A 72,089-nucleotide genomic window follows, 5' to 3' on the forward strand; every position below is an offset into this window, starting at 1 on the left:
ACGCTCTTTCCGTCGCATATAAGTATGTTGTATTGAATTTACTTTGGTTATTACTTTGTATTTTTTTCCTGTTTTCTCTAATGTCATGTGATGTTGAGGTGGTCTATGCTTGCAATTTTTATTTTTATTTTTGCATTGAAACATGAATACTATGATTAGAACTACATACTGATTAGGCTGCTTAATGTTTTGATTTACTCTATACAAATTTTTTTTTTTTGTATATGCCAATGGTAAAAATATTAACTACTTGAAAAGAGAATTCAGAGATCATGGTGAAAATATTAACTGAAATAAATCAACCTGATCGCATAGGTGTAAAATATTAAGCCACTGATAAAAAAGTATCTGCATACTAAATCAAGAAGAGACCAATGAGAGAGATTGAAAGCAACATAACTACCGTTGTTATTTCAATAGAAAAATTAAAAAAACAATAAATTTGGGAGTTACTACAATTCCATATATACATGGCAATGAGATTGATGAGCTACTCGAAAGATAAACAATGAGCAACATGGGTTGATGACGAAGGTTCAAAGCATTGCTTTCAAGGAATGGGAGAATCCCATTATCCCCTTTCTCTTGAAAGAAATATGGCCAAGAATTTATTTTGTCAATTTTGCCATGAATCCCACCAGAAAAGCTCATCTAATTCATCCCAACAATAACCAGTCCAATATACTTTGGATGGAAATGACAGTCACCTACAGGGACTTCCAAGACTGTCTTATTTTTAGGGTAAATTAGTGGGGAAGAAGGCTTCTTTTCCAAATTTTTCGTCGGTGGGGGAGAAGGCCTCCTACCCAAATTTTTCATAGATAGAAAAAAAACGAATATATTATTTTACAACCCTATAATAGTGCAATTGCTCCAAATCATGTAATTATAGCTTATTCCATACAACTAAATACACATTCAGGTAATTTATCAATAATTGTTTAAATTATTTTACTTTTACATTTTAATTTATCAATAATTGTTTAAGTTATTATAACTAATTACTTTGTTATAATAACTAACAATAGTAATAATTGTTATAAAGTTCATGTGACAAATATATGTGCACTTAATTATACAAAAAATATAATTGAAATCTGCAAAAAGATTCAAAATCCTAATCAAATATTATGAATATCTCTTGATCAGATAAGCATAACTTTGTAATTATTTATTAAGAGTAAATAAATTCTAATGTTATCTATAGATATTATTACTTTATATTAACTAGTTTAGCTTACATTTAATAAATTTATTTGAAATTGAATTATATTCATAATATTATCATCTCTACGTTATTAAGATATCAATTTTTATATTTGTTTGATATTACGTTATATAGTATCAAGAGAAAGGCATATATATCATTTTACTTTTTTTGGCATGTATACCAACTTTATTATTAGTTTTAATTGCAATAAATATCTAATTATCATGGGTTGTTTATTACACATACCATGTGACACATTTTTGGGACTTTATCTTTTCAAATTTTTTAGAATAATATTTACTTATAGGTAAAAAAAAAGCGTTTGCTAACTTTATATTAAAGTAATTTTAACAAAAAATTAATTCTTTCTTTGTATTTCTTTTTTGTATTTTCAGTTTCTCCAGTTTTAAAAATAATACTTACTTATAACTAAATAATATATTTACTAATATACGAAAAAGTAAATTTATTTTTATTAGTTAATGATATAATTGCATATACAGAAAAAGGAAAACAAGATAGTAATTTACCGTAACTACAAATTAGATATGTAAATAATGTAAATGAAATTATTTTTAAGAAAATAATTACCTCAAAATGCAAGTCATTAATACAATTATAAGCATATTTTGAAATTTATGTGATATAAAGTTTTTCTAATTGTCTAGAAGAATATTTACTTACTAGTAAATAACATGTTTACTAATAGGCCTACCTTCAAATACTATTAAGAAATGTGGTTTTAATACTGAAAATATTTTTGATAGCCTTAAAATATATTTTTATCTTTAGTCATATAGTTTAAAGCTTAAAAAATAGTGTAGATTGACAGATCTATGAAAACTTGAAAATCTTGAAAATTGACTGTCCAAAAATGCGTTGCAAAATACGCTATTTTAAAAACGTAAAATCCATTTTTTTCTCATGTTCATGCATCTTGATGTCAAGATGATCAATTTGAAGATATTTAGGCATCAAAACAACTTCATCTAGTGAAATTTTTGACGTAGGCTCTAATTTGATTGTTTCAAGCCTCGGCTCTATATAAACTTTTCCCTTACTAATATGATTAATAATAATTTTAAAGTGGGTTATAAAATAATATAATTTTAATATGAGAATTTATTTTCTAATAGAAGCCCATATGTGAATATGGATCAACAAAATCTCTCTTTCTATAACTCTCTATAAGCGAATATGCCAGTTTAAGATTAAATATATATTTTATCGACTAATATTTAATACACGTGCACCGCACATGCATATCCCTAAACTTAAAATCTAAAAGACAAAAATAACACCAGACTTAAAATCTAAAAATAAGATTAAAAAACTTAAAACTTAAAAAACCCATTGCGTCAGACGTCACATACCAAAATTTGAGGCATCATTCATAAGGGATATATCGACTAGTTCCAACCATAGTCACCAGGCCGCTGGGGAATTTTGTTCCGGCGTTCCGGAACCAGGATTTCCCTCGGAACCATTCCCATATTTTTTGGATCTCGCTCCAATTTTTAGGATTCTCAATCATATTCACAATGGAGCTCGCTCCCGATACTTCAAGGATCTTGCTCCCTCTACTTCAGGGATCTCGCTCCCATTAACAATGGATCTCTCTCTCGCTAAAGCACGGGTTTTGATCCCATACACAATGGATTCCGCTCCCTCTACTTCATGGATCTCGCTCGTACTGTCTCACGGAACGCGTTCTGTAACATTGTAGATGATATGTTGCAAGATGCACAATTTCTGGCACTCAAATTTATTTATTTTTTTCATACACTCATACATCTTGATGTCGAGATGACCAATTAGAGACTTTTTCAACAGTAAAAGAACATTTTCCGATATATTTTTGGGGTGCATCCTTAGTTCTACATTTTATGGTTGCAACCTTATATAAACATTTCCTATATCTTTGATTTTATAAAATACTATATAATTCTCAAATGAGTTCCCAAATTTGGATATATATATATATATATATATATATATATATATATATATATATATATATATATATATATATATATATATATATATATATATATATATATATATATATATAAAGGAAAACACTACGTAACTCCTATAGGTGAAAATGAATAGTAATTTTGCCTACCTCCATCACAGTCTAAAGTTCATAGTGCGGTCACGATTGTCTGGTAGTGTTTCATTTTTCATTTTTTTTTTCTACAAATCTAAATGACCTGAAATTTGGATCGTGTATTCAATAAAAATAGGGGAATCATAAAAAATTAGAAAAACAAATATTTTACATGAAAACAATTGACAAAAATACCCCCAAAATTTTCAGGGGTATTTTGGTTAATTTATTTTTCACGGATAATTTTTTTTTTTACATTTTTTTTAGATGCACATCATTAAGATGTACAATTTACTAGAAGCGCATCAGTAAGATGTACATACTCTCCAAATTTCGGGTCATTATGATTTTTAAAAAAAAATTAAAAATAAAACACTACCGGGCAATCGTAACCGCGTGATGAAATTTGGATGGTGATGAGGGTAGGCGAAATAACTATTCATTTTCGCCTATAGGCGTTGGGAAGACTTTTTCATATATATATATATATATATATATATATATTTAAAAAATTATCTTTATTTCTATGACAATAAATTTTTTCAAAAATTTGAATAAATTTATTTTACCATCTTATAACTTTCTAAAAGAAACTTCTTAAATAAAAAAAAAATTTAAATATAAAAATTAATTTTTTTAGTAAAATTTTCATATAGTTATTTCTGCCAAAAAAATAACGGTGATGCATTTCCCAAATTTAAGCCTAACAGTAACCATATATACTTAGGTTGTATCCAAATGTTACCCAAATCCTAGACAATATATTTTCATGTATACAAACGACAACGTAAAGCTCATTTTCGTATCATATATGTGAATTTGAATAATACTAAGATTAATTAGTTATAGCATTAAAAGACTTTATTTCACACTAGATTAATGGGATTTAATTAATCCAAGGACACCTAGGATTGGTTGCGCATGGATCTAGCCTCATGGACCATTGATAGATAGAACAGTGGTTTTTATATTTAACCAAATTGATATTGCATTTGTATGGGAACAGGCTGCTGTGCTTACTTGGTGCACGAATCCATGTGTAATGGAATTGGGTTCTTCATACAAGTGGAGTTCTGCGATGGGGGCATGGACCACCATTGTGCGAAATGCGATCCTACAATGAATGGAGCTCGATTCTAGCTAAATAGGATCATGGTATTATTTAGATGGGGGCGACACTCAACATTAAATAGGATCTCGTTCTTGTTGTCGATGGAAACGCGATCCTAATAGATATGGGAATGCGATCCCATGTTGCATGTAACGCGTTCCTGTCAAATAGGGATCTCGATCCCAATGTATCAAGATCTCGCTTCGTACTCAAACGGGATCTCGCAACCTAATCAAACGGGATCTCGCTCCATAAATACATGGAACGCGTTCCCGTTAAATGAGGATCTCGATCCCAATGTATCGGGATCTCGCTCCCTGCTCAAACGGGATCTCGATCCGTAACTTCTACCCTCACCAAAACTCGCTTCTTGAGCTCCAGAGCTTTAAACAGTCATCGATCCGGCGCTCATTGTTCCTTGAACCGGAGCCGCTCCTGCTCCCGCTCCCAGTTACTATTGTTCCAACGCAATATAGAAAGGATAATAACCATTTCCTTTCGTTCCTAGGACCCTTTGTTTCCTCACAAGACTAGAACATTCTCTTGAACTCCCAAAATCTAAGATAATCCCAATGAGGCAAAATGATTAAGATACCCTTTTCACTTCTGAATTATTTTCCCAACACAATTTGCATATACCATCTAATAATATTGAGGACTGAGCAAATAGAAACGGAAATGCTTTTTATAGGCTACTAGCCATAGAGAATTTATATATTTGCCTCTCGCTCTCAGCCGTCTATTCTAAGTGGATGGTGGGGAAAGCTTTAGCCCTCATATCACGAGTCAGTTTCTCACTGATTGATCAGATTCGACGTCTCAAAGTATTTTATTTTAATTTTTAAAAATTATATAAATATGAAATTTGGTGTTTCACCATCTCAATGGAACATATCTATGTAAAATATTGAAACAATATTTTCAAAAAATAAAATAACCAAATTACCAAGGAAGCTTTCAAGTGTATTTTGTCATCCAATTTTTTTAAAATATTTTGTTAGTATTTTTCAAAGGTGCTACTTTATGAGTGTATTTAGGCATGACATTTGATTGGTATCTACATGATTTAAAATGGTATTTACATGATTTTAAAAAAAAACTAAAAATAAGAAAATATTTTTAGGTATGACATTATGATTGAAGTCATTTTCCCGATCCATTCGGATCGAAAAGTTGAGAGGAATGGCATATATACGCTTTCCTAGTGGCATACAGAAAGCTTTCCAAGTAACAATATCTCGTGTTAGTTATGGCGTGATACAACGTAAAAAAGATTTTAAAAAAAAGAATCAAAACAAAGGGTATGAAAACAACGTAGCCAATTGTGGCCAAATGTCAAAGTTGTTAACAAAATATAACGTCATACCGAAGAACAAGGACGTGGAGCTCTCTCTTCATAACGAAGCTCATCCCGCTCGGCCCAAAACAAGGAACCTCCTCGTTGCAAGGATTGCCTTCATATCAATTCTAACTCTAACATTGCCCTTTCTCCTTGGCTTATATTTCCCCACACGTGTGTTTCGCTCTATTACTCATCTTGAAATTAAAGAAAAGCCCTGCCACTAGCTGGGCTTAGGACGGCCCGAGCCCGACATGAAAAATCCTAGAATTTTCATGATTGACCCGGGCCTGCAAAAATGATTTCGGGCCTAACCCAGACCGGCCCGAAAAGCCGAAGCTGGCATGTAAAGCCTGTTTCAATATTTAAACCCTATGGAAGAGGTGTGGAGGATATGCCGCCACTCAACCACCACATTTCTCTCTCTTCCACAAGCCCAAGCTTTGCCCTTCTTTGTACCCAAGTCCATCTTTTGTATCAGTCGAATATCTAGGTCGTCAATTTTCAAGATCTGTATAATTTTTTAGCTTCCAATTTCATAATTGGTGGTGGAAACTGACTTTAGAGCCATTGGACAGATTTCCAATGTCCAAATTGTTTTCCAAATGCACTTTCGATGCAAGGCCTTAATTTCTTTTTATAAATCCTAAGCCTCATAAAAATTGCATCTATTCTTAAAATAGATAAAATGTTTATATCCAATAGAAGGTTTCAAAAAACGGATCCGTGACCCTGATCTTCCATTTGAAAAATCAGGTTGGATTGGCGAATCAGCCACATTAGACGGTTTCTGCCTAAAAATTTTCAAAAAATCACTCATTTTTTTCTTTTTTAAAATCTAGCTCTTTAGGTTAAAAAATAATAAAGTGGTATTGCATTATAGTTTTTAATTATTTAAAAAAAACATGTAAATATCGATAACGTATTATATCTAAGCGTGTGTTGTCCGTTACAATCCTTTTACAGTAAACAGGAGGTTCAAAATACGAGTAGTTGTTGTGAAATGAATCTTTCTAACCCAAATTTTTCTATAAGGTTAAACATAAGGGTCAAAGGGTTTTTCTTCTCTTCCCACATTTTAATATGAGAGGCAAAAGAAAACGAACTTTAAGATGGACTCCATCATGCATATTGCCAGTTGCTTAACAATGGAGGTAAATTAAAGAGAGAGAGAGAGTTTATGACATTAAAAGGGACGCTTCGCGATTTTTTGTTCACAAAAAAGATCTCGATTTGTGAAGGGCCTAAGGTCGTGGTGGTAGCACCCCACACCCTAGTCACCACGTTGTGGTTTTCATTTCCATCACTAACACCATTTTATTAATACCTTTAAAAGCTAATTCTTAATCTATCAAAAAAAATGGGTAGAGGCTTGTCTTCTTCACTGAATTACCCAAAAAAAAAAAAGAAGAAAAAAAACAGATCTTGATTTGCAAGCCCTTATAAAAAGGCATGGAGGCCCAAAAGGATGCAGGAGATGGTTACCCAAAAGTTTGTCGATGTTCTTTATTTTGAAGGCATCAAAGGGTTTAATGCGGTCCTAGGATTCTAACGTGAGACCACCAGAACACCACCAAAACAAGGCATTGAAGGGTTCAATGAGGTCTCGGACCGCCCCAAACCATAGGGCACAACCCTATTTATTACAGAAACTAAAAAATGAAATTAAAAAGCAGTATAAGTATCCTCAAATTGAGAGGTAATTTCATAATAAGAAATAAAATAACGTTTTGACCGATCCTTCTAGTAATTTTGCCCAAAAACAGCCCATTTTGTATTTTATATAATTATTTTGCGTCCATATGTAAATTGCTCCAAAAATTAAGGTACACTAAAAACATGTGTGGGAAGTAGGGTGCTGAACCGGTTTCTGTAGAAGTGACTGGTTCTGTCAGTTCTATGACAGAATTAGTTGGTTCTATCCAGAACCGCTGGGTTTTAGGAGGGAACAACTGGATCCACGATATACTGTAGGAACCAGATCATCTACCACAATTCCCAATCCAAATCTGCCAATTTCGATCCGGATTGAAAATCTTTCAAGCATTGACAAAATAACAACACGGCCAAGTGGCAAATTGTAAACATTATATTAACGTCAACATCACAAAAGCATAACGTGCTATACCTAATGGCAGCTAAGACTTTGCAGATAACTAACCCGTAAAGCAAGAAAAGTCTTCTAATTAGGTTACTATACAAAGAGCATGCCCTTGTGAATAGGCCCACTAAATGAGCCCATAGCTTAATTAGGAGGACGTTATTGGTTTAACCAAGATTTTGGCGCGAATCCATCCTAAGATGAGAGGAAACACATTAGCCATAGGGCTAGCCTCCTTGTTGCTCTTGGCCACCTTAGAGGCTCAGGGCTTGAGGATGGTGAGGATTGGAAAGGGCCCCTACGCCTAGGCAAGAAGAAAGTGGACTACCTTCATTTCTACTTCCACGACATGCTCGACGCGAAGAACCCGACCCCTCTGAACGTGGCCGAGGCCAATATCACCCCGTCCTCACCCACCCTCTTTGGCATGGTCAGGGTTATGGACCAACCACTCACTGAGGGCCCCAACCTTACATCGAAGATGATCGGAAAGGCCCAAGGCATCTTTGCCTCTGTGTCCCAAACTGAGCCAACTATCTTTATGGAGATGAACTTCCTCTTCACAGAGGGCAAGTTCAATGGGAGTGAGCTCAGAGTCGTCGGTAGGAACCCGATTTTGAATAAGGTGAGAGAGATGTCCGTGGTGGGTGGGAATGGGGTACTTCGATTGGCTCGCGGTTATGCTCGCCTTGGAACATACTCATTCAACGACACCAATTTGAATGCTATCATGGAGTACCATGTCACTGTTATTCACTACTGACTCGACTCGGCCTGATCTTTTTAAAATTTCTGGTGGTACAGTTGTCCTTGTGTGCTGTAGAGTGAACCAGTTCTATTGTTCTCGGAAACGGAATAAAGTTTACTATGGATTTTTTAGATAATTAAGGGCTATTGTTTTGTTTTCTTCTTTTTTTTTTTTTTTTATCATAAAATCAGTTGGAAAGAAGGCCCTTACTCCTTTTTTTAATAAAAATAAAAGAAGTAACATATTTATCTTCTAGCTCTATAGTAGGGTAGTTGAAGGATAAATAAAAATAAAGTCTTGGTGGCAGGGATATTGTTGACTTGCATTGGTTTTTGTTTCGTAGTAATAATTTTAAATAAAGAATTTCACTCTCGATGTAAGACTTTTTATCTCTATCGTTGGGATGTCACTTTCCTTTTTTAGGGAAGATTTTATTACTGGACCTTAGAATTCCGGTTGGGACAAGGGCTGCTTTTCTGTTTCAATCCTTTGATCTCTCTTCCAATTAATGCTTCCAACGACCCAGTTTTTAGCGATAATAGACTTGTGGAAATGTGATATTTTATTATTTTTTAATATTTAAACTTCTATATTCTTTAAATAAAAAAATTTATATAAGGGTGAGGCTCTAAACGTTCAAATATCAAAAATTCATTAGAAAAAATTGTTACGATACTAAAAAGAACCCTCAATTCGATTGTCTCGACCTTGAGATGCATGGACTTGAGAAAAAATAGATTTTAAGTATTGGAAATAGTACATCTAGACCATCAATTTTTCAAGATTTTCAAGTGTTCATAGATTTGCTCAATATACTCTATATTTTAACTTTAAATTCTATAATTAGAGATGAAAATAAATTTCAGGCCATCATAAAGAATTCGGATACCAAAACAACATATTTCAAGTCTATTTGAAAGTTGGTCATGTTGAGGATTGATGTCTTGCCGTTGGACTTATATGTAGATGTGAGCTAGTAGACCTACACCAGCCTTTTTCTTTATATATATATATATGGAATACACTACATAATGCCTATAAGCGAAAATGAACAGTGATTTTGCATATGCTCATCACCGTCCAAAGTTCATCGCTTGGTGACAGTTGTCTGATAGTGTTTCATTTTTTCATTTTTTCATTTTTTTTTCTACTAATCAGAATTATTTGAAATTTGGAGCGTGTATTCATCAAAAATAGAAGAATCTAATAAAAATATAAGAAAAATAATTCGTAAAATATAAATTGGCCAAAATACCTCTAAACATTTATGGGGGTATTTTGGTCAACTTATATTTTACGAAATATTTTTTTTTATATTTTTATTAGGTGCATCTCACTAAGAGGTACACACACTCTAAATTTCAAATTATTCTGATTTATAATAAAAATAAAATAAAAATTGAAACACTAACATACAATCGTGACCTTGCGATGAACTTTGGAAGATGATGAGCATAAGCGAAATCACTGTTCATTTTCACCTATAGGCATTGGGAAGATTTTTCATATATCTATATATATATATATATATACTTACTATAATAAGATAAATTTTATTGCTCTTTTATATATTATTGAAATAAAAACGGTTAAATTTTCATATCTCTCATATTTTAGATTGTCGGTACTTTCTATCTCTCTCTCTCTCGTGATTATTGGGTACAATAGGGGTTGAGTTGGGGTCAGGTACCCATTTTAGGAGGTTTGAACCAAAAAATAGGGGAAAAAATTTTAGGTATGACTTGCATGTAGAACTTTTAGGAAAGGGATGGATAAACAAAAACAACAAAAAAAATGCAAGATCTAATTGTTACCAACTTTAGGACGTTTTAAAAAGAATAGGACGAAACAATGTTGAGATAAGGAGGATAAGGAAATCTCTCTCTTGTGCCTCTTTTAATGGAAAGCTCTCATTAAGATATGAAAAGAATTTCTTCTCTCTGTCTAAAATTAAGATATGGAAACAATGTGGAGATAATCAATGATATGGAAATCTCTCTCGCTCATTAAAAATGGAAACTCAATCTTAGATATGGTATGCCTATCTTTCTCTATCTTGAATTTTATTTTCTCTTATTTACATTATTATATGAGGAAAACGTTTATGTAAGGTTGCAACCTTAAAATGTAGAATTACATATGCACCTCAAAAATCTATTAGAAAGGTTGTCTTAAAGTTGAAAAACCCCCTACTTGATCATCTCGACATCGAGATGTATGGATATCAAAAAAAAAAGTTTTTGAGTATCAGAAATAGTGCATCTTACAAAACATTATCTAGGCTGCCATTTTCAAGATTTTTATAAGCTTATAGAACTCCTTGATTTTAATTATTTTTGGAGTTTCAAATTTTCTAATTAGATATGAAAATAGATTTTAAGATAATCCTAAGAATTTTTTAAAACAAAATTACTAGTTATGATAAAATTTGGAGATGCGCCATAATTGGATTGTTTAAGGTTGCAACCTTATAGAAAGCGCACCCATTATATACTAAGGCACGATAATTTTATGGAAAAAGTTTATATATGTTTGCATCATCAAAATTTAGAAATAGAGTTGCACTTCAAAATCTACCAGAAAAGGTTGTTTTAATATCAAAAAATCCTCTAATTAATCATCTCGACATAGAGATCTATGAATATGAAAAAAAAAAAAAGATTTTGAGTCTCAAAAAAGGCGCATCTTGCAACACATTCTCTAGACCGTCTATTTTCAAGATTTACATATTTTTATAGCTCTATTTGATTTTATCCATTTTTGGAGTATAAAATTTTATAATTAGAAATGAAAATAGATTTTCAAATAATCCTAAAAAAAATTTACACCAAAATTATATGTTATACTAAAATTTGGAGGTGCACCTTAATTGGATTATTTAAGGTGCAACCTTATAGAAACCACACCCTAATTTATTGCTATTATATATTAATCAAATAGGCTAAATTTTCATATTTATCAAATTTTAAATTGTCGGCACTTTCTCTCTCTCTTGTTATTAGTTACCCACAGTAGGGATTGAATTGGGGATATATACCCATTTTGGGAGGATTGAAACGAAAAATAAAGGGAAAAATTAGGGATGACTTGCATGCACAACTTTTAGAAAAATGTGTGATAAAAAATAAATAAATAAAATACACCGATCTAACTTTAGGAGGTTTTAAAAACAATGAAGAAGAAACAATGTTAGATAAGGAGGATCTAGAAATCTTACTCTCGCCTCCCTAATTAAGATATTAAAACAATATTAAGTTAAGGATGGATATGAAAATCTCTTATTAAGATATGAAAAGATGGTTGATCTCGCTCTCCCTCTCTCAAATTTAGGTATCCTATAATATGGGTGTGTAGATTTCTTTCTCTTGCTTATTCACTCTCTCTCTTGTGAGTACACTCTCTCTCTCTCATGCACATTCATGTGAGATATAAAACAATTGACTTGCTGATTTGTAAAAATTAGGGGTTGATTTGCTAATTATATAAATTAGGTAGCTGAGAAAGTCGTCACTCGAGACCACCTATCACATGATCTTGAGCGCAAATTATTAACTTACAGGGGGATTTCTTTTACATGAAAATCCCAATATTATCCGCGTTTAGCATATAAATATTTTACAAGAGAAAATTTGGAGTCCTTAAAACCCTACATCAAATGGTCGAAGCACAATCATATATGGGGGCAGTTCGATTTGGAGTTGTTCTTTTTTTTTGTTTATTTTTGCGCCAAATTATTTTTTCACAGGTCAACATGATCTCAAAACATAAAGGGTGTTGTTTGTATAAGGCCAAGGCACTAAACAATCAAAGTAAGATGTATTTTCAAATGGTTGAACGGTGTTGTAAAAACTTTGTGATGGCTTAAATTTTGAAAAAATATATATAATGAGACCATTTACCTTTGATACAAGGTGACCCCAATTAATCTTGACCATTGGATGTGAAATTGGGTGGCTACATTTATTTCATTGTTCAAGCTCAAATTTCAAAAGAAATCTTCTCGAACTTTATGACACACCCAAGCTATCAAATTTCACATTGGATGGTTATAAATAATTGTGGTATTCCTGTGTAAAAGGTAAATGGTCTCTTCGTATACAATCCCTTATTTTGATTAGAATATTTAAAACTGAAAAAATAGTTTATATCGAGCAAATCTATGAAAACTTGAAAATTGACAGTCCAGAAAATACATTACAAAATGCATTGTTTCCAAGACTTAGAAATATATATTTTCTCATGTCTATATATCTCGAGGTCGAGATGATTAATTTTTGGGCATCAAAACAATCTAATGAATTTTGAGATGCACCTTAATTTAATTGTTTAGGGTCTCACCCTTATATAAACTTTTTCCAAACATAAATGGAGTTCTTAGATATTCTAATTGGATTCCACCTTACCAAGACAAATACAGATTGAATTTTGATGGGAGTTCAAGAGGTGACTCTGAATCTTTGGTGATATTCTTTCCGCTGAGATAAAGCGGATTATTAAGGGGACACTTTGGGCAATGTCCTTTTATCTTATTTTGTGCATTTGCACTCATGTTACTGCCAATGAAGTTGATCTTTGGGAGATAAATATTGGTGTATCTAAACCTGAACAAGCTCAGCCATAGTCACTATTGAAGGGAGTTCTCTCTCTCTCTCCCTCTTTTCCAACCCTGCTTTTCTCTTCTTTTCTCTTACTTCTTCTCTATTCCTTTCTTTCCTTGTGCACCTTTGATAGTACTTGATGAATTCACTTTATCATTCAAAAAAAAAAAAGAAAAAAAAAAAAGAAAGATGATCTATAAATAGTTGGATCCAAAACACCCCCCAAACATGCTCGACCTATATGGGTGGTTGAGCATTAATTGACGATGGTATTGGAAAACCACCAAATATTTTCTAATAAAAAGGTTAGAGTGAAGTATCTATCGATATCAAAAGAATACTAAAACATAAAATGAGTCAATTTGAGTTAAAATTACACGGAAGGTCGATCAACCTGGAGTTTTTTATTTTTTCAAAATTTCCCTTCAGTCTGAGGATATCATCCTCGAACAACATTTTAACCTTTTTTTTTTATGTTTTTTCGATAGTAGGGCTTTGCCCTAATGTTTGGGGCACTGCGTAGTCGATCCGATGCAGCATCATCGGACCACCTTATGCGGTGATCTTCAAAGAGGTTCGAGATTGGCATCCTCAAACAGAAAAGAATGACTTTGTTAAGCATTCGGAGTCGGTATGAGGTGCCCTTTCTTGGATTGCCTTCTCTGATACTCTTTAGGGCAGTCCGTGGTTGGCATCCTCAAACGGCGTTAGCTCATTTGTTTTGAAAGAAATAAGGTGGTCTGAGGATGCCAATTTCGGACTGCTTTTGAACAGGGCACTATGCTACTGCTACCAGAAATAAACTAAAAAAATAAGAATTAAAAAGCGGTCAGAAGATGCCATCTTTGGATTCGGGCCAATTTAGGAAAAACTTGAAAAAAATTGTTTGATTGACCTTTTACGTAATTTTTGCCCAAAATTTTCCCATTTCATTTTTGTTTTTTGTCCGTACGTAAATTACTAAAAACTTAAATGTTAAATTTGGCATGCTCTCCCCCAAATTTTGTAATGCTTTTCATTTTATCTTATGTTGCCAATGTTCTCTTGCCAAGGGTTTTGGGCTGCAACATTGAGGTTTTGGGCTCCAACCCAGGAAGAAGAAAAAGAAAAATGAGAGGGCTGGTGGTCTAGCTCATGCTTCTCTTTTCCTCCATTGTCGCCTGCAAGGCAGGTGCGGACTGGAAGAAGAGCTTAGGCCTAGGGAAAGAGAAGGTGAGTTATCTCCACTTCTACTTCCACGACATAGCGAGCTGTACTAAGAACGCGACGGCTTTGATTGTGGCCATGGCTAACACCACCATAACCTCTTCGACATTCTTCGGTATGTTGAGCGTAGTAGATGACCCCCTGACTCAGGGCCCTGCCATAACTTCTAAGGTAATAGGGAGAATGCAGGGAATTTACGCCTCGGCATCTCAGATTGAATTCAGCCTTTTCATGGGACTCAACTTTCTGTTAACGACCGGAGAGTTCAACGGAAGCACGCTCACTATGATTGGGAGAAATCCCACTATGGAGAATGTAAGGGAGATGTCCATTGTGGGAGGGAGTGGAGCCTTTCGTCTTGCTCGTGGCTTTCTCCTCGCTAAGACCTACTCTGCGAACACGGTCACCAGGAGCTTTGTGGTCGAATGCGATGTCACAATCATCCATTACTAGCTTGGCTCTGTTCTGAGTTGTCAACCATTGTGACTTTTGATTTCCACTTCAACCATTTTGTGATTCTTTACTCCCACAAACAGTAATTTGATTTTCATGTTTGTATGCTTCGTCGAAATGCGATGTCACAGTCATCCATTTCTAGCTTGGCTCTGTTTGAGATTTTAACCATTTTGTGATTTGTGATTCCCACGATAAATGATTTTCCCACCATGATTTTGTGTGATTCTCCCCACCATGAGCTCAAGCTTTTGGAATGGGAATCGATGCCATTTGTTAAAGAAAACAAGTAATAAGGACCATTGTGTCTCCATTCCTTTAATCTCACAAAAAAAGGTAGAAAAATATACAATGAGGCAGTCTATGTTAATCTTGGATGTGAAATTAGGCTCCCGCATTTATTCCATTAATCAAACTCAAAGTTTGAAAGAAATATTTTTGAATTTTGTGACACATCCAAACTCTCATATTTCGTATGGGATGGTTATAAATAATTGTGACATTTGTATTAATGAAAAATGGCCTCATTATACACTCCCTACTAACAATCCTTGTTAAATGCTCGGCAGAGCAAGTTGTATTTCTTCTACATTGCCTAAGAGACTAATTAAGAGTATCTTCTCAAATTGAGATTTTAGAATCCACTTTCTAATCATTAGATAGGGTTTTTTTTCTTGAGTGATTAATGTACTGATCTTAAAATTTAGGTGAAGCGCGAAATGTGAGGAAATTACAAAGAAGGTCGGTCAATCTATCTTTTTTTTATTTTTTCAAAATTGCCCTTTGGCCAACCCAAATTTTTATTTTTTCTTTTAGCTTTTTTATTAGTAGGGCAATAACTTAAAGCTTGGGGCACTATCCTACTAACGAAAAAAATAAAAAATAAAAAATAAAGTAAAATTTGTATTGATCAAGGGGTAATTTTGAAAAAATTTCAAAAGTATGTTGATCAACCTTCTTTGTAATTTACGCCAATAAAAAAAATATTTTGTATTTTACTTAAAATTTTAGAGTCCGTACATAAATCACTCTTTTTTTTTTTAAAACAAAAAGATGACATGATTTAGGGTTATTGAGATCTGACCAAATTTCTCTTATTCCATCATCTTAAGAATTATTTTTTACACACATGCATAGGGTAAGAATTTCTTTTAATTTCCCTTTTCTCGAATTGGTCATTAAGTTGAGGAGGTTACGTCGCCTATATTTGAAATTAAAAATACTATTTGGTCGCGCATTTATTCGGATACAATCCTTTCCTAAACCCATTTTAAAGATTTATTGGGATTAAAATATTGCACGACTTTGAACTTGACCACCATGATTGAATCTTAATAAACAAAAATAAATATATTTCATGTACCTTAAGATAGTGCATTCCAAACTTGATTTTTTTATTTTGTTTTTTTCATAGTTCATAAGACCTATACTAACTTTTTTTGATATAAAATGATGAACAATTATTTCATGCGGGTTGGACCACATTTTAACAATATGCGGTCCACAGATATAAAGTAGCTATCTTAACGATGGATGCAAATAGGTGGTCTATTTAAAAATAATTGTAACTAGTGATCCAAATATTTTTAATATAATTATTATTTTTATTTTTTAAAATTTATTTATTTTTCCATATTCATGATCTCCATATTAAAGATTATATATATTTTAAAATTAGGATCAAATTATGATTAAAAAATATATTTATTGCCAATCCCGCATTTCTATATCTGTGTGGGCTTGGCCGCATGCTAACCATTTCCTAAAATGAAAGATCTACTAACATTTGAGTGACTTGAAAAAAAAATATCATATTCTGACTCCATAAAAAATAAGGGGGTGGACTTTGTGGAACCCACGATCCGCATTAAATTCTTCCCCTGACTTATCTTTTTATTTCTTTTATAAATTGTGTATATATTGCAATTAATTTTCCGAACTGGACATACATTTCTTAATATGTCTCTACCTTCCATGTTATACTCTAATGTGAAGGTTTCCACCATCTGTATACATGTGGTACCAAAAAGAATAATGTCGCCACAGACAATGAATAAAATAACATCTTCTATTAATAAATTAAATTATTCAAGGCAGCTTATAACATCATCAAATATTGTAATGTTGTCATCTTCGTCGTGTAGCTCATATTATATATTTCCATAACTTAATAGGTGGTTATCAAAAAAAGAAAAGGTCAAGACTGCAAAATTGATCACATGGGACTCTAGTGACTTTATAGCATTATTATTTATTTATATATTTAAATTTTTTTTTTTTAATGGGTAGTTAAGCAATAAGAATCGAATTTGAAGACAGCAAAAGTGCCAAGCACAAGGGTCTATATAATGATCTAAATGGCTTTTTGTGACCATCATATGCTTTCTATTAAGATATGGGAAAACTATCTAGTGACAATTCAGGAACCTTGTCTATTATAGAGGATAAAAACCTAGGTATGGTCAAATAAAGAGAAAGAAAAATAGTGTAGAAAATTAAAAGAAACAAATTACCAAGATTTATGTGGTTTGGCAATTGCTTGCGTCTACAGGGCTACAAATTTCTCTTCCAATAATATGAAAAGGGAAAATTTTATATAGAGCCCATGCTCAAAACAATCAAATAAAAGTCTACCTCGAAAATTTCACTAGAAGACGTTGTTTTGATGCCCAAATATCCTCAAATTTATCATCTTGACATCAAGATGCATAACATGAGAAAAATTTGGATTTCAAGTTTTGAAAATAGTGTATTTTTTTAAGTATTTTTTTATCATCAATTTTCAAGATTTTCAAGTTTTTATAGATCCGTCGTTCTAAACTATTTTTTAAGATTTAAACTTTATAATTAACTATTAAAACATATTTTACGGCTATCACAAAGATTTCCAATATTGAAACCATATTTCTCGACACCGCTCTAAGCAATCAACCTCACCCATACAAAAAACACCATGCAAGTATGGAGAAGACAAGGTTTTACAATTTTTCTCTCACAAGCCACAGTACAGGATATTTATCTATTTAGAACACCTATTTGAGGATTAAAAAAAAGTATTGTATACTATGAGACCATTTATTTTTTATATAAAGAGGTGATAATCATTTTTAACCATTAGATGTGAATGAAATTGCGTCACAACATTCAATAAAGTTTATTTTGAGCTTTGTGTTTAAATAATGACACATCCTCAACAACCCAATTTAAAATCTAAATGTCAATGATGAATGTGACCTCTTCGTAGAAAAAATAAATGGAAAAGTATAGAATGAAACCATTTACTTTTGATACAAGGCAGTCACAATTAATCTTAACCATTGGAGGTGAAATTGGGTGGTTGTATTTATTCCATTGGCCAAGCTCAAACTTCAAAAGAAATTTGTCCAACTCTGTGACACACCCAAACTATCAAATTTCACGTCGAATGGTTGTAAGTAATTATGATCACCTTGTATCAAAGATAAATGACCTCAAAGATAAATGACCTCATTGTATACAATCCCAAAATAAATAGTCTCATGATATACATTTCCCTAAATAGCCTCACCCTTCACTCTCTATTTTTCCATTGAACTAATTTTCTCTCTCTATAAAACTTGATTTATAAAGAGGAAACCCCCAAGGACCACATATGAGGCCCACCGGCCATCTTACTATTGCATTAATTGCAATAAACTTTTTCCTTCTTTTTTAAATTTTTTTAGATGGGCTTCTTATCATTAGATGAAAAAGGTTAAAAAAGAAAAAAAAATTATTTTAAATTGATAAGGCTAATATCTTAAAATTCACCAAATGAATGATCTAGATTCATTATTGGAGGGAACTCATTTTGGCCATATTTAGGGTTCAAATTGAATTTTTTTTGGGGGGGGGGGATGATTATTGAGATAACGAGAGTGTGTATGTAACATTTTGGGTCATACAAATACCACAAACATGGTTTTTTAGAAGTGTGGTTGCATTATACTATAATACAATGATACAATTGTTGCATTAGATCACTACCTTATATATATATATATATATATATATATATATATATATATATATATATATATATATATATATATATGAAAAAGTCTTCCTAACTCCTATAAGTAAAAATGAATAGTTATTTTGCCTACCCTCATTACCGTTCAAATTTCATCGTGCGGTTACGATTGTCCTGTAGTATTTTATTTTTCATTTGTTTTCTATAAATCGGAATGACTTAAAATTTGGAAGGTATGTACATCTTCCTGAGGTGCATCTAATAAACATATAAAAATAATTATCTGTAAAAAATAATTTGACCAAAATACCCCTAAAACATTTCATTGGTATTTTGATAAATTGTTTTCATTAAAATATTTGTTTTTATATTTTTAGAAAATTCCTCTATTTTTTATGAATACATGCTTCAAATTTCAGGTCATTCCGATTTGTAGAAAAATAATAATAATAATAAAACACTACAAGACAATCGTGACTGCATGATGAACTTTGGACGGTGATGGGGGTAGACGAATCATTGTTCATTTTCGCCTATGGGCGTTGGGTAGTGTTTTCTTATACATATATATATATATATAGAGAGAGAGAGAGATAGAGAGAAGAAAAGTCTTAAAAATGCCTATAGCAGATTTTGAATAGTGTTTCGCCCTGCTTCGGATTTGTTATGTATGTGCCGGTTTATTGAACGGAGCCGCAATGGATGACACACGGTCCATAGCAATTTTTTTGTGTTTTTTTACCGCCATGGACATACTATGTCCGTGACATGTTACCGACACAAACATGTTAGGTCTATGGCAATCTATAGATGGCACCGATCCTGGACAAAAACATTGTTCATTTATGAGTATAAACGTTGCACGGTGGCTTCCCATATATATATATATATATATATTCGGATGTTGAGGATATTATTAGAGCACCATAGCGGAAGACTATTAGAAGTAAAATTGAAGCAGCACCTAAAATGAATCTACGCCATTGCACTCCTTTTAACAGCAAAAAAAAACAAAGAAAAAAATTCGGATGCTGAGAAAACCCTAAAGAGCCAAAAGATAGTAATGTCAAAATGAAACATATGATGAACGTCGAAAAGGGGTCCGGACACCATGGAAATACTATCCACAAAGTGGTTGTGGGACAGATTAGGAGAGTCCCACCCATCCCACTTGAGAGGGACCTCTGTGGTATTCATGAAATGATTGGGGCTCACTTTGGAAACAAAATGAATAAATTGTTAGGCAAGTCATTGAATAGCCACTTTGTGGGGAATTAGCAATTTTTTAGGGAACTTTTAGTTCGTGCGTAAACATTTCACAAAGAAAAACATTAACATAAGAAAATACTTTGCAGGAAAAAATTTTGCAAATTTTTTTTTTATCATTTTTGTTAACGCGTTTAAAAAGTATTGTGTTGGTAACTTGTTTGGTATTTAGATATAATTATATAGGGTGCAGTTTGTATAGAGCTAAGGCACTAAACAATCAAAGTAAAACACATTTTATATAGTGTTGAGAAATGTGGTTTTAATGTTGGAAATCTTTGTGATGGCTTTAAAATATATTTTCATCTTTCATTCTAAAATTTAAAGCTTCAAAAACAATGCGGATCAAGCAGATATGAAAACTTGAAAATCTTGAAAATTGATGGTCCAAAAATGCGTTATAGATGCACTATTTAAAAAACTTGAAATCCATTTTATTCTCATATCCATGTATCCTAATGTCGTGATAATCAATTTGAGGATATTTGGACATCAAAATAATCTCTTCTACTGAAGTTTTTGAGGTGGGCTCCAATTTGATGGTTTAGAGCCTCGGCTCTATATAAACTTTTTCCTTTTATAAGATTGAATCAGAGCCGATCTGACGATCACGGATGTCCTGTAGTCTTTGAATTTTAAATTCTTTTTCTATAAATCCAAATCATTGAAATTTTAGGCGTGTGGTCTTTTCATCAAGCCGCACCAAATAGAAATATAAAAATAATAATAATCCTGAAAGATAAAATTGACCAACATACCCCCGAAACTTTACGGGAGTATTTTGGTCAATGTTTTTCATGTAAAATATTGTTTTGATATTTTTCGAAGATTCACCTATTTTTTATGAACACATGAATTTCAAATGATTTGGATTTGAAGTAAAAATATTAAAATTAAAACACTATTGGGCATTCGTGATTTTCAGATCGGCCCAGATTCAATCTAGGTCATTGGGCTTATTTTTACTTGTGAGCCCACTGGTTCACATGATTATTTTTCATATATATATATATATATATATATATATATATATATATATATATATATATATATATATATATATATATATATATATATTACAAATTACATTAAAAATTAAATATAAATAAATAAAATGTGTACAATGTAATACAAATATTAATAAATAATATAATTATAAATTAATAAAATAAATATAAATATAAATATAACATATAATATATAATAATATAGTGTAATATATAAACTAATATATAGTATAATACATTATTTATGCAAAATGTTGTCTATATATAAGATATTTATATAGATATTAAATATAAATATATTATTATATAATATATATTATATTGTAAATAGTGAATGGTGGGCCCACGTGTAAAAATAAAAACACATGAAATATTTTCCCACCTCAGAAGGTGAAGTTTTGTTTTACTGTGAATTAGACTGTTTCATAGTAAAATGTTTTACAATGGGATCTATTTACATATGCATTACGCACCAGACAAACATATAAAATGCAGTTTTTAGGTGAAAATATTTTCCAAAAAATATTTATGCACCAACCAAATGCGCCCTTATGGATGTAACGTGCCTCTTCTTGTGGGAAGGGAGGAGAGATGGGGGAGAGAGAAAGTTATGGGTTGTAGATCCTTTTCTTTTGAGATAGAAGAAAGACTCTAAGAGAGAGAGAACCAAAGATAGGGAAAAAGCATCTTAGAAAAAAAAGAGTCCAATAGAAAGAAAGGCTTTTAGAAGAAGACAAAGAGACTTGTAGCCTAAAAGAACTTGAACTTGCCTTTTAGAAGAAAGTTCTACTCCATTATTTTTAGTTGAGTTTTCATCTCTTTCTCATATGGACATAACCTAAAAGAAGAATCACCTAAATCTTAGGTTTAATGAATTATTTGTTTATTTTGTTTTATTGCATGTTTCTCCACTCATACACATATACATAAGTGTTTCGTGTTTTTGTTCTATGAAAATACATGTACCATTGTGCGCATGGCGTATGAAAATGTTACGGCAGATATTTAAAATGTGACTTCATATCTTCAATATCCAAAATCAAAATGGTGGCAATTTGGTAATAAGAAAAAGAGGAAAAGAGAGCGCTTGTAAAAATAGAAAAATTTGGGGGAATTTCTTCAATTTTACTCTTTCTTAAAGTTTCTTCTATTTGTTGTTCGTTAACTTTCGTACTTTAATTCAATATTTTAAAACCTTTTGTTCGATTTTTCTTAAACCCTAGTAGAACATTTATTCTATTCTGTTTAGTTTAATTTTGGTTCTCAAACAATTTACAATCATCACAGATGTTGTGAATGGAGAAATATATTGCATACTCTATTGGTTAAAACCAAGAGAATAATTTGTCAAATACTTAAAGTATAGTCAACTCCTAAAAAATAGCCATCATAAATAATTTTGGGATTGAAAACCACAACGTGGTACCTAGGTACGGTGGTTCGAGGTGCGAGGGGAAAGACGCGAACTACAATATGGATGCAAACTAAAATATGGATGGGTAATGGAGGCATGGTGGAATGGTTTTTAAACATTAAAACAACATTTTTTGATGAATTTTTAGGTGCATGTTTAAACTTGCAACCTAATATAAACTTGATAATGGGGTTGGTGTCATGGTGGTAGCATCACTTGAAGCCTAACTAAAGTTTAGGTTTTCATTCTTACCTAACACATTAAAAATCCACTAACGATTTCCAAACACCAGTAAGGCCTCCTCATCCCCACTGAAAATTACCCATAAAAGAAAACTAATATAAATTTCTTCCTAAAAATATTGTCTTATTTGGACTGTACATTTCCATTCCAATGTTAGCTCTCCCCTGCACAATTTTTGTAGCTTTAAATTTTAAATTAATTTCCAAAACTTCAAACACTAAACAAACTCAACACAATTTTATCTTAATGTCCTCCACATTGCCTGTATGAAATTTCATGATACATTTTTAAACAAAATTGATCCACTCTCTACCAGACTCTGGACGGCAGGATGGTCAAGACATGAAAGTTAGAAGTCTTCCATTACTAAGCCATGCCATATAATTTCCTATAAAACAAATAATAAAATATCAACAAATCAAAGTCAAACAAAAATATAATCACTTGCATATCTCAAACAAAATCAAATGAGAGCTTCCCCAAGAAGACCTTTCTTTTCCAGTTCATCAGGCCGTCCACCAACCTATACGCACCAGGTGAACGAGTGGAAGGAAGCACAATGGTTGAGATTTCATAAGGCCATATCCAACGGTCAAAAATCAGTCTCATATTCTTTTATTTTTATTTCAATAATATTTTTATCTGAATTTTGGGTTGTAGATGTAGTTTTATAAATATAACTAAATAAAAATGATTAAAAAATTAAGTAGAAAATAACTAAAATACCCCGAAATTTATTTTATCCATATTTCTTATTGAAAATAGTTTTTATTAATTCTAATTATAAAAATGCAGTTATATCCTGAATTCCATAATAATATCACTTATAAATAAAAATTAAAAATAAAAACTAAAATTCAGTTTTGGCCCTTGGAGGAGGAGGGTTGAATCTGAACAATCCATATGTGGACGCATTACCAACCCTTTTCCCAAATATAATCAAGGAGTTTTCAGATTGGTACATGTATAAAAGATAGTACCTTCATCAAGAATCTCACTTAAATCCATGATGAGAGAGAACACAGCATTAGCCACTGGCATGGTCTCATTGCTGCTTTTATTCTCCTCCATGCCCATTTGTCAAGCAAAGCTAGGTTTGGGTGAACCAAAAGTGAGCTGCATCGAATTCTACTTACACGACCTCCTTGTCGCAGAGAAGCCTACGGCAGTGATCGTGGCCGAAGCCAACACGGCAAAAGCCTCGCCCACTCTCTTTGGCGAGGTTGTCGTTGTCGACGACCCCTTGACTAAAGGGCCGGAGCTCACATCCAAGGTTATTGGTAAGGCGCAAGGCCTGTATGCTTACTCATCCCAAAGTGAGCTCAGTTTGATCGAGGCCATGAATTTTGTATTCACAGATGGCAAGTTCAATGGTAGCACTCTCACTGTGATGGGGAGGAACCCAGTTCTGCATAAGGTGAGGGAGTTGTCGATTAATGGAGGTAGTGGAGCTTTCCGCCTGGCTCGTGGCTACATTCTCAAACAAACCTACTCCGTGGATTTAACAACTCAGAATGCTGTAGTCCACTACAATGTAACCGTTCTCCACTACTGAGGAATTCTCATTTCTATCTCACTTTTGAATGATTCTATGCAAAGAAAATTTCCTTGTGTTGTTTTAACATGAAAGTTGTTTCCCTTTGAAGCAAAACCTTTGTTTGAGAGTGCCATGCTACTGTAATATGTGTGGTTGCGCATATGGAGTGATTAAAGGAAACTAGGGTTCATGTCTATCATACATGAAGGAAGGTATTGCTTGTGCATATAGTGCTGATATAATTGGATCAAACTAGACTCCGAACTGGTTTGGTCCAATAAAACCCAGATCTTAAGAACACATTTGAATTTTGTAATTTTCGAACTAAATCCCCTGATTTTCTTTTTAACTGGTTTTCATCCAACAGGTTTGAGAACTGGTTAGACCCCTAATTTAACTAGATTGGACACCTTCCAGTTTCCCGTCCAATCCAGATTTGAAAACAGAGGTGCAAATACAAAGGTGATGTAGTGCAGTAATTAGTAATTTAGTACCAAATTTCATATTCATACAATTTGTATAAAAAACACTAAAAATAAAAATACTTTGAGACATCGGATTTAAGATCAAACGGTGAGTGGCTCTCTTGATCCTGAATGGTAGCAGAAGCATAGATCTTCTATGCTATAGGGGAAGTATAGAAACATTTCCCATATTATAATACCTTATTTAGATCGTCAATTTCACCCTGAAAATAAGTGTTTACAGATCCATAAGATCTGTAATATTTTTTGAGCTTCAAATTTCATAATCAGTGGTGGAATTGATGATCTAGACAATTTGTTACAATATACACTAGTTTTAGAGCTTGAAATCTTTTTTAATTTTTACAACCATAATATTCAAGCCGAGATGATAGATATAAAGGTTTTTCAATGCTTGAATTGTAATTTTCAATGAGTTATGAAATGAAGCTTTACTTATTTTAATAGAGGGCAGGCCTATCAAACATTTGAAGACTTTACTTCTTCTTTTTTCCAATAAGGCTTAGGCCATATAGAAAGTGTATCCTTTATTTCTTTTATATATCGTCCATATTGTTGTTACTTTTCAAAACTAGACATAATGTCTTGCATAAAACTATTTCTTTCAAAGTTGTTCATAAGATCGATCAACGCCGATATGAAAATATTCAAATAAAAACAAAAATCCACTAGAAACAATTTTAAATTAAAAAAATATACAATGAAACCATTTGTCTTTGGTACAAGGCAATTACAATTAACCTTGACCATTAGATGTAAAATTAAATTGTTGTATTTTTTACATTGACCAAGCTCATATTTCAATAGTAATTTTCAAACTTCAACTAGTTGCCAATTAGTGTGAAAAGATGCACGAAGACCAATTGGTATGAAAATAGTCCCACATTTGACCGCAAGAAAGAATTTTTCCATGTCAAAATATTTTCTAAAAAATATTTTCACGCCAACCAAACACGCCTTCTAATCTCCTCTAAATTCCATTGTTGAAGTTTCATATTAAATTTTCAATCAAAATTGGTCCACTCGCTACTAAATGGGGGAGGGCAAGATGGTCAAGAAAAGTGTCATACACCTAAATAGGGGTGGCAATGGACTTGGACTCGACGCGGGACCCACCGGGTAAACCCGACGTGGGTCCGGGTATAGGTCCAACATTTGGACCCGAAGGGTCGGGTCCAGATTCAATACCTGGACCTGAACACTATTCCGGTATGGGTTTGGGACTGGTTGGACTCGACCTGTACCTGTTCCATACTTATAAATTGTTGGAGATAAAATACTTCAAGCCCTATTCGTTTAGGTATATTAAAGAACGTATACAATAAGAACTCGTAGTCATCTTTAGCTATTAAATGGCAAATCAGACAGCTTGAAATATAATGGCCGGAAACTTTGACCTTGTTGCTGATAATATGAGTATATGATGGTAAAAAAAATGGCACATCAAAAAGAAAAAGAAAAAGAAGAAGCTTATAGTGTGAGTGGCAATGGATATGACTAGACTCGTGACCCAATAGGTATGGGTATGGGTCCAATTTTGGACCCCACAAGTCGGGTCTAAGTCCAAAACTTGGACTTGAATACTATTCGGGTCTGGGTCCTGGTCCAGCCGGACTCGACCCATTGCCATCCCTACACCTAAAGGCTTCGATGCTTAAGGCATTGCCATATAATTCCTTGTAAAATAAGGACTAAAATAACAACACATCAAAGTCAACGAAAGATATAATAAGTAGCATATCCCAAATCAAATGAAGGTTTCCCAAAATATTTGAACGGTAATTCCAAGTGAAACAATTGCAAGATCATCACGCCATCCACCAACCTAACCTGGCAATAAGGTTTTCCCAATTTTTCTTTTCTTTTTTTTATAACAGAAGGTTTTTCCCAGATATTACCATGGAGTTTTCAGACTGGGCCACGTAGAAAACAAACTACCTTCATCAACAATCTCATTGAATCCAAGATGCGAGGGAACGTAGCAAGAGCCACTGGCATGACCTCATTGTTGCTCTTCTTCTCCTCCATGCCCATTTGCCAAGCACAGGTAGACCTAGGTGAACCAAAAGTGAGTCGCTTCGATTTCTACTTACATGACTTCCTTGTCGCAAGGAAGCCTACGGCAGTGACCGTGGCCAAAGCCAACACGATAAACGCCTCTCCCACTCTCTTTGGCGAATTCGTCGTTATTGACGACCCCTTGACCGAAGGACCTGAGCTAACATCCAAGGTTATTGGTAAGGCACAGGGCCTGTATGCTTTCACATCCTAAAGTGAGCTCAGTTTGTTTGAGGCTCTCAATTTCGTATTCACAGATGGCAAGTTCAAAGGTAGCACTCTCACTGAGTTGGGGAGGAATCCAGTGCCGCATAAGGTGAGGGAGTTGTCAATTATTGGAGGTAGCGGAGCCTTCCGCCTCGCTTGTGGCTATGTTATTAAACAAACCTACTCCGTGGATTTAACAACTCAGAATGCTGTAGTTCACTACAATGTAACCGTTCTCCACTACAAAGGAATTTTCATTTCTATCTCATTTTTTAATGATTCTATGACTGGTGAAAATTTCCTTGTTGTTTTAACAATGTTGTTTCACTTTGAAGCAAAGCCTTTATTTGAGAGTGCCATGCTACTGTAATATGTGTGGATGGGCCAATGTTCGCAAAATCTAACCAGACATGGGTCTGAAAGCGGTTTAACCAGTCTAACCAGTAAACCAGTGAATTCAACCGCTCTAACTGAGCAACGGTCAAAAAAGTGTTGAAAAAAATAGAAAATATACAAAAAAAAAATCTACTAAACTATGAAAAGCATATAAAGAATTATTAAAACAAAACACATTCAAATGAAGTTGAAAATTATTGAAAAAAATGGATTTTAACCCATTTTATATTTTCCAATGGCTATTTTTAAATTTTCTAAAAAAGTTGGAAAAATATAAAAATGAGTATTAATGACCAAAACAACTTTTAATCTTTACCATAATGTAAAGAATATTTAAAAATGTAGTACAAATCCAATTTCTTATTTTTGAGAATTTATATACATTTTTTTGAATTTTTTTTTTTTAATTGAGCGGTTAGCGGTTCCGATCTAATTGAGCGGTTAGCAGTTAGATCGGGCGAGTTTACGAACAATGGGATGGGCGTATGGAGTGATTAAACTGAAACATTGAATGCTGTCAATTGTTCATTATAAATGACTGTTGATGAATCAAACTGGGGTTCGTGTCTATCATACATGATAAGGAAAGAGAAATAAATATTAGAAAAGGGACCTTGATGGTTTGAATATCCATGCAGTAATGGACTTACAATCCAACGGCCTGTGTTTGCACGGGTAGGAATGATATTCTTGTTGTAATAAGAAAACCGGGCAAAAGAAGTAGCAGAATATTTTGCTCCGTTGGGCAGGCGTCCATTTGTTAAATTCCTTGCATGGTGTAGTGCGTGGAAGCTCTAAACCCGACGGGTTGAAGTTTTTTTGACAAATAAAGTATGAAAAATAAAACATAATACACATACTAAAAAAATATAAATATTTACGTGATTCACCCTAAAATGGTTATATCCACGGGCACGGCAAACTGAAATCCACTAAATAAAAGTTACATCAAAGATTTTGGAACATAGAATCAAATCCTTTTAAACTGTTCTTCCTTCCTTCTCTTTACTTTTGACAACCATTATCGACAACACCAGATAGAGACGTGATAGCAACGAGAAACTGACTTTTTGGATTTCTATTTTATTTAGGAAACTTATTAATATCAATGTCAATCCCACATAATATGGGAAATGTCTCAATCTTTATCGTCAACACCAGATAGAGACGCGAGAGCAACGACAAACTGACTTTTTGAATTTTTATTTCATTTAGGAAACTTATCAATATCAATCTTAATCCTTCATAATATGAGAAATATCTCAATCTCCCATAATATAGGAATATCTCAATCCCATATAATATCATATTTCTTTATGTGAGTGATTTTGGATAGCACCAAATCCAACAAACTCCACCTTCATATCAAAATCACTGGTTAACCATGCCAACATCCATTGGATAACTTTATGGATTTTTCATCTTTAGCTCAATAAATTTCTTCATCATTATGCTGAAAAATAGTATTTACTATCAAATTTCTCCACTTCGAAATTTGCATTCAAAACTTTCACTGCCATATCAAAAACCCCAAACCAGGGCTCTGATACCACTTGTTGTACGCGGAAGCTCTAAACCCGACAAGTTGATTTTTTTGGCAAATAAAGTATGAAAAATAAAACATGAAACACGTACCACAATAACACAAAGATTTATATGGTTCACCCCAAAATATATACCCACAGGCACGTCAAATTGAAATCCACTATACCAATAAAAGTTACATCAAAGATTTTGGGAAATAGAGTTACCTCCCTAAACCTCGACTAACAAACCCAAGTCGAGCAATTTTAAACCACTCTCCTTTCATTCTCTTTTTTTCTGGAAACCATTACTGACAACACTAGATAGAGACGCGAGAGCAAAAAGAAAATGACTTTCCCTTGAACTAAAAGGAGAAATAACCCAAATCTCTATGGAACCGCTTCTCTATAGGAAACCAACATCTCACTCCGTAGGAGTCTTCAAGAGGCATCATTAATGTTTCTCTTCATAGGAAGCTCCATTTTCTAAGAGGAAATTGCAGCTTATGCACAAGAGGTTTTGCTTCGCTCTGTCTCTAGAGCAAACCACCATTCCAATATGGTGGCCCAAATAGGGCACATTTTCTCTCTTTCAAAATAGCCCATTATATTTTTAGCTTGAGTTTATCCACCATTTCTTGGAGACAATATTCTCACACTTCCTCCATCAATAACAATGATACAAACCTTACAACCTGATTTGCAATAAGTTTTGAATATATTGGTTAATGCTCGACGAATCACCAAGCTCTCTCTCGCCACGAGTTTGATCTCTTCTAACACCAAATTTATCTATCATCATGGGTGGGTTATGTGGCATCATTTACAAACTCTACATCATCTCTCTTTCCCACGATGTTGACACGAGTGTCGACTTGTTGCCAGGATACTCACTTGCTGTGTGTCTAGTTTGACCATATTTGAAGCAAGTAAGAGACTAAATAAGTTGCCTCAACTGCTTTCCCACTTGAGCCGAACCACCGTGGCCAGTTGTGGAGTTCATTAGAAGATCCTTACCAGTTTTTCAACCTTTAGAAGTTTCAACCTTTTGAAGGTGGGTAGAAACTATGTACCTCATCATACTTCCATGCATCGCCATAGGAAAGTGACACCTCAACATTCAAACCTAGTTGATAGGCGTCATTGATCTTTCAAAACTGGTGCATCTCACGGATCACCAACTGCAACCACCAACATAGCTTGAAACAAGCTGTTTCTCGGTTTCTTGCATGCCATTTCGCACCATTAGTTTGTAAAAATCCTTGGTGTATTCAGCCAATCTCTTTGTTTCTTGTCGAAGATTACTAAATTGTGAAAAGAACAATTGAGTGTAATCCACCTGTAGAAATTTCTCCTTCATTCTCGATTTTATTTCTTCCCAAGATGAAATCCTAGGCTTTCCTTTTCTTTTGTGCATCTACTGGATTTTGTCCCACCGTGCCGAAGCATATCAACAAGCCTCACACGGAGCTCCTCCAGTATTACCTTGTAATCAAAGTACTTCTCAATGGCACTCAGCCAATCTAAACACTCTTTCGGGTGCAGTCCATGGAACTGGGGTAATTTAAGTTTTATAGTCCTCCACACACCTAGTTTCACGGTCATCCCTTTGTTGACGCCGATTGGCAAAGGGATTAATATCCGAGTAATTACTTGAATATTTCTGGCTGGGTCATATTCATGTGAGCCTCTTACTGCTTGAGTCACAAGTTTAACCGCTCAACTTGCCTACAAAGTGCCTCCAATTCTTCATCTCTTGCATTGTTCACTCCGTAGTTGCCAAAACCACCTCTCATCCCTCTTGCCACCATGGAAAATGATTAGTAATTGGAGAAAACACCCTGCCGAACCCAGGCTTTGATACCAAATGATGGGGTTAAATTATGGAGGTACAACAACTTAGTGAGAGAAACACACAAAAAGAGAGAATATAGGGAGACAAAACGGGTGGAAGTCAAGCTCTACCAAAAGCTACATGCAAACTGTTTTTTTAAAAGAAAGTACATAATCTAAGTTCAACATGGCACACCTTAAACTTTTTATGCATGTTTTACATTTCCAATATACACTAAAAGCTACCCATTTTCCTACTGAGAAAATCCACAAGCTCTTAATGGTATTCCCACTCCCAATCCTGGAAATTAACTTTCACTGAGACTCTCTTTCCTCCCATTCACAATCCTCGCCTAGATGGTGTTAATAGAGCAATATATTGCATACTCTATGGCTAAAAACCAAGAAAATCGTTGGTCAACTGCATAAAGTATAGTCAACTCCTGATCAGGCTTCGTAATAGTTTATTCTTGTTTTACCTTATTAAACTTAAATATGCATTAGGTAAAAATGGTTTTATTTATTTAGTAATGGGCTCTAGGTAGTCAAGGTGGGGGAGTGACATTTTAAGTTCCATTTCTAAAAGAAGTAGAGGACCCGTTCCCTACTGATCTACTCAGAAAAAAAAAAAATTTATTTAGGTGTGTTTTGTGATAAAAAAAAAGGATATTCAATAATGATTATTAAGACTACGATTAATAAAAAAATCTAATGTAGCAAAAGAAGAAAAAAAGAGAGAAAAAAAAACAACCAGTACAATGTTATTAAATATTATTGGACGTTTGCTTGTCGTCATCTTCCATCCACCATCATCTATACATTTTATAGGCTTTTTAATTATTCATTTGAAATTTGCATTTCTCAAAGGAACGTATTCATCCCTTCCACGATTCCACATGGCCAGAATAACACTAGCAAGTTTTCAAATATAAGGCTACCCTTATTTATATTTGAGGAGTTGTTAATTCTAGATAAATTATTGCTTATAAAACTACACAAATACAAAATAAATAAATTAATTAAATTAAATAAAAAATGTTTTGATAGAGCTGTAGTCCTATCAAAATAAGTAACGCCTCACTACAAAACTCATAGAAAATTGTACTTTTAGTGTCGGAAAATATTCAAATCGATCATCTCAACCTTGATCTTTATAATTATTTTAAAAAAATTGGATTTCAGGCTCTAAAAATAGTGTATATGTCATACAATATCTAGACCGTCCATTTCACCCTAAATGTAAGTATTCACTGATCTACAAGATTTGTACTATTTTTTTGTCTTTAAATTTTATAATCTGTATTAGAAATTGATTTTAGAGACACCATGAAGATCTCCAATGCCCAAAGTGCTTTCCGGATAAATATTTAAGACGAAGCGTTACTTTGTTTCCGTAAACCCTAGGCCTTAAAGAAACTGTATCCTTATTTTAAGGAAAACGTTTATATAAGTGGGAGGCTCTAAATAATGTAATTAGTGCGTACCTCAAAAACTTCACCATAAGTGGTTGTTTTGATGCCTCAAATTGATCAAGTCAACCTCAAGATGCATGGACATGAGAAAAAAAACGGATTTCAAGTTTTGAAACTAATGCATTTTTTTACCGTCTATTTTCAAGATTGTCAAGATCTCATAAATCTGCTCAATCTACACTTATTTTGATGCTTTAAATTTTATAATTAGAAATGAAAATATATTTTAAGGCTATCACAAACATTTTCAGTATAGAAACCACATTTCTTGATACTATTTGAAGGTGCGTTTTACGTTGATTGTTGGAGCCCCAGCCTTATACAAACCACACCCTTATTTTAAGGGTATGGTTTGTATAGAGCTTAGGCTCTAAACAATAAAATTAGAGCCCACATTAACATAGTGTCGAGAAATGTGGTTTCAATACTGAAAATTTTTGTGATAGCCTTAAAATATATTTTCATCTTTAGTCATAAAGTTTAAAGCTTTAAAAATAGTGTAGATCGATATATCTATAAAAACTTGAAAATTTTGAAAATTGACGGTCCAAAAATTTGTTACAAAATACACTATTTCCAAAACTTGAAATCCATTTTTTTCTCATGTTCATGCATCTTGATCTCGAAATGATCAATTTGAAGATATTTGGGCATAAAAAAAAACCTTTACTAGTGAAAACTTTGAGGTAAGCTCTAATTTGATTGTGTAGAGCCTCGGATCTACATAAACTTTTCCCTTATTTTAATTCATTAAATCTGCCCGAACTTTTTAGCTGCAAAATCATGAAAGGAAACCAAAAATGCATTTCAATCTACTTCAAAGAGTATGTTTTCATATCTGATCCATGAAAAAAATAGGGCGGCGGATTTATGCACCCAGTAAGGGTGGCAATGGACCTGCGACCTAAGGGGTAGATCTGATCTGGGATTGGGTATGGGTCCAAAAAACTGACGGATCGTGTTTGGGTCCAGGACTGCGTCTGATCGAGTCTGGCTCCCACACTATATTTTCAGGTTTAGGTCTGGGTTTGGGTCTAGGTTCAGTGAATTCAGGTTCTGTCAGGTCCAAGTCCGGGTCCCATATCATTTTTCCAAGTCCAGGTTTGGCTGAACACATACCCTACCGACCCGTTACCACCCCTAGCACAACGTTTAAAAAATCAGCTGATTTTTAATAATCGGCCGACTAACTCGGATCAGTCACTAGCCGATCCCAATCTGGCTCAATTCCAACGGTCATGTATGAAGCACTTTTTTTTTGTTGTACTAATCAGCCAACTAATCGAACTAATCAGCCGATTAGTGCACTAATTGGCGATTTGCTCTAAATATTGGCCAATAAATGCATTGTTATACCATAATTTATATATTTCTCCTTTTTTTTTCTTTTCCCTATTCTTCTATGGACACACGGTTTCAATGTGGCCAGCTTATGATTTCTATGCAGCTAGCCCGCATATTGTAAAAATGCGGGCTTGGCAATAGAGATATTTTTTAAAATATAATTTGATCCTAATGTTTAGAGAATATATAATCTTTAACGTGGAGATCATGACTATGAAAAAATAATAACAATTTGAAAACTAGAAATAATAATCATTAAGAAAAGATTTGGACCGTTAGTTAAACTTGTTTTTCGATGGGCTATCTATTTGCATCCATCTTTAAGATGGATGCTTTATACGTCTGGACCCCATAATGTAGAAATACGATCCAGATCGCATGAAACAATTTTCCTTCTCCTATTTTTCTACTTAAAACTTTATATACTATTTCAAATTTTTTATTTGCTAACTGCAAGGTTTGCTGCCTTGGGTGAGTAGACTCAAACGAACCAAAGTTGGTAAGGCCCGACAAGGTGCCAAGCCCGTAGGTCCCTCAACTCGGGGGATATAAAATTTTTTCGTTTTTCATCTGATTTGATCTTCAATCTAATACCTACACCACCAACCCCCCAAGGGGCACATAGACATACACATAGACACAAATATGAGAGAGATGGAAATTTATCAAAATTGTCACAAAGGGATGAACAATTTTATATTTTACAGATATTTTTAATTGAATTCTAAAATACCCAAAAAAAAGCATGGTTCGAGTTGAAATATTATAATATTTTATAATATTATATCATATTATATTTTATATTATATTTTATATTATATTTTTATTTTTATTTTATTAATTTAATTTATATTATATAGCATATATTGATTACATATTAATGTTATATATTTATTATATATTGATCACTAAAAAAAGTATTGCTTCAGGTGTCTAATCATTTTCTCCGAAACCCAATTACGCTTATGATATTTATTTTTTTCTTTTTTTATGTGATAATATAAAAAAAAAATACATGTAAATTTTAAACATTTTTACAATTTTTTGGGACTTTTTGAGTTTTTTGGAATTTTTTTACCAAAATTGCATTTTTTTCAGAAAAAATCGGGCACTAATCACTGATCTAGTTGGAATCGGTTGGACTAATCAGATCGGGCCAGGACCGACTAGTCGGCTCGATCCGTTGTTTTGATCTAGGGGCGCACAATAAACTATACCCTTAACTATTTATTTCTTTGTATTGCAGTTCCTTTGGCAATTGGAACTAAGTTTCTCAATTGGTTTGTCCCTTCCACATGATACCTAAAATGAATAAAGTATAGGAAGATAAAGTTTGTCTCAACTTGCATGACCCTTCCGAGACTCAAGAGCTAAAACCTATAAAAATCATCAACGAGGGGAACGTGGGCGCGATTGGGCGAATGTCAACGAAAACTGAAAAGATTTTTAACATTAAAAAAATTTAAGAAGATAAACTACAATATAACGTATTCTTTGAATAACCTATAATATGATCAAATATTAATCATATGGATCATATTATACTTTACCATAGCTTAATAGCTATTTAATTTGTCAAATAAAGAAAATGATATGTATACAATGAGATTATTTATTTTTTACAAAAGGAAGTCACAATCATTACTGATCATTAGATTCGAAATCAAGTGGTTGAGGATATATCATTGCGGACAAAATCCATAATAAAATTTCTCATCTATTGTGACATAAGGGGTGTTATTATATACAATCTTGCGCATATAGAATTAGAGCTAGTGGACAAAGTGGTTATATGTAACCAAAGCCTTATGTGATCGTCACATACCAATTAAGCTGAAGGAGAAGTTTTATAGACAACTGTGAGACCAGTTTTTCTTTGTGGAGTAGAATGTTGGAACGTCAAGCAACAATATACTCATTGGATGAGTGTAGCTGAGATGAGGATGTTGAGATGGATGAGTGACAAGACAAGAAGGGACAAAATTCGAAATGAATATATTCGGGAGAACTTAGGTATGACTTCAATAGGCGATAAGATGAGAGAAATTAAACTTTGGCGTGGCTTCAATAGACGACAAAATGAGAGATAGTAGACTTAGGTGGGCTGGTTATGTGCAACACAGACCTAATATAATAATTATAAGGAGTTGAGAGTTGTTTCAAGTAGAAGTATAACAATTATAAAAAGGCGAGAGTTGTTTCAAGTAGAAGGCTCAAAAAGGATAAGGGACATAACTAAAAAGACAAGGTTAGAAATAGTAAGAAAAGATATGGGGATTTATGGTCACACTGAAGATATAGCCCTTCATAGAACAAAATAGCAGATCTGAATTCGTATAGCTAATTTCATACAGTTAAGAAAAGGCTCTAATGGTGATTATTGTGCACCTTAAATGGAAAAATGGCCATGGGGACCGTATCAATTTCCCCTCGATGATAAATCTAGATTGTCTATTGGGGCAACAATCAAATCTATGGTTTTACCGACTCAAAACTTTCTTTCAAAGTTGTTCATGGTATATAAGAGATGATATGAAATCTTGAAAATTATCCCAACCGATTGCTGTTACTTGGTGGAGCACCATATATAGGCTGAGGCTCTCAACAATCAAAGTAGAGTGCACCTACAAATAGGGTCGAGAACTATAGTTTCAATCTTAAAAATCTGTGATGGCCTTAAAATATATTTTCATATTTAATTATAAAATTTAAAGCTTCAAAAATAGTGTACATCTAGCATATCTATAAAAACTTGAAAATCTTGAAAATTGACGGTCCAAAAATACGTCACAAGATGCACTATTTCCACAATTTGAAATCCGTTTTTTTCTGATTTCCATGCATCTTGATGCCGAGATGATCAATTTGATGATATTTGGGCATCAAAACAACCTTTTCTAGTGAAATATTTGAGGGGGGCTCTAATTTGATTGTTTGGAGCCTCGGCTCTATATAAACTTTTTCCTTATTTTATTTGAGCAGTTTACAAAGTCTCCTGGGACTAGAAAATTTTTCCTTATTTTTATTTGAGCATTTTACAAGGTCTCCTGGGACTACAAACTTTTTCCTTTTTTTTATTTGAGCATTTTACAAGGTCTCCTGGGACCACCATATGCGTGGCCTTCTTTTATTCATGCAAAGTCCTCATTAAGGTCAACCTAATAAAACTGTGAGGACAGTGGGGATTGTCTCTCTGCAACTCAATTCAAGATATATGAAAGATAAGAGGAGCACCGACCATGGCATTCGCCTTGTTGCTGCTTTTCTTCATGGACATAGCCACCTCCAAGTCAGATGACTGGAGAGAGAGGCAAGGCATAGGCCAACCCAAGGTGAGCCACCTCCACTTCTACTTCCAAGGAGTGCTCACCGGACCAAACCCCACATCCGTACTCGTGGCCGAATTGAATAGCACCCAGGCCTCACCCACTAGCTTCGGTAGCATCTACGTGCATGACGACCTACTAACAGAAGGCCCCAACCTCACTTCGAAGCTGATCGGCACGGTACAGGGAATTGAAGTAGTTTCTTCTCAGACAGAGTTAAGCGTCACCATGGCCCTCAACTTTGTGTTCACGGATGGCGAATTCAACGGAAGCACGCTCACGGTGGTCGGGAGGAACCCTATACTGCAGGATGTGAGGGAGATGTCTGTGGTGGGTGGAAATGGAGTTTTCAGACTGGCTCAGGGCTATGCACAACTCCGGACTATTTTGTTGGCCACCGGCTCATTGACTGTGGAGTATAATGTCACTGTGATCCATTACTAGCTTCTTATTTCACTGGTGTTGTCAGCTATGGCGCAAATTCTTTTTGGAGAGAATAACAAATTCAGCATGTATGAGATAAAAAGGATTGTTGTTTACCAATTTTGGTAAAATTTATCAATTAATGTTTTAGTAGTTGGACAAAAAGACATAGCATCTCATTAAGTTAGCCGTCTTGCCTTTATCATCGTCCGGGTATCTCATGATCATTAATTAAATGTTTGGGCCTCGATCGTTTACATATTTTTTTTATTAAGAATTTTTTATTTTTGAGAAATTTACGCTAATATGCCTTAAATTAGTGTAATTAAAGAATTTCATTTCAATTTTCAATTTTCAATTTTACGCGTGTAACTTTGAAATCGGTCCTTTATATATAAAGCTAAACGTGAATTGGGATCTTCAAGATCCAAAATCAAACTTAGACTAAAAAGATGTTGTTTTGATCTCCAAAATCAAAATAAAACTTGTTACTTCGGATCTTAAAAATCCAAAGAGGGGACAATTTTGAAATAAAAAAAAGAGAGAAAAAAAAAAAAAGTGACCATGTAAAATAAAAAAATTTGTGGGTATGTCATTAAGGGTGTAGTTTGTATAGAGCCGAGGCAGTCAACAATCAAAGTAGAGCACACCATCAAATAGTGTCGAGAAACGTTTTTTCAATGCTGGAAAACTTTGTGGCAACCTTAAAATATAGTTTTATCATTAATTATAAAATTTAAAGCATAAAAAATAGTGTAGATCAAGCAGATCTATAAAAATCTTGAAAATTGACGGTCCAAAACTGTGTGACAAGATGCACTATTTCCAAAACTTGAAATCTATTTTTTTCTCATGTCCATGCATCTTGATGTCAAGATGATCAATTTGAAGATATTTGGGCATCAAAACAACCTTTTCTAGTGAAACTTTTAAGGTAGGCTCTAATTTGATTGTTTAGATCCTCGGTTTTATATAAACCTTTTCGTTTATTTAATAATACTAAGTATCGAGAAAAATTTATAAATTTCTCTTTTGTTTTTTTATATCAATGCTGTTTCTCAAAACCGAATCAAAAAATAAAATCGAGCTCTAAAAACCAGTATGCCTTTGAAGCTTCAAAGTACTAGATCTAGAAACAAGTAAGTCGTCACCCTGCATTCGTTGAGTTCAATGGATTTTGTATTCAACCAAGGGCGTGTGGAAATATTTTCTTGGGAATATTTTCACATGAATGAATTCATTTAAGTGAAAAGATGTATGGAGAACAATTAATATAAAAAAATCACATGAACGGATACTTTCACGTAAAATAATTTTTGAGAAATATTTTCACGTGAAACAAACAGGCCCTTTTCCATATGTTGTCTAGGACGGTTTGTAACCTCATCTGCTTTATAACATCTATATGAATACACAGGTGGAATAACTAAATTTACCAAGTCGCATAAAAACAAAGACAAACTACATTACTGTCAAGAGATTGGATTAAATTCACAAATATCTCTAGAGTTACAAAATTATACCAAAATTTTTCCACAGAACTTACAATTGTTCAAACTTAGATACAGACAATTTCTTAGTTGAACATTTTTTAATAAATTCGAATAGACATGCCGTAAGGTACACTATATTCTTTCTCTCTTTTTTTCTAACTATTAGTGAGATTCTGAACTTGGTCATTTTTCACAAATAAATTTTTTTACATGGTTGTTTATTTTTTTTTTTTAAATGCTTGTTTTTTGCTTATTAGAAATAGTTTATTAAACATTAAGAGGTAGTTTTATCAACATACATAACCGATTAGAAACTGAATAGGTAGCTGAAAACAACTTTAAGAAGAAACTAATAATATGTACAATTTTTTAGTTTATACTATAGAAACTAACAAAATTTATGATAATATCATTCTAAAGGATGAAGTTTTTATAAAACTAGGCTTTATGAAAACAAAATAAAGCCTCATCTTAAATCCTTATTCCGTCACATAAATCTCTATTATGGCTCTAAAATCAATTTTCCAACACTGACATAAAATTCGAAACTTAAAACATATAAAGATCGTGCTGATCTATAAACACTTATTTTTAGGGCAAAATGGACGGTCTAAATAATTTGTTACAATATATGCTATTTTTACAGCTTGAAATCCTAATTTTTCTTCACGACAATAATGTTCAAGCCGAGATGATTGATGTAAAAGTTTTCTATTGCTTGAATTACAATTCATGATGAATTATGAGTGAGGCTTTACTTATTTTGATAGGGCTGCAGCCCTATCAAACCATTTTCCCATTCTAAATTACCATTATTCAAAAATCCCACAAAATGTTTTAGTTTAGATTCATGTTTTTTCTCAGTTCCTTTTTTGTCTTTCTTGTATTAATTTTACTTCTACCCTTGAATGTCTGATGTTTAATCTTTTTTTTTCTTAAAATCTGAAGGCTCAAAGTTGATACTTGCAACAAAATTTCACAGAAGGTCACGAACATCAATTTCGAACCATAAAAGGCCCGAAGTTGATGTTTGCGGGGTCGGGGGAGCCAACTTTAAATGTCCAAAGATGTCTGGAACAACTTATGGGAAAAAAAGATTGAACTTGGGGAAAAAAACAAAAAACGGTTATAGAGCCAAGGCTCTAAACAATCATAATAGAGCGCACCTTCAAATAGTGTCGAGAAATATGGTTTCAATATGAAAATCTTTGTGATAGCCTTAAAATATATTTTCATCTCTAATTATAAAATTTAAAGCTTCAAAAATAGTGTAGATCTAGCAGATCTATGAAAACGTGAAAATATTTTAAATTGATGCTCCAAAAATGCGTTACAAGATGCACCATTTCAAACTTGAAATCTCATTTTTTTTCTCATGAACATGAATCTTAAGCATCAAAACAATCCCCTCTAATGAATTTTTCTAGTGAAATTTTTTAGGTGGGTTCGAATTTGATTGTTTAGAACCTCGCTTTTTTGATTCTATAGATTAGTATTGCATTGCTCTATTTTACAGCATTAAAGCACATGCGTAACTCATGTGTAACACTAGTATAATAATGAATGACTCGACATCTAATTTTTCTGCTTATGAAACTTAGCCATTGAATTGGTCCAATTGACTTGGTGTATTTTACAATTTGAACATAATTTTTAAGCTGACGTCCCTAGAAAAGTTAAATTCCATTTAGTCCTTATATTATCACCATTTCCGCCGTTGAATGTTCGATGTTTTTTTTTCCCCTTAAAATTCAAAGGTTCGAATTTGATACTTGCAACAAAAATTCACAAGATGTTTCAAACATCAACATTGGACCTTGAAGATCTGAATTTGAGGTTTGTAACAAAAACACTCATAAAATCAACTTCCAACAAAAGGTCATCAACTTCAAATATTAAAGGCCCGAAGTTGATGTTTGCAGGGTGGGGGGGGAGCCAACTTTAAATGTCCGAAGATGTTTGGAGCAACTTATGGGACAAAAAAATATTAAACTTAAGAAAGGGGCTGGAATTGTGGTGCTAGCATCCCCACACCTAATTACCACATTGTGGTATCCATTCCTACCGTTGACACCCCCAATTTAACACCTTTAAAATGTAGCTCCCTAATCTATTGAAAAACAAGTAGGGGCATGTCTTCCCTACTGAATTACTTAGCTCATATGAACATATGAGCCCAACGGCAAAGAATGAATCTGGGCTGATCTGACGGTCACGACATCATTCTGTATTTTAATTTTTATTTTTTTCTATAAATCCAAATCAATTAAAATTTTAGGTATGTGTTCTTCAAGAATAGGATAATCTTAAAAACATATCAAAAAATTAATTTGCAAGAAATAGATTGATCAAAATACCCCAGAAATGTTTTAGATATATTTTGTCAATTTATTTTTTGAAACTTATTTTTTAAATAGTTTTATTAGGTGCTCTTTGATGAGAAGAATGGACGCCTAAAATTTCAAATTATTTAGATTTGTAGTAAAAACATTAAAATTCAAATAAGAAATGAGGTCGTGACCGTCACATAGACCCAGATTCAATCTGGGCCATTGGGCTCATATGTTCATATGAGTTAGTGGGCTAATCTCAACATTTTCTATATATATAGGAAAATTCTTCTCAACACTTATAGGGGAAAATGAACAGTGATTTTGCTTACCCTCATCGACGTCCAAAGTTCATCGTATGGTCATGATTGTCCGGTAGTGTTTTATTTTCATTTGTTTTCTACAAATTGGAATGTCCTAAAATTTGGCGCGTGCATACATCTTAGTGAGATGCATCTAATAAAAATATAGAAAAAATAATTCGTAAAAAATAAATTGACTAAAATATCCTTGAAATATTTTGAGAGTAGTTTGATCATTTATTTTATGTAAAATAGTTTTTTGATATTTTTCATTGATTCACCTATTTTTTATGAACACACGTTCCAAATTTTAGGTTATTCCGATTTGTATAAAAAAAATACAAATATATCACTACTAGACAATTGTGACCGTGTGATGAACTTTAGACGGTGACAAAGGAAGGCGAAATCACTGTTTATTTTTGCCTATAGGTGTTTTGTAGCATCTTCCTCTCTCTCTCTGTCTCTCTCTCTCTCTATCTCTCTCTCTCTCTCTCTCTCTCTATATATATATATATATATATATATATATATATATATATATATATATATATATATATATATATATATATATATATATATATATATATATATATATATTACGGTGCTAGAGTGAGCCCATGGGCACTTGGAACAGTGTAAGCCCCATGGCATCTGGGCCAATCTCACAGTCATGACTGTATATCGGTAATATAATTTTAATGCTTTTTATATAAATCCAAATAGCATGACATTTGAAGCATAAATTCTTCTCATCAAGGCACACCTAATAAAATATTAAAAAAATAATTCACATAGAATAAATTGACCAAAATACCTTTAGAACTTTTCAGGGGTATTTTGATCAATTTAATTATACAAATTATTGTTTTTATATTTTTATTAGATTCGACTATTATTGAATAATTGACGCTCCAAATTTCAAGTAATTTTAATTTGTTGAAAAAAATTAAATTTCAATTACAAAATACAATTATGATAATTGAATCGGTCCATATTCAATCAGAGCCATTGAGCTTACAATGTTCTATGAGCCCATGGGCTGACAGGAGCTTTTTCTAGATATAGATATTAAACATGGGAGAAAAAAAGGTACTGCAAAAAATCAAACTTATGGGGGATATTTCTTATGTAATAGTAATTTACAGAGACATTAGCATAAATTTTTATTCTTTTTAATTTTTCCCCTTTATCCAATAATCCAAACATCGGACTGCTTTTTTATTTTATCTATTAGTTTTGTGAAGTATAGGGACCTGATCGATGTCTAGATCCTCCGACCGCTTGGTTTTTGTGAGAATTGTGTGAGTCAAGAAGTCAGAGATAAGAAACGTCAGACCAATCCCTGTACTATGAATTTTAGTCCAAGGATTGGTTCGTGATTCCAGGACTCAGATAGCTTGGCTTATATAAACATTTTGCAAGCCTAGCATCCAAGGCTCCAAACCTTGAACCACTATGACTATGAATTTGATAGTCCATAGTTCAAGCTTCCAGCCTTGACTGCTTGGCTTCCACAATGTTCACAGGTGGCCTGAAGTTTAGGACCTCGAAGTGATCAAAACAGTTAAAAAAAAAGAAGCAGTACAATGTTTGAACAACAGATCAATGGGAAAAATTTGAAACAAAAACAAAAGGCGAAAAAAATCAATGGTCTGATATTGGAACACTAGACCATAGGCCTTCTCGTAAAATTTGAAAATTTTTGGACCTCCACATAATTTATATTTTCAAATATGGTACAAACATAAATATTCCTATATATAACACGTGTGCCTGTGCTCACATGTATGTTAATTTCTAGAGAAAGTAGTCGGCCTTTACTACGCGTTATCTCGTCAATAAGATATAGAAGTCCACGAAGAAAGGAGAACACAAAGCTCACCTGAGAAAAGGGGAACACAAAGAAAACCAAGAAGCAAATTGGCAATTAAAACAACATACTGAATAAGGACCAAATAGTTGAAAAAGTGTTATGACGATAATTATTGAATATCTGGGTCCGACCGACGAATCTGAGTTCGGCCACGTATAATTTTCCACAAAAAAAAAAAAAAAAAAAAAAAAAAAAAAAATTAGAAAAACCAAAACATTCGGGGCATTGCAATACAACATCTTGGGGCATTGCCCTACTACAAAAAAATCCAAAAAATATAAATCAAAATTCGTGTTGATCGATGGGCAATTTTGACAAAAATAAAAAAAGTGGGTTGACTGATATTGTTTGTAATTTCCACAAATGAGTGGTGCATTTCGTAATATACCTAAAATTTTAACGTTGGTACATAAATCACTAAAAAAAAGAAAAGAAAGAAAAACATATCATCATAGCTCCTTTTATTTAGTCCATTTGAAGAAGCTAACATTTTCTAAGAGATGAAAATGTTAAAATAAACAATATGACCTAAACCACAATGTGATGAAAATAGATGCTTATTAAACACTACTAAATTAGTTCCATAGTGCATTTGTATTCGGATATTCATGAAAGCATACACAAGCACCTGCATTATATGTTGACTAAGTTAATATTTTCAAATTTTGTGTCCCACATCCATAAATTTTGAGTTTTACAATGATTGTGTTGCTTTAAACTTTGGAAAAATTAAAAGATAATATAAAACACCGCCCGAAATTCAGAACATCAGACTGAGGGGAATAATTGGAAAAAATAGAAAGGGAAAAAATAAGAAGAAGCAATGGTCTGATATGTAAAACATCAGACTAATGGAGCTCCTTGATGAATTTTCAATCTCATGGTAATTACACTATTTAACACGTGTGCTGCGCCTGCATGTATGTCAATTTATAGAGACACCAGTAGGCCTTTATGACACGGTATCTCATCCAGAAGATACACAAGTCCAGGAGTTGAATCCTATACTTTGTGCCAATTAAACGCTAATAAAGCTTACCAAAGAAAAGGGAAAAACAAGGAAACCAAGAAGCAAATTGGCAAACTGCGCATAACAAGAATTTAATTAAAAGCTATCCATCTCATACATGATTGCTACGCCAACCATAATAAGCGGATTAATTATTCCAATCAAGGTTCAGGGACTTAGGCCCATACAATGTGGGTGTCAGGTAAGAAATGGCAAGCAAAACTGTGATCCGCCTTCACCCCTGCGGGAAGAGCAGCAAATGAATGTGGGTGCCAAGTCCTAGTGTTTGAATGGCAGGCTGCAATCGCTTCCACTATGCTCTTATCTTCTCCTTCCAACCTCACCTCATATATTTTGCCCTCACCAACATGGTGGCAGTAGTACAGGGCATAAGGATACGCCATGTTATGGCACACTGTAGAGTCAGGCGACGCAACCTTGTGCTCCACTCGCTTCACGGTGTAAGCTTGGAGCCCAGAATCCTTGTCGATATGAGTGTGGAGCGTGGTAATGCTGCCATCCATAGTGGATCGGGTGGCATAGTCAATTACAGCCTCTAAAGAGGTTAGGCATTGAGCCTTGCCTCTTAAAGATTCACACCATGCTAAGGTTTCACGCACTGCATTAGCCTCAACAGAGGCAGTAGGCAATGAGAAGCGCTTTAAGATTTGTGGAAGTTCGGCCGATGAGAAGAGTATGGCATCTGCAATCTCACGAGCAAGGAAAGGTGCGGCATACGCAAAGTCGGATTTAGGGAAGTAAAGAACTCTGTTCATTCCAACTTTCAGCTCCTCCTCTAAGAAGAACGTGGTTTGCCTAGGGTCACGCTTATGTGAGGAGTCAGGATAGAAGAATCGCGGATCTCGATTGTCTGCAGTCATAGGCACCACTCCTATGGGTATGGGATGAAGACGGGCACGAATAAAATCGGGTATTGCAGTTTTCGGGAACACTTGTTCCCAGTAGCTCTCAGGTGTTGCCAGTACGTTGTACAGGTTTAGTGTTCCCTGCAATTAGTGGACACCGAGAAGTGAGAAAACATTGAAGCGTATAGTAAAGCATAGTCGTAGTGCAATCCACTGTCATATTACATTGGTGTATGTTTTTGAAACCGTGGGAACCACGATTCATATTACATAAAAAAAAGTTAGGCTTGCTTCTTTGAGCTTTCTGGGACAAACTCAAACGATTCGAATCGTTGACTTCCGCCGTCCAAAGCGATAAACCGATAAGTAAACAACGAAGCCGAATGTAATAAGGATGCAACTAAACTGTTACTAAAGAAAAAAAAAAAAAAAGAATCTTAATGCTCTATAGTAATCTTGATTTTGAATATGCAAAGGATAATTTACCATGAGGAGAAGCAGTACACATGCAAGAGGCAGTTTGTCCATGTTCATGTTTGTAAAGATTACAAAGCAAAGAGGCTGGTTTTATGGATGTGTTTCGTGCGCAATGAGGGAGAGAGGTCTCCAAATTTATATATTTATATAGGAGAGAGGGGCGTAGTTTGTTGTGGACAGAGAGAGCGTTACATACGCATGTTGGACACGCGGGCTTTGGCAAGGAAAATGATAAGAACGGCAATACGTGTTTGCTAAATAAAGCACTTGGAGGCTTTGGATTCCTTTGCAAAGGAAAATGATAAGGACTGTCTTTTGTGTTTGCTAAATAAAGCACCTAGAGGCTTTGGATTCCAAACTTATGACTGGTCCATCTTAAAGCCATTGATACTAAGGGTCTAAATGTTTTCGTAGTAGACTAATTGTTTCTAATTGTTAAAATTTATTTAGTTTTTCATGTTCATGATCTTCAGGTTAGAGATTACATACTTTTAAAAGTTAAATCCAAAAATCCATCTCAAAAGTAGATTTTTTAAAGGTGACTCATTTCTACATGGACTCATAGATATCGTGTTCAACACTAAATTAGTTTTGAAGTGCATTTGTATTCGGATATTCGCGAATGCATACACATGCAACGTTGTGTGTGTAGCTCTTAATTTTTATATCTAATCTATTTCTAGATAAGCTTAATAGTTAATACTATAACAGAAATTTTTATTTTTATAATTTCTATGCATAGTTATCATGTAAAAGGCATTTGGAAATTTGATATTAAGTTTTTTTTTCTGTTTGCTCCTAATTATTTTCCTTATAAAACTATTTTTTTCTGTCAAGTGTTAGACTAAACATAAAATATATTTTTAAGGAGAGTGAATGCATTTTTTTTTTTTTCGCAACTCTATGTATCAGAGCCAAGTAAGAACTGATATTTATTGTTGGATCTGGATATAAATTGCTTTTTAATTATCGTAGGCGGAATGATCCAACATTGGCCAAAATCAAGAAACTATGAAGATCCATGAAGGTTATGGTATTTATCATGATATTGTCTCTAAAGAAACTTTTGACAGCATATGTGTTGAGAAATTGCAAATAACATTGAATAATGTGTCTTTAATGCGTAAGAAGGGCGATGAAACGGCAAACCATATGTTTTTGCAAAGAAGAAGATTTGGAAAATGGAATGTTGATTGGGTTGAATTGCGAACGGTCATTCCGGTGCATGTAAATGATGTTTTTGTCAATGGAAAACGGAGGATAATTTGGAACGTAGTAAAAGTAGTTTTTGCATGAGAACTGTGGAAGGAATGGAACAGAAGTTGACTTATAGGCAACAATTGAGAAGGTAGATGTGTTATAGAGAGATAGGGTCTACGTGATGTAAAAAAAAAAAGAGATAAAAGGAAATGTATGGGAGAGAAAAATTGAAAAAAGTAGGTAGAGGGACAAGGAGAAAACCGTAGGGGAGAGATAAATGTTTTATTTAATTATTAATTTTATTTTTATTATTTCAGTTGTATTTAAAAGAGAAATATCCATTCTATGTAAAGAGGCTGGAATTGATTAAAGAATTTAGATATTTTGAAACGATCTTTAGGGTGGACTCCCTTATATACCCAGAGAGATGGTATATTCCCTCAACTGTTTTTATTTTTTGTTTTGGAAAAATATCTGCTTACCCCTTATTTTTAAGTTTCATTTCTCAATAGGCCTTAGGTTTCAAAACATATCTTGGGACACGAAAATCTTAGGTTTTATATCTTTTAACCTTCTGAAATAATATTTATCTATTTTAAACCTATTTTTTAGCCCAAACAAATTTAAGAAATACACCCTTTCTAAATCTCATCCTTTCTCTCTCTTCTCCAAACTTCTCTTCCTCCCGTGAGTCTCCCCAAAGATACCATCCTTTTGATAGGTTTAGAAAAGATGGAGCGTAAAAGTGTTACAGAAAGTGCAACTATCTCTATTCGTCTTGATGGAAAAGAACTACAATTTATGGTATTTCCAAATGCGACGTTTTCTTATGGGAAGAAAGTTATGGGGCTATATTAATGGTTCTGTTCCTCAGCCTAAGGACGAGAATGGACGTAGTAATTGGCTTGCTATATATAGCTCTATTGTGACATAGATTATATACTCAGTTGAGCATAATTTTGGGCGCAACCTCACGTATCAATCTAGTGCCAAAGCAATGTGGGATTATTTACATAAGTATTATTCTCAAGCCAATACTGCATGTCTGTATACGCTTGAACAGGAGAGCATGAAGACACAACAAGGGGACTCATCAATCCATATACTCTTTCAGGTATATGGAATGAGATGGACTCGATGGAGACAGAGCCACCCACTGAAGCAGTTACTAAAGCACGAAATCGGCCTCTTTTATTTCACTTTCTTAATGGGTTGCGATCGAAGTTTAAAAGCATGAGAGCATCCATTCTTCATCGTACTCCCACTCCACCATTAGATGATTGCCTCTCAGATCTCCTTGCTGAAGAAACTCGATTAAGCTCTCTTGGGGTTTGCAAATCCGTATCACAAGATGTCACTGATGTGGCCTTAGTCGCGTCCAATTTCTCAAAGAAAGATATGAATTACGTCCAAGTGCAATATTACATATGTAAACAAAGAGGCCACACGGCCGATCGATGTAAGAAGCGCATTTTTTGCAATTATTGTAAGAAGCTCGGGCATGTAATAAATGATTGTTGAAAATGCCCTCTGGCACGTGGGAAGCCTCCTACACCTAGTCAGACTCAATGGGCTGCAATCGCCTCCATCCCTAGCCCACCTAGCATGGAGGATGCCACTTCTAGTCACTCTCATTCTTCCTCCACATCGGTTACCCCTGTATCAATGACAGATCTTCACTCTATTGACTCAAGCAAGGAAAGGTGCGGCATTCACAAAGTCAGATTAGGGAAGTAGAGAACTCTGTTCATTCCAACTTTCAGCTCCTCTAAGAAGAACGTGGTTTCCCTAGGGTCATGTTTATGTGAGGGGTTTGGATAGAAGAATCATAGATCCCAATTGTCTGCAGTCATAGGCACCACTCCTGTGGGTATGGGATGAAGACGGGCACGGATAAAATTGGGCATTGTAGTTTTCGGGAACACTTGTTGTTTGAGCTAGTGAGAGAAAGGGGATTGCTGATTTCCACATGAAGGGTGCAGGAAACGGGGGCCAATGTCCTGCAATAAGGTAGAGCTTCCAATAGTTGTCTTTTCCAATAGTTGGAGCGAAGAAGATATACATGGGTTTTTAAGAGACAGAGGATGAGAGAGAAAGTGGGTTGTCTCACTTTCGTAACAACTCAAGAGCGTGCTCTTTAGGGGAAGTCCTTGCTCTCTCTCTCCAAAAACTTCATCTTAGGGTTTTCTTTCTTTGCAATTTTTTACAGTGATTCCTGCCTACAAACAGCAAGTAAGCATATTCAAGGTCAGATTCCTAGAGAGAGAAACAGAGAGATAGAGAAAAGAGAAACAGGGGAAGAGAGTCAAGGGGAAGAGTTTCAAAGGGAAGAGAAGGAACTATTATAATCCAGTCAACATCGGGAGGAGGAAGGTTAGATAAGGAAACATCAGTATTTCAGAGGGAAGGGGAAAGAGGTTAGACATTGGAAAGTGGGAAGGATCTCTATTTCAGAGTCTTTGACACTGTAAGTTTTCTTATTAAAAAGCTCTGATTTTTATTGTTCTTTATAGAGAGTGGGTTTGGGTGAGAGGGCATGAGAGGAGATATAGATTTTGGGGGTTTAGAGAGTGAGAGAAATGGAGTGTTAAAGAGATTTTGGGCGGCTTCACGATGGGGGAGGAGAGAGGAATCGAGGGAGGATAGAGGGCGGTTCAAGGAGCATGTAACGTAAAACATACTCTAGATGGATCTTCATCCCCCAAGCCTTTCTATTGCTCCCTCTTTTCTTTCTGAATCTCTTAAAGACTATTCTCTTCTTGTTATTGGTTACTTTTTCCCACCCTCTAATGATATCTGGGGTCTTAGCGACTTGGTTAAGAGAGCCTGGAATCTTCCCTACTTCCATATGGTCTTTTCTTTCAGAAGTAACAGGACCTTTTTCTCTCTTTCCTGTACTGATGACGTTCGTAAAGTCCTCCTTATTCAAAATACCTGGTGTGTTCAGAATAAACTCTTATCGGTAGATTTTTGGAAACTGCGGGATCACGCTAATCTCAGTTCACGCTCCCCTTGTTGGGTATGATTTGGAGGTATCCCTCTCCATGCTTGGAATATGGGAGTCTTTCAACATCTAGCCAACTTGGTGGGGGTTTTTGTTGACGTTGATAGGGAATGTATGGTGGGTCCTGATCTCTTTTTTATTAGAGTCAATATTCTTAGATATGCCAAGGACCTGGCTCCCTCATCAATCAACCTTTTTATTAGTTCAAACCTTTATACCATTGATGTCACCATTGAAGGTGAAGATTTGAAGACTGCCAACCCTCCGGCTCTGGCTGCTCTTGAAGTTTCTACTGGTAAGGAAGACCGCTCTTGGGTTGAGGTTCTTAGAATTCTTAAAGCTAGACCCCATGTTCAACCTCCTGGAGCAGTTCTTGGACATGCTAGGGCTCGACCTCCATTGGTGAAACAGGGTCCTCCTCGATTGAACCCTAGACTGGTTAGGCCACGTGGCCATAGATCTGAGATTGATTCGCTTGGATTTTCTTCCTCCTTCTCGAATAAAGTTAAAATTTAGAAGCCTACTGGCCGTTTTTTTGTCAAGGATTTTATGAGATTTCATTCCTTGAAACCATTAGATTTTTTGGAAAATAAAGGAATGAAGCCTTTTCTCTCTGATTCTATTTCTGACCCCACATTGCCTGCTTTTTTTGGGTGCCGCACCAAAGCCTCCTCGTTTTGGGCCTTCTCATTATGGTCTTTCCTCTTCATCCAAAGCCTTTCTTTCAAGCTCTTATCGCCTATTTTCAACTTAGCTTCCTTCCCTTGTTCTGTCACCACCTCTCCTAACCTATCCCGCACCTCTCCCCAATTCTGCCTCCACCGCCCATCTTGCCCCTCCTCTCTCTCCACTCCCTACCCATCCAACACCTTTTCTCAATACTACGACCACTGTCCATCTTGCCCCTTCTCTCACGTCTGTTTCCACCACCTCTGTCTCTTCATCTTGTTCTCACCCTTCTTCTCTCGTAGTGACTTCTGCCTCTCCCACTAGACTCCTTACCCCTTCAAGCCCTTTCAATCATGGGACTTGCATATTTTCATTTGCTCCCTTTTCTCCCATGGTCATCCTCTTTCTGCTCTTCTTTTTCTCTTCACCATATTCAATTGGAGGATTCTTCCTTTCCGTTTTTCTGTGCAGTGTTCTAGGGTCCCGGATTTGACACCGTCGCCTGCTGCCTTTTAGCCATTTGTGGTTGTTGATATCATTGATTTTGTTGAAGATGAGGTTGTCTACACCAATACCATTTGTGAACTGGCTTTTGGAACCATAATTGTGATGGATAACCTTGTGTTTGTTGCGGTCCCTCTTTTTATGGTTGAACCGAACGTACCACCACTTTGACTGGAAACTATTGGTGAGCCTCTGGCTGATGAAGCTATCTCAACGAAGATAGTTGCGGAACACCTTTTTAAAGTCTCAGATTCATCGTCCTATATCACTTCAGGCTCGGCCCCTGAAATTCATCCAGGTGCTACGACTGATTCCAAGCCTATTCACGTGACTAAGCATCATTCAAAGACTCTACCAAGCAACCCCAGCCATGTAATTTTTAATCGTATATACAAGGGCATGGGCGCTACGTTCGTTGCTCCTCCGAAGGTGGTGCTTGCAGTCATGGATGCAGCGGTTAAGGTGGTCCAAAAAATGTCCAAAAAATTAAAGAATGAGACTCGGACAGACCTAGCCAAGCTCGCTGTGCATCATTATTCTGGTCTGACGGATGACTTGGAGGTCTCCTTACCTGCCTCAAAGGTGCTACAGAAACCCAATTTAAAGGGGACTCTAAAGCTGTGTGCTCATCGGCTAGACTGACTGCTCGTGGCTCTCGGGGCTCTTCAGTTTCTCCTTCAGATGGAGTGGTTTTCAAGACAGGTCCTATAACTTCAAAGACCCAGTCCTCTTCTAGTCGCAGCGGCAACACCTGTTCGTTCAGCTCTTTTTGTTCACATGAAGAAGGTGGCTTTGAGGGACCTGGTGAACCTTCATCTTGCCAATGAAGATTATCAGTTCGAACGTGCATGGTCTCTGTGCTTATCGACGCAAGAAGGAGGTCAATTTCTTGATTTCTAAATTTACACCTTTTGCTTTTATTATGTAAGAAACTAACGGTGCTTCACCCTCTATTTTGGATGTCAAGACTCTCCGGGGTAATGGTTCTATCCGTTTTGCGGGTGTGGATGCCATTGGATTTTCTGGAAGTCATTGGGTTCTTTGGGACCCAACATATTTGCTCTACTTGGATGTTTTTAAATCTGATGGGTTCTTGACAATTACTTTTGAAGGTCTTATCAGGTCTTTCCGTTGGGTGCTTATTAATGTGTATGGGCCTAATGTAGCTACCCTTAAAGGTGTTTTTTTGGATGATTTGAAATCTTTTATTTCCTGATTGGGTCTTCTAGTTTGCATTGGATGGGATTTTAACCTTATTCTCCACTCAGATGAAATTTCCACTTTTTCCCGATATAATTCCCATATGCATCTATTTAATGACTTCATTATGGGGAATGATTTATTAGATCTTCCTACTACTAGTTCTTACCAAACTTTCATCTGATCACCTCCCTATCTGTCTTCATACTAAGCAGGTCTTATCTGAGCCTAGACCTTTTCGTTTTGACATTCACTTGCTAGATGAGCCTGAACTTGTGGATATGATCAATCATACTCGGGGTAGTTGTTATGTTTTGGGCAGCTTTGGCTTCCGTTGTCATAAGAAGCTAATCTGCCTAAAGCACGAACTCATCTCTTGGAAAAAAGCAAACCAGTATCAATTTAAAGGCAAGATTGATTCCACTTTGATGGACTTAGAGATGATTGAAAATTCTGTTCAGGAAAACCAAGTTTTATCTGATGAGATGATTGTTAATAAAAATTCTCTGTCTAATAAGCTACGTGATCTCTTTAGGATGGAGGAAATTTATTGGAAACAGAGATCAAGAGTTAAATAGTTTAAGAGGTAAATTCCCATAAGACTTCAATTGTGCGCATCTCTTGCTCTAACTGCCTTTTGGATTCTGTTGCTTCAATTTTGGGTGGCAGAGTTCAGAAGTTTCCCCTTAAATATTAAGTGGTTTCTATCTCGGATCGTACGCACACTCGTGCAGCCTGGGACCCTTTTATTCATAGTTATCATGTTCAATTGACCTATGGAAGACCAAGACTTTATCTTTTGGTGGGCATATCACTTTGATTAAATCCACTTATGCACATCTTTCTATTTACTTGATGTCAATCCTACAAATACCTAGTGAAGTAATCCAGCTTATTGAAACATTTATGCCAAACTTCATTTGGGGTAATATGGAGGATAACTGCAGCAATTTTCATCTGGTGAACTGAGACTAGGTGTGTATGCTGTCAATGCTAGGGGGTTTGGGTATCAAAAAGCTTAAACTTGTAAACTAGGTGCTTCTTTCCAAATGGTGGTGGAGAATCTTTCAAGACTCCTCTCATCTCTGGAAGGATGTGCTAATTGCTAAATATGATTTCGATCATCTCACCCACTCGATTAAAAAAAGGTTGAGGAGGCAAATTCACCTCACAGATTTGGAATGATATTTATAGCTGCAGAAATATTGTTTTGAGCAACATCAAATGGCTTATTGGCAATGAAGATAACACTCTTTTTTGGTTCAACAAATGGCTTGGTGATGCACATTTTTCTTCTACTTATCCTGACCTCTTTGCCAGAGTTGCTCAACCTGATGCAAAACTTTCAGAGTGGATTTCCCTCTCCCCCTCTAATTGTATGGTCTAGAACATCGGATGTTGTTAAAATAGACTACCGGACATGGTTATTTCACAGCTTCATAATCTCCCCCAACTACTTGAACAAGTTTACATCACTTCTAATGCTGAAGACTTGGTCATATGAGAATCAGAAACTAAAGGACGTTTTTCGGTCAAATCAGTGTATAGGCTCCTTTTTATGGATCGGGTCCGTATTGTTGATACCTCTTAAGGTTTTATTTGGAAATGGCTAGTTCAAGTTAAAATCCAAGAACTCCTATGTGTTGCATGTCAAAGAAAATGTCTAACAATAGACAATTTGCAAAAGACAGGTAAAATTCTTCCAAACATCTGCTTGATGTGCAAAAATGATAAATAATCTTACTCTCATCTTTTCCTTCACTGTTCTATTGCCTCTAGCTTATGGCACTGGGCCTTCTCTCTATTGGGTTTTTTCCTCATGATACCTTTGAATCTCATCAACATTATTAACCATCTTTCTGACAAGGGATTACCAAAAAAAGATGTTGTGATTTGGAAAATTTTCAGAAACGTAATTTTACGGCAGATTTGGTTAGGAGAACCTTTGATGGGGTGTCTCAAAGTATTGAAAGGGTAAAATATCTCATTTTACATTCTCTTTGGAATTGGTTTTCCTCCACACCTGAAGGATAGGGCCAATTCGGACTGATATTTATATCAATATGAAATTTCTGGCTCATTCTTCTTCTCACTCTAGTCGTCCCTTTAGAACTTGGATTGCACCTCTAGAAGCTTGCCTCAAACTTAATTTTGATGGCAGCTCATTTGGAAATCCAGGGCCTGCAGGTATTGGTGGGCATCTTCGCAACAATTTCGGATCGGTTCTTTTTGCGTATTCGGGTCCTTGCAGGTCTACAATAGCTAATCATGCTGAGTTGGTTGCTCTCCTTCAAGGCCTTCATATTATCACCGACAGGGGTTTCATTGGGAATATTATAATTGAAGAGGATTCCTTGAATGTTATCAAGTGGTGTAAAAAAGAGCAAAGTATCCCCTGGTCCCTATTTACTCTTTTGTTTAAAATTCAAGACCTATGTGCCTAGCCTCATTTGAGGATAAGCTTTGGCCACACCATGCGCGAAGCCAATGATGCAGCTGATAGGCTCGCTAAACATATTGTTTCTCTTCCCTTTTTGTAAGTTTCTAACGATTTCATCCAATCTTTATAATCGCATGCTCTTGTGAAGCATTGCTTTAATAAAAGTTCAAAACATTTGTCACAAGAAAAAAGAGTATAACTCAATAGCTGATGATTACGCTAGGATGGGTGCTAATGCTCTAACAATAACTATTTTGTAAGGATTTTATTTTCCTTTTTCTAGTCTTTCGGAAATGCATGTAGTAGTTGATTTATGTTTTTTCAATATAAGTGGCTTGTCGGCTATTGTTCTTTGGTTATAAACTGTGATTTTTCTATCACCAAAAAAAAAATTATAGGAAGTAGTAAAGATTTTATAAAATTTGGATAAATAATAAGAGTGGTGAGAAATTCAATTGTCACACTTCAATTTCCTTATACATATTTTATAAGGAAAAATTATCTATCATAAATATAATAGGGAATTACATTAAGGTCTAAGTTTGCAAATTTTAAGCAAAGGTATCTCTCATTTGTTTTTCATATATATATATATATATATATCATTCTTTTTAGTTTTTTTCCTCTATCCAATAATCATAACATCGGACCACTTTTTTATTTTATCTATTAGTTTTGTGAAGTGTAGGTACCTGTTTGATGTTTAGATCCTCGGACCGCTAGGTTTTTGTGAGGATTGTATGAGTCAAGAAGTCAGAGGTAAGAAACGTCAGACCAATCCCTAGACTGTGAATTTTAGTCCAAGGTTTGGTTAGTGATTCCAAGACTCAGACAGCTTGGCTTGTATAAACATTTTGCCAGCCTAGCATCCAAGGCTCTAGACCATCAATGGGATAAGAAAATAAATAAGATCTAGTAGGTTCAATTTTTAGGAGGTTTGTAAAAATTAATTAATAATTAATTTCTTTCCACATACCACCATTCTCTTTCTATCCTAATAAATTAACTTTTTTAAAATTTCTCTACCTCTCCCCACATTTCAAAACTTCCCTACCGTAACTTCCATTTTCTTGTTACACATATTATACTTTAGTTTTTATCCTTATTCTTGCTCCACGTGTCTCTATTTTCTCTTTTCTAATACATCTCCACCGATTTTTTTCTCTCTCTTTATTCTCATGTACCTACTCTCAGTCTCTTCATAAATCAACTTTCTTAAAATCTCTCTTATTTTTTCTCTTCTAATAAATCTACCTCTCTCTCTCCCTCTTTTTTAAAAGTTTATATTATAACATTTCTAAAATCACTCTACCTCTCTCCCCCTCTTATTGTTTTTTTCTCTGGTTAACTCTAAATGTTTCTAAACATTTAATATTTTCCTCTATTTTCTCTCTCCTCCCCCATAATCTCAAATTTAATTCTCTCCGCCCTCTCTACTGTTTTAAAATTCTCCCTAAAATCGTTATATTTAAATTTCTTTCCTCTCTCTGTCTCTATATGGTTTTCCCAACACTCTCCGTCTCTGTGATTTCTCATCTCTATATAAGTTTGTCTCCCCTCATCCTCTCGGTCATATGCATCCACATTTCTCCCCTCTCACGCTCTTTCCGTTGCATATAAGTATGTTGTATTGAATTTACTTTGGTTATTACTTTGTATTTTTTTCATGTTTTCTCTAATGTCATGTGATGTTGAGGTGGTCTATGCTTGCAATTTTTATTTTTATTTTTGCATTGAAACATGAATACTATGATTAGGACTACATACTGATTAGGCTGCTTAATGTTTTGATTTACTCTATTCAATTTTTTTTTTTGTGTATATGCCAATGGTAAAAATATTAACTACTTGAAAAGAGACTTCAGAGATCATGGTGAAAATATTAACTGAAATAAATCAACCTGATCGCATAGGTGTAAAATATTGAGCCACTGATAAAAAAGTATCTGCATAATAAATCAAGAAGAGACCAATGAGAGAGATTGAAAGCAACATAACTACCGTTGTTATTTCAATAGAAAAATTAAAAAAACAATAAATTTGGGAGTTACTACAATTCCATAAATACATGGCAATGAGATCGATGAGCTGCTCGAAAGATAAACAATGAGCAACATGGGTTGATGACGAGGGTTCAAAGCATTGCTTTCAAGGAATGGGAGAATCTCATTATCCCCTTTCTCTTGAAAGAAAGATGGCCAAGAATTTATTTTGTCAATTTTGCCATGAATCCCACCAGAAAAGCTTATCTAATTCATGCACCCCAACAATAACCAGTCCAATAAACTTTGGATGGAAATGACAGTCACCTACAGGGCCTTCCAAGACTTTCTTATTTTTTTGGGTAAGTTAGTGGGGAAGAAGGCTTCTTATCCAAATTTTTCGTCGGTGGGGAAGAAGGCCTCCTACCCAAATTTTTTATAAATAGAAAAAAAACAAATATATTATTTTACAACCCTATAATAGTGCAATTGCTCCAAATCATGTAATTATAGCTTATTTCATACAACTAAATACACATTCAGGTATATCTAAATAACATAATAGTACTCGCATGAGATATGTAGTGAATGCCTACATACCTCATGATAACATCGTTCAATTGCTGAGATATAATGGGAGCTGCCTCGGCAGATCTAACCAATGGAGAACAAATAGGAGGAATTTTGGAAATCAATTGCTACGGATTCTCTCTCTCTCCTCCCTCTCAACACTCTTTTTCATCATAATTAAAAGAAGTGTAATTTATAGCTTCATTAGTAATAAAAATGATTACTATGAAGTACAATTCAAATTTTAAATTAAAATTATTAATTTATTGTTATATTATAGTTATAGTTAAATAAATTTGCATATAATTATTTTATTTTTACATTTTAATTTATCAATAATTGTTTAAATTATTATAACTAATTACTTTGTTATAATAACTAATAATAGTAATAATTGTTATAACGTTCATGTCACAAATATATGTGCAGTTAATTATACAAAAAATATAATTGAAATCTGCAAAAAGATTCAAAATCCTAATCAAATATTATGACTATCTCATGATCATATAAGCATAACTTTGTAATTATTTATTAAGAGTAAATAAATTCTAATGTTATCTAGAGAATTTATTACTTTATATTAATTAGTTTAGCTTACATTTAATAAATTTATTCGAAATTGAATTATATTCATAATATTATCATCTCTAAGTTATGAAGATATCAATTTTTATATTTTGTTCGATATTACGTTATATAGTATCAAGAGAAAGGCATATATATCATTTTACTTTTTTTGGCATGTATACCAACTTTATTATTAGTTTTAATTGCAATAAATATCTAATTATCATGGGTTGTTTATTACACATACCATGTGACACATTTTTGGGACTTTATTTTTTCAAATTTTTTAGAATAATATTCACTTAGAGGTAAAAAAAAAAGCGTTTGCTAACTTTATATTAAAGTAATTTTAACAAAAAATTAATTCTTTCTTTGTTTTTCTTTTATGTATTTTCAGTTTCTCCAATTTTAAAAATAATACTTACTTATAACTAAATAATATATTTACTAATATACGTAAAAATAAATTTATTTATATTAGTTAATGATATAATTGCATATACAGAAAAAGGAAAACAAGATAGTAATTTACCGTAACTACAAATTAGATATGTAAATAATGTAATTGAAATTATTTTTAAGAAAATAATTACCTCAAAATGCAAGTCATTAATACAATTATAAGCATATTTTGAAATTTATGTGATATAAAGTTTTTCTAATTATCTAGAAGAATATTTACTTACTAGTAAATAACATATTTACTAATAGGCCTACCTTCAAATACTATCAAGAAATGTGGTTTTAATACTGGAAATATTTTTGATAGCCTTAGTCATTAAGTTTAAAGCTTAAAAAATAGTGTAGATTGACAGATCTATGAAAACTTGAAAATCTTGAAAATTGACTGTCCAAAAATGCGTTGAAAAATACACTATTTTAAAAACTTAAAATCCATTTTTTCTCATGTTCATGCATCTTGATGTCAAGATGATCACTTTGAGGATATTTAGGCATCAAAACAACTTCATCTAGTGAAATTTTTGACTGAGGCTCTAATTTGATTGTTTCAAGCCTCGGCTCTATATAAACTTTTCTCTTACTAATATGATTAATAATAATTTTAAAGTGGGTTATAAAATAATATAATTTTAATATGAGAAATTATTTTCTAATAGAAGCCCATATGTGAATATGGATCAACAAAATCTCTCTTTCTATAAATCTCTATAAGCAAATATGCCAGTTTAAGATTAAATATATATTTTATCGACTAATATTTAATGCAAGTGCACCGCACATGCATATCACTAAACTTAAAATCTAAAAGACAAAATTAACACTAAACTTAAAATCTAAAAATAAGATTAAAAAACTTAAAACTTAAAAAACCCATTGCGTCAGAGGTCACATACCAAAATTTGAGGCATCATTCATAAGGGATTTATCGACTAGTTCCAACCATAGTTACCAGGCCGCTCGGGAATTTTGCTCCGGCGTTCCGGAACCAGGATTTCGCTCGGACCCATTCCCATATTTTTTGGATCTCGCTCCAATTTTTACGATTCTCAATCATATTCACAACGGAGCTCACTCCCGATACTTCAGGGATCTTGCTCCCTCTACTTCAGGGATATCGCTCCCATTAACAACAGATCTCTCTCTCGCTAAAGCACGGATTTCGATCCCATACACAATGGATTCCGCTCCATCTACTTCATGGATCTCGCTCGTACTTTCTCACGGAACGCGTTCTGTAACATTGTAGATGATATGTTGCAAGATGCACAATTTCTGGCACTCAAATTTATTTATTTTTTTCATACACTCATACATCTTGATGTCGAGATGATCAATTAGAGACTTTTTCAACATAAAAACAATATTTTTCGATAGATTTTTGGGGTGCATCCTTAGATCTACATTTTATGGTTGCAACCTGAGATAAACATTTCCTATATCTTTGATTTTATAAAATACTATATAATTCTCAAATAAGTTCCCAAATTTGGATATATATATATATATAGAAATATATAAAAGAAAACATTACGCAACTCCTATAGGTGAAAATGAATAGTGATTTTGCCTATCCCCATCAACGTCTAAAGTTCATATTACGGTCATGATTATCTGGTAGTGTTTCATTTTTAATTTTTTTTTTCTACAAATCTAAACGACCTGAAATTTGGATCGTGTATTCAAATATTTTACATGAAAACAATCAATAAAAATACCCCCAAAATTTTTAGGGGTATTTTGGTCAATTTCTTTTTCACGGATAATTTTTTTTATATTTTTATTAGATGCACATCATTAAGATGTACATTTTATTAGTTGCGCATCAGTAAGATGTACATACTCTCCAAATTTCAGGTCATTATGATTTGTAGACAAAAAATTAAAAATAAAACACTACCGTACAATCGTAACCGCGTGATGAAATTTGGATGGTGATGAGGGTAGGAGAAATCACTATTCATTTTCGCCTATAGGTGTTGGGAAGACTTTTATATATATATATATATTTAAAAAATTACCTTTATTTCTATGACAATAAATTTTTTCAAAAATTTGAATAAATTTATTTTACCTTCTTATAACTTTCTAAAAGAAAATTCTTAAATAAAAATAAAATTTAAATATAAAAATTAATTTTTTTAGTAAAATTTTCATATAGTTATTTCTGCCAAAAAATAACGGTGATGCATTTCCCAAATTTAAGCCTAACAGTAACCATATATACTTAGGTTGTATCCAAATGTTACCCAAAACCTAGACAATATATTTTCATGTATACAAATGACAACGTAAAGCTCATTTTCGTATCATATATGTGAATTTGAATAATACTAAGATTAATCATTTATAGCATTAAAAGACTGTATTTCACACTAGATTAATGGGATTTAATTAATCCAAGGACATCTAGGATTGGTTGCGCATGGATCTAGCCGCAATGGCCATTGATAGATAGAACAATGGTTTTTATATTTAACCAAATTGATATTGCATTTGTATGGGAACAGGCTGCCGTGCTTAGTTGGTGCACGAATCCATGTGTAATGGAATTGGGTTCTTCATACAAGTGGAGTTCTGCGATGGGGGCATGGACCACCATTGTGCGAAATGCGATCCTACAATGGATGGAGCTCGATTCTAGCTAAATAGGATCGTGGTATTATTTAGATGGGGGCGAGACTCAACATTAAATGGGATCTCGTTCTTGTTGTCGATGGAAACGCGATCCTAATAGATATGGGAACGCGATCCATGTTGAATGTAACGCGTTCCTGTCAAATAGGGATCTCGATCCCAATGTATCAAGATCTCGCTCCGTACTCAAACGGGATCTCGCAACCTAATCAAACGGGATCTCGCTCCATAAATACATAGAACGCGTTCCCGTTAAATGGGGATCTCGATCCCAATGTATCGGGATCTCGCTCCTTGCTCAAACGGGATCTCGATCCGTAACTTCTACCCTCACCAAAACTCGCTTCTTGAGCTCCAGAGCTTCACACAGTCATCGATCCGACGCTCACTGTTACCTGAACCGGAGCCGCTCCTGCTCCCGCTCCTAGTAACTATTGTTCCAACGCAATATAGAAAGGATAATAACCATTTCCTTTCGTTCCTAGGACCCTTTTGTTTCCTCACAAGACTAGAAGATTCTCTTGAACTCCCAAAATCTAAGATAATCCCAATGAGGCAAAATGATTAAGATACCCTTTTCACTTCTGAATTATTTTCCCAACACAATTTGCATGTACCATCTAATAATAATGAGGACTGAGCAAATAGAAACGGAAATGCTTTTTATAGGCTACTAGCCATAGAGAACTTATATATATGCCTCTCTCTTTCAGCCGTCTATTCTAAATGGATGGTGGGGAAACCTTCAGCCCTCATATCACGAGTCAACTTCTTACTGTTTCATCAGATTCGACGTCTCAAAGTATTTTATTTTAATTTTTAAAAATTATATAAATGTGAAACTTGGTGTTTCACCATCTCAATGGAGCATATCTAGGTAAAATATTGAAACAATATTTTCAAAAAATAAAATAACCAAATTACCTAAGAAGCTTTCAAGTGTATTTTGTCATCCAATTTTTTAAAAATATTTTGTTAGTATTTTTCGAAGGTGCTACTTTATGAGAGTATTTAGGCATGACATTTGATTGGTATCAACATGATTTTAAAAAAAAAATGGTATTTACATGATTATTAAAAAAAACTAAAAATAAGAGAGTATTTAGGTATGACATTAGGATTGAAGTCATGTTCCCGATCCATTCGGATCGAAAAGTTGAGAGGAATGGCATATATACGCTTTCCTAGTGGCATACAGAAAGCTTTCCAAGTAACAATATCTCGTGTTAGTTATGGCGTGATACAACGTACAAAAGATTTTAAAAAAAAGAATCAAAACAAAGGGTATGAAAACATCGTAGCCAATTGTGGCCAAATGTCAAAGTTGTTAATTCGAACTCTAACATTGCCCTTTCTCCTTGGCTTATATTTCCCCACACGTGTGTTTCGCTCTATTACTCATCTTGAAATTAAAGAAAAGCCCTGCCACTAGCTCGGCTATGGACGGCCCGAGCCCGACATGAAAAATCCTAGAATTTTCATGATTGACCCGGGCCTGCAAAAATGATTTCGGGCCTAACCCAGACCGGCCCAAAAAGCCGAAGCTGCCATGTAAAGCCTGTTTCAATATTTAAACCCTATGAAAGAGGTGTGGAGGATATGCCGCCACCCAACCACCACATTTCTCTCTCTTCCACAAGCCCAAGCTTTGCCCTTCTTTGTACCCAAGTCCATCTTTTGTATCAGTCGAATATCTAGGTCGTCAATTTTCAAGATCTGTATAATTTTTTAGCTTCAAATTTCATAATTGGTGGTGGAAACTGACTTTAGAGCCCATTGGACAGATTTCCACTGTCCAAATTGTTTTCCAAATGCACTTTCGATGCGAGGCCTTAATTTCTTTTTATAAATCCTAAGCCTCATAAAAATTGCATCTGTTCTTAAAATAGATAAAATGTTTATATCCAATAGAAGGTTTCAAAAAACGGATCCGTGACCCAGATCTTCCATTTTAAAAATCAGGTTGGATTGGCGAATCAGCCACATCAGACGGTTTCTGCATAAAAATTTTCAAAAAATCACTCATTTTTTCTTTTTTAAAATCTAGCTCTTTAGGTTAAAAAAATAATAAAGTGGTATTGCATTATAGTTTTTAATTATTTAAAAAAAACATGTAAATATCGATAACGTATCATATCTAAGCGTGTGTTGTCCGTTATAATCCTTTTACAGTCAACAGGAGGTTCAAAATACGAGTAGTTGTTGTGAAATGAAATTTTCTAACCCAAATTTTTCTATAAGGTTAAACATAAGGGTCAAAGGGTTTTTCTTCTCTTCCCACATTTTAATATGAGAGGCAAAAGAAAACGAACTTTAAGATGGACTCCATCATGGATATTGCCAGTTGCTTAAAGAATGGAGGTAAATTAAAGAGAGAGAGAGAGAGTTTATGACATTAAAAGGGACGCTTCGCGATTTTTTGTTCACAAAAAAGATCTCGATTTGGGAAGGGCCTAATGTCGTGGTGGTAGCACCCGACACCCTAGTCACCACGTTGTGGTTTTCATTTCCATCACTAACACCATTTTATTAATACCTTTAAAAGTTAATTCTTAATCTATCGAAAAAAATGGGTAGAGGCTTGTCTTCTTCATTGAATTACCCCAAAAAAAAAAAAAAAAAAAAAAAAAAACAGATCCTGATTTGCGAGCCCTTATAAAAGGGCATGGAGGCCCAAAAGGATGCAAGAGATGGTTACCCAAAAGTTTGTCGATGTTCCTTATTTTGAAGGCATCAAAGGGTTTAATGCGGTCTTAGGATTCTAACATGGGACCACCAGAACACGACCAAAACAAGGCATTGAAGGGTTCAATGAGGTCTCGGACCACCCCAAACCATAGGGCACAACCCTATTTATTGCAAAAACTAAAAAATGAAATTAAAAAACAGTCTAAGTATCCTCAAATTGAGAGATAATTTCATAATAAGAAAAAAAATAACGTTTTGACCAATCCTTCTAGTAATTTTGCCCAAAAACAGCCCATTTTGTATTTTATATAATTATTTTGTGTCCATATGTAAATTGCTCCAAAAATTAAGGTATACTAAAAACATGTGTGGGAAGTAGGGTGTTGAACCGGTTTCTGTAGAATTGACTGGTTCTGTCAGTTCTATGACAGAATTAGTTGGTTCTATCTAAAACCGCTGGGTTTTAGGAGGGAACAACTGGATCCGTGATATACTGTAGGAACCAGATCGTCTACCACAATTCCCAATCCAAATCTGCCAATTTCGATCCGGATTGAAAATCTTTCAAGCATTGATAAAATAACAACACGGCCAAGTGGCATATTGTAAACATTATATTAGCGTCAACATCACAAAAGCATAACGTGCTATACCTAATGGGAGCTAAGACTTTGCAGATAACTAACCCGTAAAGCAAGAAAAGTCTTCTAATTAGGTTACTATACAAAGAGCATGCCCTTGTGAATAGGCCCACTAAATGAGCCCATAGCTTAATTAGGAGGAAGTTATTGGTTTAACCAAGATTTTGGCGCTAATCCATCCTAAGATGAGAGGAAACACATTAGCCATAGGGCTAGCCTCCTTGTTGCTCTTGGCCACCTTAGAGGCTCAGGGCTTTGAGGATGGGGAGGATTGGAAAGGGCCCCTACGCCTAGGAAAGAAGAAAGTGGACTACCTTCACTTCTACTTCCACGACATGTTCGACGCGAAGAACCCGACCCCTCTGATCGTGGCCGAGGCCAATATCACCCAGTCCTCACCCACCCTCTTTGGCATGGTCAGGGTTATGGACCAACCACTCACTGAGGGCCCCAACCTTACATCAAAGATGATCGGAAAGGCCCAAGGCATCTTTGCCTCTGTGTCCCAAACTTAGCCAACTATCTTTATGGAGATGAACTTCCTCTTCACAGAGGGCAAGTTCAATGGAAGTGAGCTCACAGTCATCGGTAGGAACCCGATTTTGAATAAGGTGAGAGAGATGTCCGTGGTGGGTGGGAATGGGGTATGTCGATTGGCTCGCGGTTATGCTCGCCTCCGAACATACTCCTTCAACGCCACCAATTTGAATGCTATCATGGAGTACCATGTCACTGTTATTCACTACTGACTCGACTCGGCTTGATCTTTTAAATTTCTGGTGGTGCAGTTGTCCTTGTGTGCTGTAGAGTGAACCAGGTCTATTGTTCTCGGAAACGAAATAAAGTTTACTATGGATTTTTTAGATAATTAGGGGCTATTGTTTTGTTTTGTTTTCTTTTCTTCTTCTTTTTTTTTTTTTTTATCATAAAATCAGTTGGAAAGAAGGCCCTTACTCCTTTTTTTAATAAAAATAAAAGAAGTAACATATTTATCTTCAAGCTCTATAGTAGGGTAGTTGAAGGATAAATAAAAATAAAGTCTTGGTGGCAGGGATATTGTTGACCTGCATTGGTTGTTGTTTCGTAGTAATAATTTTAAATAAAGAATTTCACTCTCGATGTAAGACTTTTTATCTCTATCGTTGGGATGTCACTTTCCTTTTTTAGGGAAGATTTTATTACTGGACCTTAGAATTCCGGTTGGGACAAGGGCTGCTTTTCTGTTTCAATCCTTTGATCTCTCTGCCAATTAATGCTTCCAACTACCCAATTTTTAACGATAATAGACTTGTGGAAATGTGATATTTTATTATTTTTTAATATTTAAACTTCTATATTCCTTAAATAAAAAAATTTATATAAGGGTGAGGCTCTAAACATTCAAATATCAAAAATTCATTAGAAAAAGTTGTTACGATACTGAAAAGAACCCTCAATTCGATTGTCTCGACCTTGAGATGCATGGACATGAGAAAAAATAGATTTTAAGTATTGGAAATAGTACATCTAGACCATCAATTTTTCAAGATTTTCAAGTGTTCATAGATTTGCTCAATATACTCGATATTTTAACTTTAAATTCTATAATTAGAGATGAAAATAAATTTCAGGCCATCATAAAGAATTCTGATACCAAAACAACATATTTCAAGTCTATTTGAAAGTACGTCCTGTTGAGGATTGATGTCTTGCCGTTGGACTTATATGTAGATGTGAGCTAGTAGACCTACACTAGCCTTTTTCTTTATATATATATATATATATATATATATATATATATATATATATATATATATATATATATATATATATATATATATATATATATATATATATATATATATATATATATATATATATATATATATATATGGAATACACTACATAATGCCTATAGGCGAAAATGAACAGTGATTTTGCATATGCTCATCACCGTCCAAAGTTCATCGCTTGGTGACAGTTGTCTGGTCGTGTTTCATTTTTTCATTTTTTTTTTCTACTAATCAGAATTATTTGAAATTTGGAGGGTGTATTCATCAAAAATAGAAGAATCTAATAAAAATTTAAGAAAAATAATTCGTAAAATATATATTGGCCAAAATACCTCTAAAAATTTATGGGGGTATTTTGGTCAACTTATATTTTACGAAATATTTTTTTTTATATTTTTATTTGCATCTCACTAAAATGTATACACACTCTAAATTTCAAATCATTCTAATTTATAATAAAAATAAAATAAAAATTGAAACACTAACATACAATCGTGACCTTGCGATGAACTTTGGAAGATGATGAGCATAGGCGAAATCACTGTTCATTTTCACTTATAGGCATTGGGAAGATTTTTCATATATATATATATATATATATATATATATATATATATATATATATACTTACTATAATAAGATAAATTTTATTGCTCTTTTATATATTATTAAAATCAAAAGGTTAAATTTTCATATCTCTCATATTTTAGATCGTCGGTACTTTCTCTCTCTCTCTCGCTCGTGATTATTGGGTACAATAGTGGTTGAGTTGGGGTTAGGTACCCATTTTAGGAGGTTTGAACCAAAAAAAAGGGGAAAAAATTTTAGGTATGACTTGCATGTAGAACTTTTAGGAAAGGGATGGATAAACAAAAACAACAAAAAAAATGCAAGATCTAATTGTTACCAACTTTAGGAGGTTTTAAAAAGAATAGGACTAAACAATGTTGAGATAAGGAGGATAAGGAAATCTCTCTCTTGTGCCTCTCTTAATGGAAATCTCTCATTAAGATATGAAAAGAATTTCTGCTCTCTCTCTCAAATTAAGATATGGAAACAATGTGGAGATAATCAATGATATGGAAATCGCTTTCGCTCATTAAAAATGGAAACCCAATCTTAGATATGGTATGCCTATCTTTCTCTATCTTGAATTTTATTTTCTCTTATTTACATTATTATATGAGGAAAACGTTTATGTAAGGTTGCAACCTTAAAATGTAGAATTACATATGCACCTCAAAAATCTATTAGAAAGGTTGTTTTAAAGTTGAAAAACCCCCTACTTGATCATCTCGACATCGAGATGTATGGATATAAAAAGAAAAAGTTTTTGAATATCAGAAATAGTGCATCTTACAACACATTATCTAGGCTGCCATTTTCAAGATTTTTATAAGCCTATAGAACTCCTTGATTTTAACTATTTTTGGAGTTTCAAATTTTCTAATTAGATATGAAAATAGATTTTAAGATAATCCGAAGAATTTTTTAAAACAAAATTACTAGTTATGATAAAATTTGGAGATGCGCCATAATTAGATTGTTTAAGGTTGCAACCTTATAGAAAGCGCACCCATTATATACTAAGGCACGATAATTTTATGGAAAAAGTTTATATATGTTTGCATCATCAAAATGTAGAAATAGAGTTGCACTTCAAAATCTATCAGAAAAGGTTGTTTTAATATCAAAAAACCCTCTAATTAATCATCTCGACATAGAGATGTATGAATATGAAAAAAAAAAAAGATTTTGAGTCTCAAAAAAGGCGCATCTTGCAACACGTTATCTAGACCGTCTATTTTCAAGATTTATATATTTTTATATATCTATTTGATTTTATCCATTTTTGGAGTATACAATTTTATAATTAGAAATGAAAATAGATTTTCAAATAATCCTAAAAAAAATTTACCCCAAAATTATATGTTATACTAAAATTTGGAGGTGCACCTTAATTGGATTATTTAAGGTGCAACCTTATAGAAACCACACCCTAATTTATTGCTACTATATATTAATCATATAGGTTAAATTTTCATATTGATCAAATTTTAAATTGTCGGTACTTTCTCTCTCTCTTGTTATTAGTTACGCACAATAGGGATTGAATTGGGGATATGTACCCATTTTAGGAGGTTTGAAACGAAAAATAAAGGGAAAAAATAGGGATGACTTGCATGCACAACTTTTAGAAAAATGTGTGATAAAAAATAAATAAAAAAAATACACCGATCTAACTTTAAGAGGTTTTAAAAACAATGAAGAAGAAACAATGTTAAATAAGGAGGATCTAGAAATCTTTCTCTCTTGTGCCTCCCTAATTAAGATATTAAAACAATATTAAGTTAAAGATGGATATGAAAATCTCTTACTAAGATATGAAAAGATGGTTGATCTCGCTCTCCCTCTCTATCAAATTTAGGTATCCTATAATATGGGTGTGTAGATTTCTCTCTCTTGCTTATTCACTCTCTCTCTTGTGAGTACATTCTCTCTCTCTCATGCACATGCATGTGAGATATAAAACAATTGACTTGCTGATTTGTAAAAATTAGGCGTTGATTTGCTAATTATATAAATTAGGTAGCTGAGAAAGTCGTCACTCGAGACCACCTATCACATGATCTTGTGCCCAAATTATTAACTTACGGGGGCATTTCTTTTACATGAAAATCCCACTATTATCCGCGTTTAGCATATAAATATTTTACAATAGAAAATTTGGAGTCCTTAAAACCCTACATCTACTTGTGCCATCAAATGGTCGAAGCACAATCATATATGGGCGCAGTTCGATTTGGAGTTGTTCTTTTTTTTTGTTTTTTTTGCGCCAAATTATTTTTTCACAGGTCAACATGATCTCAAAACATAAAGGGTGTTGTTTGTATAAGGCCAAGGCACTAAACAATCAAAGTAAGGTGTACTTTCAAATGGTCGAACGGTATTGTTAAAACTTTGTGATGGCTTAAATTTAAAAAAAATATATATAATGAGACCATTTACTTTTGATACAAGGTGACCCCAATTAATCTTGACCATTGGATGTGAAATTGGGTGGCTGCATTTATTTCATTGTTCAAGCTCAAATTTCAAAAGAAATCTTCGCGAACTTTATGACACACCCAAGCTATCAAATTTCACATCGGATGGCTATAAATAATTGTGGTTTTCCTGTGCCAAAGGTAAATGGTCTCTTCGTATACAATCCCTTATTTTAATTAGAAAATTTAAAACTTCAAAAATAGTTTATATCGAGCAAATCTATGAAAACTTGAAAATTAACAGTCCAGAAAATACATTACAAAATGCATTGTTTCCAAGATTTAGAAATATATTTTTTTCTCATGTCTATATATCTGGAGGTGAGAGTTGTTTAAAGTAGAAGGCTCAAAAAGGGTAAGCGGCAGAACTAAAAAGATATGGTTAGAAATAGTAAGAAAAGATATGGGGATTTATGGTCACACTAAGGATATAGCCCTTCATAGAGCAAAATAGCAGATCTAAATTCGTGTAGCTACTTTCATACAGTTAGGAAAAAGCTCTAATGGTGATTATTGTGTACCTTAAATGGAAAAATGGCCATGGGGGGATGGAGCTCAAAAGATTGTACCTTATCAATTTCCCCTCGATGATAAATCTAGATCGTCTACTGGGGTAACAATAAAATCTAGGGTTTTACTGACTCAAAACTTTCTTTCAAAGTTGTTCAAGGTAAATAAGAGATGATATGAAATCTTGAAAATTTTCCCAACCGATTGCTGTTACTTGGTGGAGCACCATATATAGGCTGAGGCTCTCAACAATCAAAGTAAAGCGCACCTTCAAATAGGGTCGAGAACTGTAGTTTCAAAACTAAAAATCTTTGTGATGGCTTTAAAATATATTTTCATATTTAATTATAAAATTTAAAGCAAATGCTTAAATCCTTCCCCATTAATGGTGCTGTTTGCATACGGATGCATCCGTAGCTGTAGAGGTAAGGTGCACCTTCAAATTTTATCATGATATATAATTTTGATATAAAACGTTTTTAGGATTATTTCAAAATTTTATTTTTATATTTCTTTATAAAATTTTAAATTTTAAAAATAGTTAAAATCAAGTAGATCTATAAACATATGAAAATCTTAAAAATGGACGATGTAGATAATATGTTGTAAAATGCACTATTTCTGAGACTTAAAATCTTTGTATTGTTCATGGTCGTACATCTCGATGCCGAGATGATCAATTAAAGGGTTTTTCCACATTAAAACTACATTTTTCAATGAATTTTTGAGGTGCATCTGTAGTTTTACATTATAAGGTTGCATCTTTATATAAACTTTTTCCATCCATTAATTCCATGTTTCTACTTCTTCTTCTTTTTGGTTGGGTTTTACACGTTTGAGAAAAATATTGCTACTAAACGGAGGAGGCAGGAGGGTCAAGAAAAGTATTTTGCATCTAAAGGCTTCAATTATTAAGGCACTACCATGTTATTCCCTGTAAGGGAAAAGTCGATAGAACCAAGGCTCTAAACAATCAAATTAGAGCCTATCTCAAAAATTTCGTTGGAAGATGTTATTTTGATGCCCAAATATCTTCAACTTGATCATCTCAACATCAAGATGCCTGGACATGAGAAAAACATAGATTTCAAGTTTTGGAAATAGTATATTTTGTAACATATTTTTGGACTGTCAATTTTCAAGATATTTTGAAACATTAAATTTTCTAAATAAATGTCAAAATATATCTTAAGGCTATCACAGAGCTTTCCAATATTGAAATTACATTTCTCAATACTATTTGAAGTAGGATCTAATTTGATTGCTTAGAGCCTAGGCTATAAGCAAAATCACACCCATAAAGTAAAGAATAAACTAACAACATCAAAATCAAAGAAAGATATAATAACTAGCACAAATCAAATGAGGATTTTCCCCAAATATTTGAACGGAAATTACATGTGAAACAACTGCAAGAAGACCCTTCTTTACAAGTGAAACAATTGCAAGATGACCGTTCTTTTCTAGTTCATCATGCCATCCACCAACACAACCTGGCAATAAGGTTTTTCCCAAATACTTGTTCTGTTTTTTTTTTAAGGTAAAGTCTTTCACAGATATTACCAAGGAGTTCAGACTGGGCCATGTATAAAAGAAACTACCTTCATCAACAATCTCATTGAATCCAAGATGAGAGGGAACGAAGCATTAGCCACCGGCATGGCCCCATTGTTGCTCTTCTTCTCCTCCATGCCCATTTGCCAAGCACAGCTAGGCCTAGGTGAACCAAAAGTGAGCTGCTTTGATTTCTACTTACATGACGTCCTTGTCGCAGAGAAGCGTATGGCAGTGACCGTGGCCAAAGCCAACATGAAAAATGCCTCGGCCACTCTCTTTGGCGAGGTCGTCGTTATTGACGACCCCTTGACCGAAGGACCGGAGCTCACATCCAAGGTTATTGGTCAGGCACAAGGTCTGTATGCTTTCACATCCCAAACTGAGCTCAGTATGTTCGAGTCCCACCACTTAGTATTCATAGATGGCAAGTTCAAAGGTAGCACTCTCATTGTGATGGGGAGGAATCTAGTTCTGCTTAAGGTGAGGGAGTTGTCAATTATTGGAGGTACCGGAGCCTTCCGTTTGGGTCATGGTTAGGGTCTTAAACAAACCTACTCCATCGATACAACTCTGAATGCTATACTGCACTACAATGTAACCGTTATCTACTACTGAGGAAATGTCATTCATGTATCGTTTTAGAATGATTCTATGACTGATGAAATTTCCATGAGCTGTTTTTTTTTTAATAAAATTTCCTTGTGTTGTTTCTCCTTTACAAAGCTCTTGTTTGAGAGTGCCATGCTAATATATATGGATGGGCATAGGCTGTACACATATCAAGGTTCGTGAATGTTTGATGAAGAATAATTGAGTCATTGAATGTGCTGGAGTTTTGTGCCATTAAAGGCCTTACGAAAGCATGTAATCAACATCTGATATGCC

The 72,089-nt window shown here is 34.1% G+C and overlaps 2 protein-coding genes, 1 non-coding gene and 3 pseudogenes across 3 annotated transcripts; 5 read left to right on the plus strand and 1 right to left on the minus strand.

The window, feature by feature from the left end:
- Nucleotides 1-14,284: 14,284 nt before the first annotated feature.
- On the plus strand, nt 14,285-15,075 carry LOC148780608 (dirigent protein 22 pseudogene; annotated as a pseudogene).
- An 8,707-nt stretch (nt 15,076-23,782) lies between these two features.
- On the plus strand, nt 23,783-24,435 carry LOC18433158 (dirigent protein 22). The gene has a single exon (XR_016040016.1). It is a non-coding gene; the product is annotated as a dirigent protein 22 (transcript).
- A 2,350-nt stretch (nt 24,436-26,785) lies between these two features.
- On the plus strand, nt 26,786-27,454 carry LOC148780609 (dirigent protein 15-like). Its single transcript, XM_088847830.1, has 2 exons — nt 26,786-27,056; nt 27,135-27,454. Exons 1-2 carry the CDS (start codon nt 26,786-26,788, stop codon nt 27,452-27,454), a joined length of 591 nt encoding a protein of 196 aa, XP_088703956.1.
- A 9,437-nt stretch (nt 27,455-36,891) lies between these two features.
- On the plus strand, nt 36,892-37,422 carry LOC148780610 (dirigent protein 22 pseudogene; annotated as a pseudogene).
- Nucleotides 37,423-44,478: 7,056 nt separating this feature from the next.
- On the minus strand, nt 44,479-45,873 carry LOC148780611 (BURP domain-containing protein 6-like). Its single transcript, XM_088848483.1, has 2 exons — nt 45,764-45,873; nt 44,479-45,418 (listed from the first exon to the last, which is right to left on the minus strand). Exons 1-2 carry the CDS (start codon nt 45,809-45,811, stop codon nt 44,588-44,590), a joined length of 879 nt encoding a protein of 292 aa, XP_088704609.1. The 5' UTR covers nt 45,812-45,873; the 3' UTR covers nt 44,479-44,587.
- Nucleotides 45,874-64,503: 18,630 nt separating this feature from the next.
- On the plus strand, nt 64,504-65,067 carry LOC148780612 (dirigent protein 11 pseudogene; annotated as a pseudogene).
- The last annotated feature ends 7,022 nt before the right edge of the window (nt 65,068-72,089 follow it).

The sequence above is a fragment of the Amborella trichopoda genome, chromosome 9, assembly GCF_054954075.1.
Source record: "Amborella trichopoda isolate Santa Cruz 75 chromosome 9, AtrichopodaSantaCruz75HAP2 v2.0, whole genome shotgun sequence".
Taxonomy (NCBI): Eukaryota; Viridiplantae; Streptophyta; class Magnoliopsida; order Amborellales; family Amborellaceae; genus Amborella; species Amborella trichopoda.

Bases quoted from the DNA above. Each gene is read 5' to 3' on its own strand.
- LOC148780609 (XM_088847830.1), top strand. From the start codon at position 26,786: ATGCGAGGGAACGTAGCAAGAGCCACTGGCATGACCTCATTGTTGCTC. The intron at 27,057-27,134 runs GTAAGGCACAGG...TCGTATTCACAG, and splicing joins GCTAACATCCAAGGTTATTG to ATGGCAAGTTCAAAGGTAGC.
- LOC148780611 (XM_088848483.1), bottom strand. From the start codon at position 45,811: ATGAACATGGACAAACTGCCTCTTGCATGTGTACTGCTTCTCCTCATG. The intron at 45,419-45,763 runs GTAAATTATCCT...CACTAATTGCAG, and splicing joins GTGTACTGCTTCTCCTCATG to GGAACACTAAACCTGTACAA.